This window comes from Salvia splendens, chromosome 22 (genome assembly GCF_004379255.2).
Source record: "Salvia splendens isolate huo1 chromosome 22, SspV2, whole genome shotgun sequence".
In the NCBI taxonomy this organism is placed as follows: Eukaryota; Viridiplantae; Streptophyta; class Magnoliopsida; order Lamiales; family Lamiaceae; genus Salvia; species Salvia splendens.
Genome location: NC_056053.1, coordinates 2,096,986 through 2,157,933, shown reverse-complemented (window position 1 = coordinate 2,157,933; position 60,948 = coordinate 2,096,986). Strand labels below are relative to the sequence as shown.

Sequence of the window (60,948 nt, the reverse complement as noted above, 5' to 3'; positions counted from 1 at the left end):
AAATTCATTAGCTTTTCCAAATTTCCTAGATTATTTTTTTTGAAGGTTTAGGGGACATAACCGGCGCCACCACCGCCGGCTTTGCCTGCTTGGTGTTGGCAATGGCGTTATCGCTAACACTCATCAACTGAGCACAACCCACCTTTTTCCTAAGCCGCCACGTCAGCTCTATTGAGTCGACGTCGCCAACCACCACCACGTGATGCCTGTCTCCGAGCACAATATCCGCCGGAGAAAAAAAAATCTGTGAATTTGTGAGTCTTTATTAATTACTACTATAATTTATAACTATTAAATTAATAAATAAACCTGGTGAGCTGACAATATTTGAGTAAAGAGAAGTAATTGAAAATTTTTTACCGTCATTTTTTCTTCTACGGAGAATGTTGGGATGATCATCACGTACCATAACATTATTTATAGGAAAATATAAAATCACAATATTATATTATGATAGCTTTTTAAAGAGGGAGTATTAATTTGATGTATGTTGGTAGGTCGAATTTGCATTCGTACTAATTAAATTTAAGTATATTCTCAACTGATTTTGGACCGAATTAAGGGTATGTAATTGCGCAAACGAAGAGAATATATTCAATGAACACAGCAATTATAGAATATATACTATTTGAGTCTGATGGTTTGGCGAATTTTTGATGGTGATGAATGCAGGAAAATGCAGATCACGACACAGAGATTTACGTGGTTCGATTTACTGAGGTAAATCTACGTCCACGGGAAGAAAAGAGGGCAGAGTTGTATTGCTTGATCTGTTTTCTACAGCTTACAATACAGACTTGCTATATGATGGTTTTATCTCTAGAGAACTTCTTTAGAACTTTTGTCTATCAGATCTAAGTTCTATTTATATATTGAACTAAGATCGTGGCTTGCATCACCACCCTAAGTCGTGGATGTCGTGTAGGTCATGGCCTAAGATCGTGGATGTAGCGTAGGTCATGGCCTACGATCGTGGCCTGAGTTGACACCACGTGGTAGTGGGTGTGTTGGAAGTTGTGGAAATCCTGTATGGGTCCACTAACTCCTTGTTCGGTCGAATACTGAGACCGAACTACTTTGGTTGCCGATCTGAGAGTAGAGCTTGATTGGTTGGCTTTTACCGAGCTGTAGGCTGAGGCCGAACTCTTTGGTAATGCCGAACTCATACTCTTCCTTGGGCTTTGGGCTGATGGGCCGTCATTGCTGTTGGGCTTGTTTAGTACGCACGACCGAACTGCTTTGGTTGCCGATCTGAGAGTAGAGCTTGATTGGTTGGCTTTTACCGAGCTGTAGGCTGAGGCCGAACTCTTTGGTAATGCCGAACTCATACTCTTCCTTGGGCTTTGGGCTGATGGGCCGTCATTGCTGTTGGGCTTGTTTAGTACGCACCCCATCACTACCCCCCCCCCCCCCCGAAGGGCGAAGTGAATCACTTCGGCGAAGTGAGTCACTTCGGCATTCTGGATAAAGGCAAGGGGGAGGCTGATGTCAGGGAATAAAGACTACGACACAATGAATTTACGTGGTTCGATTTACTGAAGTAAATCTACGTCCACGGGAAGAAGGGAGGGCAAGATTGTATTGCTTGATCTGGGATTACAGCTTACAACACAGACTTGCTATATGATATTTTATCTCTAGAGAGCTTAACCCTTGTCTATCAGATCTAAGTTCTATTTATATATTGAACTAAGATCGTGGCTTGCATCACCACCCTAAGTCGTGGATGTCGTGTAGGTCATGGCCTAAGATCGTGGATGTAGCGTAGGTCATGGCCTACGATCGTGGCCTGAGTTGACACCACGTGGTAGTGGGTGTGTTGGAAGTTGTGGAAATCCTGTATGGGTCCACTAACTCCTTGTTCGGTCGAATACTGAGACCGAACTACTTTGGTTGCCGATCTGAGAGTAGAGCTTGATTGGTTGGCTTTTACCGAGCTGTAGGCTGAGGCCGAACTCTTTGGTAATGCCGAACTCATACTCTTCCTTGGGCTTTGGGCTGATGGGCCGTCATTGCTGTTGGGCTTGTTTAGTACGCACCCCATCAGAGTCATTGTTAAATTTGAATGTTTTACATTTTAAAACAATGAGAGGAAGTAGTAGGTAATGTTATCTATATATGGGTGTTGCCGATGTTGCTACGCTAAACGGAATATGTAAATTTATAGATTAATTATATAAAATTTATAGATTAATTATATACTATTGAATGACATTATTTGATAAAAAAAAGTTGGTGAATGTATATTTACTTAATAGGAGTAGTAGTAAATTGTAAGTGTACATATGGGCCAGCTGGCTCAGGCCGATCTTTTCATTTCCCTAATTTGTTGAAATTAATGAAAATTATATTTATTCTTTACTAAATTGATGATATGCATATCAAATTGTTGTCGCTCATATAAAGAATATTTTTATATATGAATATGCATATCAAATTGATCAATTCTCTGTAATCGTTTGTAACCTCATTTGTTGATTAAAGAATATTTTGATATATGAATATTCTTAGATTTTGAGAATTCGTAATAAATTCATTTGACAATGTAACGTCATAAAAAAATCGGATCTTGTATTGCACAATGGTATGGTTGCAGATAGAATAAAATTATTTATTTTTATGTTAGTTTCGAATTTTTTTTCTTTGTAAATTTATAAAATTATGATTAAACGGGACCACAAGTCCCAATTATCAAATTTCTCCTTTTTTCCCCTTCTATTTTTGCATTCTCTCTTTCCCGTTTTTCATTCTCAAAATAAGTTTATTCATGTAATTAGTTTAAATTTTATTGAAATCAAACCTATATATAAAAATTAAGATACATAAATTATACTCCTATATAAATATATTTAAAGAAGTATAATTACAATTGTGAAATAATTTTATTAATATTGAGATAGTTATTGAAGTGACACTACCAAATTCTACCAAATCAATTTTTTTTTTAAATTATACTGGAACACAATCGAATTTTTTATTTATGTGTGAATTACTATGCTAAATTACATACATCGAAACGAAACCCTAAATCTCAAACTCGAATTTTAGAATATATAGCTCGTATTATAACAAATTAATCCATTTAACACATGGTTCTTACCTCATTGTAACTTTGATTAATTTCTTTACATAAAACAAATCAATTTCATTAAGGACTAGAGAATAGAGCAAGGGGTGGTGTCACACGCCGGCTCCCTCACTTCATAGAGATTGTAATAATGTGGAGTACCATAATACGGCGGCGCCGTCGCCGGCGGCTGCGGCGGCGCTGTCGGCTGGGTGGTGGCGGTGGCTGTGGCGGTGTCGGTAACACTCATCAGCTCAGCATGACCCATCTTTTTCCTCAGCTTCCGCGTCAGCTCCACTGAGTCGACGTCGCCAACCACCACCACGCGCTCCCTGCCTCCGCGCACAATCTCCGCCGATTGAACTCCTACTCCACCGGAAAAAAAATTTTTAAAAAATAATTTTCATGAATTTGTGAGTCTCCATAAATTATGACTAATAAATTAATTAAAAAATAAACCTGGTATGCTGACAACAATTTGGAGAGCTTTGGATCGACATTTATCGTTACAAAGTGAGATTCCAATCACAATCTTTTTCTGCAAATTAACACTCATAAATCAACCCATTTGTGAAGAAAATTTCTGGCCTAAGAATAGAGTAAAGAGAAATTATTGAAAGAATTTTACCGTCATTTTTTTTTCTTTTTCTTCAGTGGAGAATGTTGAGGATGGTCATTACGTGTAACATTATTTATAGGAACATATAAAATCACAATTTTATATTCGGAAAGTTTTCAAATTATTCTAAAGTCATTTGAAAAGTATCTAAATTTTAAGATTTTAATACGTTCATAAAAACTAAATACTATATAGTTTAATTATTCAAAACTAAATACCCGATTTTGGGCTGAAAGGTTGCAACTGATTGGACTTGACTTCAGATATTTATTGTTCCAAAATTAAGGGTAAATAATTACGTAAACGAAGAGAATCTTACATAACAATTATAGTATAGATACTATTTTACATTTTTTTATTACAATATTTTACATTTTGTATACAATGAGAGAATGTAGTAGGTAATGTTATCTATATATGGCTGTGTTGCTGATGTTGCTCTTATAAACAGAATATGTAAATTTATAGATTAATTATGTACTATTTGAATGACATTATTTGATAAAAAGTTGGTGACTGTATTTTTTAGTTAATAAATTGTGGAGTGTACAATCATGTATTGAAATAAAATAGTAGTAGTACTTTCCTTCATCCCACAACCCACAGAAATATGCAATATTTATTTATTTTTCTTTCATTCTATTAAAATGTCTCCGTTTATGGAAATATTTTCTTATTTTTTTTAATTTTACTGTCTATTATCACTATTTACTACCACTATTTCAGGTACTTTTTTCCCTCCTCTTTTATGTTATCGATTACTACATATTAAAACTCGTATTGTACATGAAGTACTTATTTTTATGAAACATAAGGAATATATATATATATATATATATATATATATATATATATATATATATATATAGGATTACCCTATATAGGATTGTGATCAAGATAGAACCATTCTTAAACGTAGAACCATTCTTAAACGTAGAACAAATGCCAAACGGAGGTCGTTAGATCTTTTAATCCAATTGTGTTGATTTGCACAGCAACTTCCCATTACAACCAAAACTATTATTAATGGGTGAATGCAGAGAAGTGAAAAAATAAAGCATACATGGACTCTTCTTCGTTTCATTCATTCTTCCATCAACATGTGAGTTTTTTCACATGTTGAGTCCGGAATGTTGTGAAAACATAGTCTAATATGTATGATTTTTAATCTTGACCGTCATTTTTTTCTCATCCAATGAATAAAATATGTAGAGTTCTAGGTTCTACACTTAAGAATGGTTCTATCTTTAACGCAACCCATATATATATATATATATATATATATATATATATATATATATATATGAATAGTAAATTAGACCATTGTTATTATACTTTAAATGAACAAAGAAGATAGTAGTACTACGCAAATATTGGTTTTAAATTTTTTTGGTAAATTATACCGCTCATAAACTTATATCTTGAAAATATTTTAAATGCAAAAGATAATGTTATTCTTAAGAAAACATAAAAAAAATTAAGATTCTTAGTAAAAAGAATGTACCTAACACCCTATTAAAAAGATAGTAAGTTAAAAAAAATGCAGACAACTTTTCAGTCTTCACGTTTCATTCATTCCAAGCCCAATGCCAATCCCATTTCCTTCATGTTACTAGTACTATATTTTTTGGTAGAAATAATTAGTATTTTTAAATTCATGAACTTCAATCTATTTAGAGAATTTACCATTTCCTACATTAAATTTAAATTAAGTGTTTAATTTTGACGTAATGACATAAAAAGGTTAGAAAGTGATAAACACCCTTTAGGTGGTGGCTATAAGTCAAAAACCTTTCTAAGTCCTCTCCTTTTTTGTTAATTAATGGACATTTTAGTTACATATAAATTGTTGAAATTCCATCATTTTCTACTCGAAACTACCTCGTAAGTATATTATTCAACGATTTGAATATAATATAAATTATATTAGTATTTGGTTTTACCTATGAAGTTCATCGTTATTTTGTATTTTCTTATACACATGTGATCAGCCAGAAATGAATACTACTATATAACTATTTTCACTAATTCACTAACCAATTAGAACTCGCAGACATTCGAGCCTCTCATTTTTTGAACCTTTTGCTTTAGTTATTCGTGAAAATTAACTAGAAAACTGCATACATATAAATTACTTATAATGAGGACTAAAGATATCATGAAAATCTAAAATAGTACTCCGATCCAAAAGAGCAGTATTTTTTCCCTATATAAGATTATGACATAAAAATCGTTACATATAGTCTTTTTCCTGATGAGAACCTACAATATATGTAGCAACGATAATTTAAATATTTTTTGATAAATATCGTTGTAATTCTTTTGAAAATTGAATATGGGTCAAAATTGACAGTTGACATAGCGTCACTAACACCGTTTTATTTACTACTGTAAATATAATAACGAGGTATTGGTGTCTAACAGTAACTAACAAGAATTTTAGGTGTTGATTTTTGCACACTAACTTAGTGAATATATACAGATACAAACTTAAACATTATCGTAATTTTCACAAATTTAATATGGATAAAAATGATTTTGATTCTATATTTAAAGACTTCAGATTTAGTGGTCCCATTGTACGTGTATTTTTTATGCTTTATATTTATTATTAAAGATTTATTTTACTGATTAAAAATTACTACTACATTTTTAGAAATTAATACACCTTGCTTTAATAAAAATTTGTCCTAATGTAAACAATACGAATTTTAGTAAAACAGTTAGTTACATGGTGGATATTTTGGGTAAAAACTTAGTGGTCCCATTTTAAATGCATGAATATTGTGATTTCTTTGGATCATATCATTATTAATACAAAGAGACAATTTTTTTTGTGAACAGACTAAAGAAAAGCAGGGTAATTTGTTGTGTATCACATTTATTGAATAAATTCAAATATTCAAAATTCTTAAGGACCAAATCTTTGATGGCCCAGCCCAGCCCAGCCCAACCCAACCCAACCCAAATATAGACCAATCTTTGTTGGATCCAATATTACAGATCTGTTACTAAATAAATAAGGAAGTAAATGAAAATATATGTAAAAGTGAAGATGATGAAATTCATTCCAGTCTTGGAGTAATTGTGATTGATCCAATGCTGCCATCTGCCATTTTCCTCAAGTTTCAGACATGACCCAATAAACTCTATTTCCTCAAGGTAATTAAAGTGACACATCAACTATTCATAAAGTTAACATCAATTTCTTAATTTCCGTGTCAAAATGAAATGCATCACGAGATGGAATTGAATGACTATTTACATAATCTAATAATAATATTCTTTTCTTTCATCTGATTTTGTATCATCAATTCAATCACTCCCTCACTTCTTCATCTCACATCAGATTGGAAATAGAAAATAAGAGATTACCTCATAACATGGTGAGGTGTAGACTCAACTCACTCTTTTCTGTTTCCAGAGTAGACATTAACAAAGTGGACATCATAAACAAGAGTAGCATTTGCAGGTATATTGCAGTCTCCTGAGAAGCAGCCAGCTGGCTCAGGCCCATATGCTAACTGTGGAGGGATTTGGAGCTTCCTCTTGCCTCCTACATGCATTGGTGGCACACCTCCTCCTCCCAATATGCCTTGATCCAATCCTTTTATCACCTATAAATATACGACGACGACGATGATGATGATGGCGACGACAGTGTTATGAAGAATAAACGAAGAAGGGTGAAGTGCACACCTTGCCCATGCCAAGGCGCATTGTCAGCGGCCTAGCACGTTTGTAAGTGCTATCGAACACGATCCCGTCATCAAATCTCGCTGTGTAGTGAACCTACATGCACATGTGTTAGAGGAGAGGCTTAAGTCCTTACTAATCACTTCATCATCTTTCATTACCTATTCTCAAATTTTTTGTACATTGTATATAGTCTTTATCAAACTAATGATACTGAATATCAAATTACTAGATGTTGAAATATAAAAAGGACTGAAATTGAATGAAGAAAAGAAGAATAAGCAAATTTCAGTGCAAAAGACGAGTTTTTTTTTAAAATATATTTTATTCATCCGTTAATAAATATCTCATTGTATTGTTCACGGGAGAATGTCTCATTTAACTTTGACTATATTTGATAAATAAGTTCTAATTCCATAAACTCACTATATTCTATTAAAATTTTTCACACACTTCTTAAAATCCGTGCTAATCTCAAATAGAGCAGTTAATGGTGGACCAATAGTTTTACATAAATCTAATGATATACACACCCTCGTCCACAAATAGAAGCTATACATTTTTCGAGTACTCTATTAAGATATGCAAGTGAAATAAGTTAATGAAGTATGAAGCTTAGACGTATCAAAATGTCAAAATGAGACAGAGCGTGTATATGATTGTAGGAAAATTACCAAATTATAATTCACCCTACTTGTTTTCTAGGTAAAATAGTGAGAGAAGAATTCAGCAATAAATAATAAAAACATGGAAACTGACATTGATGAGCTGAGCAAACGGAACCTCCTCGCCGGAGCCAAGAACAACGTCGCAATATCCGAGGCCGGACCGAACAAAATTGAGCTCACACGAGGGCTCGGCGACAGTGGCGAAATACTCAATCCGGGTGGCGTTGGCCTCAAGAGGAGCTGCGGAAGCCACCACCGAAGCCGCCAAAATACCGGCGGCGACGCCCATTATTTGCTTCTTGAAGCCGCCGGGAGTGACGGCGGAGCATGAAGCGGCGGCCCTGAATGGCTGAGGAGAGCGAGGCTTCGGCGCGAGAATGGTAAGGTGAGAGGCTGCCGCCATTTCTGATTCAATGGAGCTCTCTATTCTATCTGCAATTTGTGGAAGTTAGGGGATAAGCTTTAATATTTTTCGATTTTATTTTTTGACAAATTTTAAGATTTTTTTTGTATATAATAAAACAAAAATAGAACTGTTTTTAGTACAACAACTTGGTATGATAAACGAGATGCAACATGATTTAGTAAAACAAGAAGATATTATTAACGTATATATTTTAAATATTAGTAGAAAAATAGAATTTAATTTTAATTTTAAATATTGACACATAAATTTTAAATATTTGAAAATAGAATTGTTTTTAGTACAACAACTAAAATGGTTTGAATTTTAATTCCTACTAGATCTCAACTCCAAAGTCATACAGAAAATTAGAAAATCGAATTTAGTACGTTCAAGCCGAGGCGCATCGTATGTGCAGTATTGGTGCGATTAGCCGAGACGATCGAATGGAACGTGTGCAAATGCGTGCGAGCCACTACAAATAATGCTTGTACTTATAATGCAATGTTAACACAAACACCAAATCTAGCACATCAATAAAAGTAGATGCATATGAAAAACATAAAAACGTTAATTGTGCCTTTATCATATAATGCTCAAGGTATATTTACAATCACGCCCACTTATGAAAAATGAACCCTAGCTAAGTCTAGGGTGGGGGGAAATTATGGAAATTAAAATTTTCATCAAGAAGAAAATCATCCCACTCCCATAGACCATTGTTCTTTTGTTGGTTCATGTCCCATTGTGACTGATCTTCCCTAGTTTCCTGAAAATACAAACAAGGAAAGAAAATGCATTAGTTAAATTAAAAACCCGAAACCCTACACCCTAAACTGAAACCACCCGAAACGTTCTTTCTTGATAAATTGTAGTCTCTAGTATTTAAATTACCTCCAAAAGACTATTGTCAAATGGAGGCACTTGACTTGGCTCCTTCTGTTGTGTCACACTAGATGGACCTTGTTGGTCCATGCTTGTGGTCCCATAAGCTACACTATATTCATCCCCGGCATTGTCGCCATAGGTGAATATAGTGTTCTCGGCCTGTTCGCTCTTGTCCATGTGCCTAAATTGGCCCATCAAGTCGGACGTCAGCATTCCCATCTCGTCGAAGACGGTCCGCGGGACTTCCGATGTGCTAGGGTTTGACGTTGACATTCCCGTGCTCGGCCTTAATAAATATTGCACAAGAACTTTAGGAATTTCTTTTAATGCACAAATTAGTCCTTGAAATTAAAATTTATCATTTTACCTAGGGTCTAATTGGATGCCGCTTGAGTCCAGAGTGGACATGTTAGCAGAATCTGAAAAGAGCACCTACAAATAGATATTTGAAAATAGTTTAATTTAAAGTCTTGTTCCTAACTATTGTATGTGTTCAAACATATAATTTCCAACGATAATAAAATTAGATACACTTATAGAAGATGCACCTACATATGCATCGGCATCGCCATCGCCATCGGCATTGGCATTGGCATTGTATGCATCAGCATTGTCTGGCTCATTGAAGTTGAAGAAGGGAAAGGGTTGATCCATGGGCAGTGATTGCTGTAAATTATTTTGGGAAAAAACATTACTATATAAAAAAATACCAAATATATTTGTGGCACAAATTGGAACATAGGTGCACATAGATGACACAATATTGTTACTAAACTTGCAAAATCAAAATTTTTAATATTTTTTTCAATAACTAATTGTAAACGTATTGTGATAATAATAATAATAATAATAATAATAATAATAATCATAATCATAATCATAATCATAATCATAATCATAATCATAATCATAATCATAATCATAATCATAATCATAATCATAATCATAATCATAATCATAATCATAATAATAATGTCGCATTGAACTGTCAAGTTGTAGTATATATACCTTCATTGCTTGAGCATTGTTTTGATCTTGGTATTGGAATACAGGTGGATCCGTCATGCAATGCTGTGACATAAATTGAAAGAAATTGTTTAAATGTCAAAATTAAAATTTGTTAATTATTAATCAATTCATGTCTTAAATATATATGTTGTACCTCTGAAGTAGCATGGAGTGATGGGGATTGGTGAAATGGAGCTCTGTTTAGATCTGTTGAAAACATGTTCTCATTTCTTTGGAAGTCATTGAACATGCTTTCCCGAGCTCTGGCACTGCACAATAATGACCAAAATTAATCACATGTGCATTAACATGTTAGGACTATAAAATTATAGACTAGAGACTTAAAATGATTTAATTGAAAAGAAAATAAATAGAATGATTGTTTACCTAGAAGGACCAGTCCAAGGATCATTTTGCCTGAAGACTTGGCTGGAGTTAGGGTTTTCTGCTACTGGCACTTGCTTGCCCTTGTTAGCAGAAGAGATCAAGTCCAACTACAAGAATCAAGGTTAGATTTAATATTAGCAAAGTAAGAAAAATAGTGAAATGATAATCTGTAAATCTATTACTTTGTATAGTGCATATTCTTGCAAATTAATTTTGATGTGCGAGTTTTGAGAAATGTGAAGAAAAGTTAGTGCGAATATGTGCCACACTTTTGAACATTATAGTTTTATAATGTTATGCGGTGTAATGAATTAATATGAATATTTTCAAAAATTATAAATTAATTAATAAATTTATAAATGTATAATTATATATACTATGAAGGGCTCACCTTTCGGGCAATGACCCTTTGTAGAGACTGGTTCAAGTTTCTCTCGCACCAAGACAATTGGTGCAATGAAGGCTCTTGGTCAGGGGCAATTTCATAGTCCCTACAAATTTATTGTAAGAACAATGTTTTAATTCATAGTCAAGATTTAGTATTTTAGCAATAATTTTAATCTTTTAAAACTTTCTATCATACCTGATGTCGGTTTCTAGAATTTGCAATTCTAGAGCAGATTTCTTGATTTGCAGCTCAAGATTCTGATGAAATGACAATAAAAGGACTAATTAGAGGTAACCTTTCATCAAAATATGATATATTTATATACTAACAAAATGGGACTAGTGAAGATATTTGTACCTCAATTCTGATTTTTGTTTATTTCCCGACGCGAAAGAGTTCAAATTGAATCATGCCACGAAAAAAATGTTCTAGTTAGTTACAAATTATCACAACATATGTAAGAAATAATATCTGCATTTTAAATTATAAATATTTAACTTAAAAAATATAATACTTCCAAATTGAAATATAGAAAACAATATAATGTGCAATTATTAACCATTCGAATTAGGAATCTACTCAATTTGGCTATATTCCATTTTTACTATGTGAGTTTAATGACAAATACATAAAAATATCTTATATTTCAACTAATAACAACAATTAAAAACTATAAAGTCCACTTTATCAAGTATACTAACTAAATATCGAAGAAATTAAAATGCTAAATTTAGTGTTGGATCTTGACAGATCTACAATTTTAGATCTAGGAACATATTCACCAAAAGAATACCTAATCAATCAATTAAAAAATTTAAGGAGTTAAACTCCTCTAAATCATCATAATCACACAAGATCTGAATTTCCGGCTGAATTCATTAATGTAAATTCATTATTGCAATGAAAAAGAAAAGATTCTCTTTTCATTTCTTCTTCATTTTGCAATAAAGAATCTTAGTGTGACCTTATCTTTCACAATTGTCATTTTATGCAGAGAGAAATAGAGAGATTACTGTTTATCAAGATAGTGCAGCTTGCTGCAATCGCCATTGATGTGGCTGAGATTGTTGATCTTCTCCAGTTTTTGCTGTATAAAAAGTTTAATTAGAAACCCTAAACATATAAATTGAGATTAGAAACCAAAATTCTTGAATTTGAGAAAAAGACACATACCTGCACGTTGCTTATGTTGCTGTGCACCCAAAAATTGCACGAAATCACACAAAAAAAAATCAAGAACTTGAAAAAAAATGAAAACTAAACAAAAAAAATTGAAACAAGAAGTGGTTTTAATTACTGCAATCTCTTGTCCGCCGGCAGATTCACATAGCGATATAGCAAATCTTCAATCCTGTTACAAATTCATCAAAAATCATTTAAAATTAGTCAAATAAATTACTTAATTTTGATATATAGAGTGTGTGTGTGTGTGTGTGTGTGAGAGAGAGAGAGAGAGAGAGAGAGAGAGAGAGAGACTTCTTTAGATTGGAATATTTGCTCACACGGCCAGAAGGAGAAAATGCGATGAAAGCAACATCGGCATCGCAGCATACAGCCACTTCGTTGGCCTTCTTCATTAGACTGCTGCGACGCTTCGAGAATGTTACCTGACATTTGGTAACATCGACGATCTTCTTCATCTCGATTTTGCGGCCCATTTCTTAGAGATTGAAGGAGTGAAAGGGAGAGAAGTGCTTGAAGGAGCGGAGGAAGCTAAGGCAAGAGAAGTTGCAAATGTTTTGAAGTGGTGTGGTTTAGGGTAGAAACAAGCACTATTTATAGGAGGGGAGAGAATCTTTGGTTAATAAAGTAGGGGTAGTTAAAGAAACACACTAATTACTAAGGGTAACCCCGGGTTCGGCGCGCTAGGGCTTGCGTAGGTGTTAATCGGACGGGCCCACGTCAATCCAGTCTCGTAAAAAAAGTCGGTGTCGACGTCTTTATAGATTTTCCATTCCCGACATTTCGGTAATTAATATCCATTTACGGGTAAGAGATTTCTCCGAATCTATTTATTTTTCGCTTGTCGGTATTCTATCTGGAGTTAATTATTGTACGGCGCTGAGGTTTGATTCGGGGGTCCCACTTCATACGCGTGTAATTTAGGTTTTAAATTCGGCGATCCGAATAAATACTGATGACGTATTAGAATTTAAAAAATTGGGTTACAGATCTCTTCGAATAAATTAGTTTTTATTTGTCGGATTATACATTAACGATTAGTTATTGTTACTGATGACGCATTAGAATAATAAAATTGGGTATCAGATTTCTTCGAATCAATTTCTTTTTATTTGTCGGTATATTGTCGATTATACATTAACGATTAGTTATTGTACCGATACACGTGTGTCAAAGGTTCATTCTATATATTCCACTTTATATTCGCGAAATATAGCTTTTGAATCCGAATGAATCCAAATAATAGTAACTGTTAACGAATTAAAATAAAAATTTGTCGATACAAACTAAATGTTAACTATGCTTGCAGACATTGACCAACGCAAATAAGGTTCTTAAGAGACCTGAACCCCTACCGAACTTGTTTTTATTTAATTATTTTCTTCAATACAATTTTCACATTTATTTAAATTTTATATAAATTGTTATGCAAAAGCTCATATATATTAGTGATGTAAATCAATTAAAACATAATTTTTACCAAATTGTTTTCTCTGTACGCTATGCACACTGTATATATGGATAGTATTAGTAAGTAGTATTATGAATTTAGTATGGATAAGTTTTCAACAAGAAATTAAAATGTTACACGCTCTATAGTGTAAATTAGAAAGGAGTTGGTGTTAACCAAAGTCACATGAAAATTCATCATTTTGCAATAAATAAGGTAGGTGTGAATTTCAAGTATGCTGATTCATAAAGGTCTAGAGATAGAAAGTCATTTGTTACAATTCTTGTGGCTTAGGTCGGTTAGAATAGGGATAGCTCAAATTTAAATTTATAGAGATAATGAGATAAGACTAATTTGCTTATTTTATTATTCGTTTTATTTTGTATTCTATCACTTAGAGACTAAAACACCTGTCTCTACATTTGAAATAAATCAGTTCAAATCTTCATACCACACTTTTTCTTCATATGCTGAGCTATTAGGACAAAATTAGCACATGATGGAGAATAAAGTTGATGAAAACTGTGGGCGAGTAAACAACTCATGATTACAACTTGTATTTTAGTTCAATTTAGTGGTAAAATATGTTAAATAATGTAATACGTAACCAAATATACCTATCATAAAATCTAACGCCCACACAATTTAGTGGTAAAAAATGTTAAATAGTAGTATAAAACTTAGTCAAGATAACTAGCATAAAATCTAACACCCACGCATTGTAAAAACAATGTCTAGTTAGTGGAATGATAATTGTGACATGGTATTATAATTTATAAAATTTATTACTACATTTTAAGTATAATATTCTAGAAGTTCAATTAAAATGAAAATGATAGGTGTCATTAAAGATTCACAAATACACAAAATCATATCATAACACTGAATTTATATTTTAACATGTAATTTACAACAAAATATTCCCTATATAAATTTATTTGGAAAATCATATATAGTGATTTTTTATACAAATAAAATGCATATAGTCTAAATTAAAATTAACTAAAGTAGAGAAGCAAGTCAAAATGGAGATGAGAGAGAAAAAATGAAATCAACATAAGAACAAATATTTTATTCAAACTCACTAAAGAAGAAAGTCAAAGGCATAAAGGCCTCCTTCCATATCATTTGACCATTCCTATTAATGAATGTGATAGAACAAAACTATTGGTCAAAGAGGAAAATTGCTGTAAATAAACTAAAAAGAACCAAGTCAAATCATACAATGTGATGAACATTTTTCCTATTGTTTTATGATTGGTTTCTTCTAAGGCCTGATGAACACTTGAGAATTGCTACTGTTGTAGATGTCAAAATTATTTAATTAAAATCCACATGTTACAAAAATTAATCACATTCTCATATTTTACCAAATTGTGTGACATATAGTTTTATGTTTGTGATGCCTATATAATGAATGATCCAGAATTTTAAAACTCAAGGTGCAGCCAATATTTGGTGTTAATCTATACTACTATGGAAAATTTTGAAGCATATTATTTGCAATTTGATGATTTTATTTGTGAAAGCGAAATTTCAAATGAAGCTCTATACTCATTAGTTCGTGCATATCATCACTAGAGGAAATTAATTAATCACCCTAATTAACACTGGATTAGGTAAAGCTTAACCATCACAATTGATATATTAATTCATGTAATTAATCCATATTAATGGGTGCACGCATTGTGTAGGGTCAACTTATCCCAGATAAAAAATTTAGATTTTTGACTATATTTAAACGTATTAAAATAAAAAAAAATGGTTTAACTATGAAGGTATTTAAAATTTAAAAATTATTTAGCAATTTTTGGAACATGAATACCAAATAGTTATTTCATGTGTATTATTGAAGTCAGGAACTGGTTGGGATTTTAATTAATATTCAACGATTAAATACAGAGATTAAGATATTCATCAAGACAGTTAAGTTTAAATAAGGTAATAATTAAGTGGTGATTAACTACTGCTAATTTATGGCACTCATGATACAGAGCGCATGTAATAGCAGCTCTTCTATTTTCCAATGACCTTAATTACATCTTAATTTAACTTAAAAACCTTACTTGAAATTTAAGCATCCTAATTTTACATTCTAAATCTTTGTAATTAATACTAGCTATTAATCCATAAATAGCTATTAATGAAATTAAGCATCCGTATTAGTTTTTTGAAAATTCATGGTGTACTTATTTATGTAAATTCATGAAATTAAATTTAAGCCTCTTATTATATTGCTAAGGAAAAATGTTCATTTACCTATGCGGTTATGCACTCCCAATAAGAATATATACTAACGAAAAGCTTATGTTCTAAAATTAATGAATAATAGTCTACCTATCTTATTATGGAGAACAAGTTTTCATTTGTTTGAAAACTTTTAACATAATATGACTTATATCGGACGTGACCAAACAATCATACAAAATTGATTATTGATATTTAACAACCTATTATATAGTGTCATTTAAAAAACATGTTTACAGTAATTAACACTAGCAACTTCACAAGCAAAAGGAGTAACAAGAAAATCAGCCACATTTCAATTTGTTTTAACAAATTCTATTTAGAAAGAACCGACAAATTTATTAGGTGTTAATCTATATTCCTGAAAGCAAAATTTTAAACGTAGTTCTATACTCATTAAATCGAGTATGATTCGAAATAAAGATACTCCCTCCGACTATGATACAATAGAGCTCTCAGGTAGTATTATCATAAAAGTTTAATAATTTAGTGAAATATAGTGTAGGACTTGCTTATATGTAATGAAAAAAATTAAATACTTTATTTTGAATTTATTCTAAAATAACAAAGAATTTATTCTAAAATAACAAAATGAGATACTATTACCATAGTCACAAAATGAATGTTATAAGTATCACTATTAGGTACGAATGACAAATCAAACAATGATTTTCACAATTTCAAATTTCAAAGTATTTCGTAATTTTGGGGAAAGTTTGTTGAGAAAATTTTCTCGTATAAAAATTAAATATGTTATTTTTGATAAGTAATTATAAAATAGTGAAACTAATCTGGGACATAATGAAGAGATATATATAGTTAGGGGATAACACTTTTAATCTCAAATGTTTGACATTTTCCATTATATATTTTAAAATCAGATCGAGTCAATTGCGCTATTAATGGTGGATGTGGAAATTATCAATTTTATTTTTGTAATAAGTAATTATAAAATAGTGAACTTAATAGTGGTACACAATAAAGATATGCAGATAGGGATAACACTTTTAATATTAGAGGTTTGACATTCTCTATATATTATACTCCTATTTCTTAAAACCATGCTAAATCAAATTGAGCCTATTAATGATGGAGGCGGGGAAATCTTTATTTTATTTTTTTAATAAGTAATTTTAAAATAGAAGTGAATTTAATAGTAGAACACCATGAAGAGACGTAGATAAGGGATACAAAATTTTAATCCCAAATGTGTTGACATTTTTATTATTTGAGAAATCTACACGTATACTTTTAATATACTAACATAAGTTCGATTTCGGATGTGGGGGCCAATTTTCTTACAATATGCTTTAAAACACTCAAATTCTGTTCATTAATTACAGTACTATTATAACATTGAATTTACAACAATATAATAATGAATGTACATTATTATACACAAATTACCATAATAATAGTATTTAGATATCCGGTTATACCCTCCCTATATAAATTTATTTAGGAAATCATACTGACTTTTTTATACAAAGGAAATGCATATAGTCTAAAAATAACTAAAGTACAGAAATAAGTCAAAATGTAGATGAGAATAAAAAAAATGAAATAAACATACGACCAAATATTTTATTCAAACTCACTAAAGTAGAAAATCAAATTCAAAGGCATAAGAGCATGCGCAGCCGTCGCCACCGCCGTCCGCGCCGCTGGCACGGACGCCATCCGCCGCCGCTGCGCTCGCGCCACTGGCACGGCGCTGCTCGATGTATCGAGCACGTCCGTGCCAGCGGACGCACACGTGGCGCGCTCCCATTCGTCAACGGCATAGCCGTTGTGTTTAAACACTTTTTATTTTTATTTTTTTAAAAATCGGTATTTAATTATAAATAATGTTAAAAAATAAAAAAAAAATATTTTCCAAATCCCAAAAATATGGCCGTTTTTTTCCCGTTTTTTCTGAATTTTTTTGATTTTTTTTCCCCAAAATCATCTATAAATACACACATTCATCACTCATTTATCACATCAATTCATCTCTCATTCATAATTCTTATACAAACTATCAACACATTCAACCTTCACTCAAAACATCAAATGGATTTCACTCATCTCATGGCGGAAGCGGAGCGCGAAGAACAAGAATACTACGAACAACATCGTGCCGCTTACGAAGCATATGTCGCGGACGTGTATTATATTACACAACATGATTATAGCCGACGAAGGGCCGAGGGCGGCTAGCTTCTACGACGAGGACGAAGCCGGAAGCTCAACAGCGAGGTCTCCCCCACGCCGAGGCGAGCATAAGACGGTTGGCCAGAGGATCGAGACAAGACACACAATGCGCGATACTCGAATCCACAATCAACTACAAGAAGACCTAATCAACCACATGTGGGCGAAATTCGGCAACGAGTAGTGGTTTTTTTATTTTTTAGGATTTTAATTATGTAATTTTTAATTTTTAGGATTTTAATTATGTAATTTTTCATTTTTAGGATTTTAATTATGTAATGTTTATTTTTATTTGTCATTTGTAATATTTATTTTGGTTTTTATATGAATTTTAATATTATGGAAATGTTATTGTTTAATTGAATTTTAAATTAATTGTGCTCGTCCTTGCGGAAGAGCACAGTTGTGGGTGTTGTGCTCTTGCCAGAGAGCAGGCATGAATAGTACCGCCCGGGCCCACAACCGTGCCGCTGGCAAGAGGACGGTTGTGGATGCTCTAAAGGCCTCCCTACGACTACGATATCATTTGACCATTCCTATTAATGAATGTGATAGAACATGACTATTGGTCAAAGAGGAAAATTGATGAAAATAAACAAAAAAGAACCAAGTAAAAAACATACAATGTGAACGAACATTTTCCCTATTGTTTATTATGATTGCTTTCTTCTAAGAACTAATCATTTATAAATACTTGATCTTTAATTACATTTCCCCTAGGTACAAAAATTAACCACATTCTCATATTTTACTAAATTGTGTGAAATAAAGTTTTATTTTGTCCTAATAGCTCACACATATGAAGAAAAAGTGTGCTATAAATATTTGCACCGATTTATTTCAAATGTAGGGATAGTGTTTTAGTCTCTAAGTGAAACAATAAATAAAAATAAAAAAATAGCCGATTATTCTTATCCCATTATCTGTGTTTTAATCTCTAAGAGAAAGTAACAAAAAATTATAAGAAAATAAGTCAATTAGTCTTATCCCATTATCTCTATGAATTTAAATTGGACTTATCCTATTTGAGCACAATGTATACATATAGTATTCCCTATTCGCACTTTTTTATTTCTATCTCGTCAAACTATTTACACTATTTCTATTTTAAGTAAGAATTATTGTATTTAATTAATATATTAGAATTAATTAAGTGTTCCCTTATTAAGTGATATCTCATTACACTGAAAATATTAATTCTATTACACTAAAAAATCAATCTCAAATTTACGCCATAAAATGAAAAGTGCGAGTAACATAACAAGAACCCCCCGTTTGCCCAGAGTGCAATAGAACGCACTATGGGATATGCAAGGCGGGAACAGGAGCTTGCTTTGCATGTGGGCAGAGCGGACATTTTAAGAAACATTGTCCGACAAAACCCCTGGAAATCGGGACGAGGTCACACCCGACAATTCAGTCAGAACTGCGGACACCACACACACAACTTGGAGCAAATCCACAAGTGCCACCGCCAAATTATCAGCAGCCGCAAGGTCTCCTGTCACAGGCTCGAGAGTATGTCCTAACGCAGGAACGGCTAGAGGGGAACCAAGGAAACCTAGCAGGTATGGACGTTCCCTCGACTTACCAATTATCATACTGTTGGATACAAGTTTTTATGCCCATCTCATAACCGCATTTTGAGTAGACACTTTAGATATCCACCGATCAAGCTGAACATAGGATAAAGGTGTCCTCACCATAGTAGGCCTTATAAATAGTACGAAAATTTGCTTGAACATAGAATTCACCGAGAAAGACTCCAAGTTAAGGGTTCACAATTTCGAAACGTTGCCATAATACTAGAAATGGACTGGCTGGCGGAAGACCTGGACTGGCTGGCGGAAGACCACGCCACTGACGAAAATCTATAATCTCGATGCTTTAAGTCGTTAAATGATTAGAGAAAGACAAATGGGAACTTGAAAATGGTAGACATCGCAGTAAATTCCAGATATGCCACCGATAATACCACGGTACAGACAAGTGGAATCCAAGATAAGACCTAGAACCCGGATCCGCCTCGATAACAAGAGCACCTTACCAAATACCAGTTGCACTTAAAGGTCTAATGAATCATGATTTTAACCGGCGCTTGAAAAAGAACCTATTCTAGCTTTGTGTGACAGATTTGTCTATCTGAAGGACGCAAGAAAACACTAAGGACAATAGAGGACTACGCTAGAAACGTTAAGAGCCGAGTAGCTCTATGCTAAGATTAGCAAGTTTTGAGTTCAGGCTTAACGAAGCAAATTTCCTCGAACACATGGTAGCAACGGAAAGGAATCCGAGTAGAACCACAGTAACAGACCACTGTAGGAGGCTATCAAAGGATCCTCTGAAATTGCGATGACAATGACTCAAAAGCTCGAGAAAAGGGTCGAGATTTCACGACTCCCTGAGCAAAGTGAGCTTGCAACTACTAGAAGAGAAGATAACTATGGTGCTAGCACTAGTTACCGCAAAACTTGAAATAGCTACATCGTCGGCACCGACGCACTGAAGGGGTTGGCCTGGCCATGGCTAGACGCGGAAGGGGCAGAGAGATCAATTATGCATCATGGCAGCTCAGGCCGCATAAGCTGAAATACCCAACGCATGATCTAGAAGGGGCTGGCATAATCTACATACGAAAGGATTTAGGCATACGATAGATTGAATGTCTAAAGTTAGCAAAAGACTGCGACTGTAGCGTAAATCACTATCCGAGCAAGGCTAACGTAGTGGCCGATACGCTGAACCACGAAACTCAAACATGGTTAGCAGCCTTAAAAGGGAAGAGGAATACTGCAAGAACTTGATAGATTGAGCCTAGAGGTAGAGCGAGCGCCCGAGAAGGTGGGAGAGAGAATTTCCACTTGGGTAGAAGTGCCAACCTCAGGATCAAGATCGTAAATGCACGAAAACAGAGTATGACAGTAGAAGGTTATACCTGAAAGTAAAAGCGAACGACCGAAGGAGTCACCACAAGGAACTGTGGGAAGATCTCACATTCGAATGTAGGTCGTGTGTGGCAGAACAGTAAGAGCTCAAAGATGAGATCACAGGAAAAGCCACGACACCAAGTCATCATGGGAGTACCAAGATGTGTTAGAATCGGGAGAAGAAATCCCGGGGGCAAAGGATTAAGAAAGATATAACAATGGTTGTACGAGGATAACACAAGCTGGGTGACAGTCGATCGCCTCACTGTGCATACTAACTTTGTGACAATTAGACAAGTTAGTTGAGTTATACACATCTTCGTAAAATACCAGTAATTTTCACATTAGACCAAAACGACAGATCTACGACTAGATTTTAGAAGAATCTACATGATTGGTTTCAAGGATTTATTACCACCGATAAGGTGATGAAGTGTCAAAGCGGGTGTAGGAAACGCTCGAAGACACGATCGAGAGCCAAGGTGCTCTGTATAGAAGGACAATTGGGAACAAGTTTTTACCAGAGATGAAGTCCGTTCATAACGACAACTACTAGGCAAATAGTGAAATAGTATCGTACGAAGCCTCACACAGAGAGGAGCTTAGACAGCCCTCTATAGAACGAGGTCAGTGAGAGAAAAGTATTGGACCCAGATTTCTATTACGGAGGTGATAGAAATTTCTCAAGAATCCTAGATGGAAGAAAGGGGCTAGGACGGATGGAAGTCCCGCAGTGATGTCAGACTCATAGTTTAACAAGGAAAAGCAAGGTTAATTGAAGACTGTCTCCCTCAAAGAGATAATTGGATTCGAAGTCAAGGGAAACTTCGACCGCAATATATAGGGTCTAGTGAGATGCTCGAGAGGAGATAGTCATAAATATGGACAAGGAATTGCAAGGGAAGTCGAAACATTTCAAAGAATACAATAATGGAGAAGTAAGTGTTATTTTGGATGAAGGTGTTAGAGAAACACCATGGAGGAAATAAGGGGCAATGCGGAGGAGGAATATCTTGAAGCATGCAAGTAGAGCAGCACAAATTTCGGGACGAAATTTTTGTTAAGGTGGGTAGAATGTAACACCCCGAGTTTTCATGCACGAATTTTTAGAGTATAAAAAAAATTTGGACGAAGAGATATTTGGAATCAAAGTGCAATTAAATTTACTTCAAGGATAAAAGTAAATGAAATACTCTTATTAGAAAATTTTGGAACATATATTAGAGCAGTAAAATACAAAACAAGCTACACAATTGGATGAATGAAGCTACAAGTAAGGTTCCTATTCAAGCATAGGAGACCCTTCCAAGGAGGGGAATGAAGTAGTAGCTAATCCTACTCTATTGGAATTGTAGTAGCAAAAACTTAGATAATAGTTAAGGTTGCTTTGGTCAAAGGAGCTACAATAGGAGATCTTCTACCCCTCCTCAATCTTCTCTCCATCTTTCTCGAAAATATGGCCCCATGTAGCTCCAAGGAGCAGCCACCTCACCTACAAAAAAATTACACCAAAAAGGGTGTCAAATTTTTAACACATAAGAAAGGAAAGAGGAGAGACAAGCTCAATTAAGATAGTAGGAGTAATAGGCAGCCAAGAGGCTGCGGTTTTCAGCTGTGAGGACAGCCATAGTTGACCACTCTCAACTTACACCAAATGGGAATCAAGACCAACTGCCACCAAGTAAGAGGAGCCAAACACAAGCCAAAAATTGATACAAAGAATTTCCCCTATCGAGACTCAAGGGAAAGTCAAGGAAAGACTTCCTCCCCTCAAGAATTTCACCAAAATAGTATAAACAACATGACTATGAAGCTTAGAAAGAGAGCTGAGCTTATAACCAAAATTAGGAGCTCAATGCCCAAGATTCTGCCACAAGAGGCCAAGGCATTTTGCCTATAAATACCACCGCCTCCCTCCCCACTCCACACTCAGTTTTCCTGCCAAATTCTCGCAAGGCAAGGGAGTGCGACGGAGTGAAGGGCGACGGAGTGAGGAGCGACGGCAGTCAAGGGGCAACCAAGGACCGAAGGGAATCACCGAGCAAGGTAATCCCCTCGACAACACCCTCTTTTGCATCATATAGAATGGTCGGATAGCACAAGAACATAGAACTCCTCATAAGGATCCCTACAACAAGTATGAAAATAGAACAGTAGCAAATCCACCAAGTATTCCCCAGTGAACATATGCAGAACCAAAGCTACAGTGAGCCAATGCTCCCAAATGCATATGTAAAGTCATAACACATAGCCAAGAATCCCAATACCACAAAGCTACTGCCCAACTTCCCCTCAAAGCACAAAAATCACAAGAACAAGGATTTGAGATAACAAAGCAATACCAAGCTGATGCATAACTCGATAATTGACGAGTAAATGGGGGAAAGGGGGAAGGGACTTAGCTTCTGGACTGAGAGGCCGCCGGGCGGCAGCGCGCGAGACGGAGGTGGTGCGGAGCGAGGAGGACTCCCCGCTAGACTCCAGCGACCGCGAAGCTCCGGAAACTTCCGTGGAGAAATTTCAGGCCGCGGCTGAGGAAGAGGGAGGGAGGCGACGCCTCCTCTCCACTGCTGACTCGCCGAGAGAGAGAGCACTCGTTGGAGGACGTTCAACGGAGGGAGCGGGCGTGAGCGGCGGAGAGCCGTGAGAGAGAAGAGAGACGCCGCTGCTCCTCCATCTCTAATTTTAGGGATTTCATTTGGAAATTGGAAACTTGGGAGATTTCCAGAACGAAGAGAAAAGGAGAGAGGATGGGCGAATTAGAGAGGGACTACGCCGGTAGATCTCCGGCGAAGCCGGACGGCGAGGGAGCGCGATGGGGGAGGCGCTGCTGTTCTTCCTCTTCAATTTCAGGATTTGGGAGAAATAATGGGGGAGAGATAGTTCACGATGGCAGCAAGGGAGTATTTTGGACCCCAAGAGTTGGGCTTTGTTGGAATTAATTAGTTGGGCCACCTTATTTGTTTTAGTTGGGCCATTCCATTAATAAAGTGACTTGGGCCAAGATTTAATAAAAGAAAGAGAGGGGAGAATGGACCTTATTTATTTAAGTTGGGGCCTTTTGAGAGGAGAATGGGCCGAAAATAAATTAGGAAGAATGGGTTGTTCCCAATTAAAAAGGTTTTGGGCCATGAGATTTTATTGGAATGGGCTACTTAATTTAATTAGTGAATTTGGGAGATTATTTTGTGGAGGGAAATTAATTTAAGAAATTGAGCTTGGAGCTTAATTAAATTAGTTTCCGGATAATTTATTCCAAGGAAGGAAGATATTATAATTTGGGAAGCGAGGGCCGACCGGCGTCGCCCCGCGACGTTATGGGCGGCCTTAAGAGATCTTAAGAAGCCTTAAGAAAAATCCGAAGAAGAAGGAAATTAAGGAGGGATTTTAAGAATCCATATTTATTGAGAAAATAGAATTTCTCCAAAAGAAGTAAAGAAAATAATTAAGTGCTGCAGAACAGTGAAGCCAAGTTAGGATTTAAAGAGAAAACCTATAAGCCGAGACTAAGAGATAGATGCTATCCTGTAGGATGCATGCATTCTTTTTCAGAGAAATAGTTCAAGTGCTAATTAGCGTGTTACGCTATTTATTTTCAAGGGAGAAAATATTCAAGGGCAAGTGAGACCTAACGAAGAATTTAATTGAAGATAAGCATACGAGGTGGGCTTTCGTAACTAAGTATTTTACGAGCTTTCTATTTAAGATATGATTGTGGGCTTTCTTTTAATATCCAGCAATATAGTGTGGATATAAAGCAAATGTTTTGAAGTTATGAAATACATTTTTCTCAAAAATGGAGATGTGATCATTTCTTTTAAAGTTGTTGTCATGCCATGAAATATTTGTTTTCAAGACCTGTCTGTGAGGACTATATGCCGAGAGTTTGGCGATGCCAAAAACTTGGTAACAAACTTGGTTTCCAATAGGACCGCAAATCCTATTCGGAGTTACGTGCGCGAGGGCTGTGAGCCATTTTCCAATAGGACCGCAAATCCTATTTGGAGTTACGTGCGCGAGTGCTGTAAACCATCCTTTTCCAATAGGACCGCAAATCCTATTTGGAGTTACGTGCGCGAGTGCTGTAAACCATCCTTTTCCAATAGGACCGCAAATCCTATTCGGAGTTACGTGCGCGAGGGCTGTGAGCCATTTTCCAATAGGACCGCAAATCCTATTCGAAGTTACGTGCGCGAGGGCTGTGAGCCATTTTCCAATAGGACCGCAAATCCTATTCGGAGTTACGTGCACGAGCGCTGTGAGCCATCCTAGAGAGAGGCTGGCCGGCGAGGGTGCTTGTGAAGGCGGCCACCTTCACGGCCCACTGGATTCTCAGACATGGAGGAATACATCAAGAACTTAGATTGAAATCGGACTTTTAAGATCACAAAAGAATTTAGTATGCTCGGGCCTTTTAAGAAAACCCCCGTGTGATACTGTTGATGGATGACAACTTATATTGTATGTTTTGTTTTTGGCAAGTGCCCACTGAGTACTCCTGTACTCAGCCCTGCATGTATTTATAAATGTGCAGATTAAGCAATAGGGTGGAGGCGTGCTGATCAGAGTCGATGCTACTTAAGTAAATAAGTGTGGATCTCTCGACGCTTCGTGTCTTCATACGCGAAGTCGTTTTCTGGACTTTTTCCGCTGCAGTTTGTTAAGAGAGTATAGTGAACTCTCATCATCGAAACTCTGATTCATTTTGATGAAATGCCATTGTTATTCAAATCCTTGTAATCGAATACTTGGATCTTATCTATCATATATTGTTTGACTTTTCAATGTGCAAGTTCTATCTTCATTTCTTCCATATTTCTTTAAATCCCTTTATTAGTTGCGATTTATCCGCTTTTGCTATCCTTGGCAAAGTGCGGTCGTGACAGAGTGGTATCAGAGCCTCAGTTCTTTTCTGCTCTGAGATCCAAATACTCCTTTCAGTCATGGTCTAGACTTGTTCGCTAGACTAAACCAAGTAGCCGACGAGATCAGCACTCCAGCCCGACGTGTTCGACATAATTTTGAGAAAACAGTTTCTTGGGGTGTCTTGAGGACCAAGTGAAAACTTTTTGAAAAAAAAAAAATTCAGTGACAAGAGTAATGTTTTTGCGAAATCTTTTCATAACTCGAACTGTAGGACTCGAACGAATTCTTACTACCGCTTCCCTGAGCGATGATTATAAGCAATACTAGATACGTTAGTAAGAAAGGACGTGATGTGCGGCGACAAGACATAACACCTAAGAAGGACCAACGCCCGATGCAGGAAGCATGAGAGGGCAGAGGTCGAGGAAGAGAGAATGAGGAACAGTGCTATAAGGGAATAGCACACGGTAGATCCTCGCCCAACCGAACTGCATTACCATGCTTGGGAGATCGTTAATCCTACCGCGTCACACGAATCTTGTAGAACGACGGTCTAAGAAAATTGGACTTAGCTTACGATGAATTTTAGATCACTTCTTGTAGTGGCTTTAGTAGACGACTTTCCCTACTTAGACGTTCGCGACTCGATCCTTAAGCTTTAGATCACAAGTTGACCGCAACTCGGACTACGATGATGGTTTTGATGGAAGCCCTGGGCTGACCTCCCTAAAAAAAAACTCTGATGGTGAATTATGGAGAAGTGAAAGTTATACCAAAAGAAATGCACTAGAATACGAATTCGTTCGGATTAGTCTTTATGCCTCATAGTGAATCGTGCTTTGGTTAGCACGTAAGACCCGAACCGTGATGTGGAAAACAACTAAGTGCTTTTGGTGATGTGTTGCAGTATGAAATCTTATGACGCGTACTTGGGAATACGATGTGGGAAATCCTCGTAAGAGTCCTCCTGATGCAATTTTGTTTGATATAATGATATACTAACCTTCAGTAGCTATGAAAATCGTGTGCCTCGATAAAGTTGTTGTGTTCTAGTTTCTAGTTTGTTGATAAGTTTGTCCGTTCCGCACCGGCATAGTGCTTAATGGTAAAACCATGCTTAATGTATTAGTATGCTACCCGGAAGTGTTGCAAGACCCATAGGCCGAGGCCACGAAATGATACTAGCGTTCGAGAGAGGGAGTCCTGAATGGTGGCGCGATGTGACACCACCGCCACCGCCCCAACCACAAGATCGTCGGATCGAGGAACTTTTCCTAAAGCAGTGTCCGCCGGTATTCAATGGTTTGGGAGACCCGAAAGAAGCTGAGACTTGGGTCAAGGCACTAGAACGCCTATTTGACTTCCTACGTTTCCCGGACAAAGACCGACTGAGATGTGCATCATTCCAGCTGATTGAATCTGCGGATTTGTGGTGGGAAGCGAGAAAGAAAACAATAACTCTAGGACAATTGGAGGGGACTACTTGGGAACAATTCAAGACTAAGTTTTATAATAAGTATGTTCCCCTGAACTATCGAAGGGAAAAGGAAGTGGAATTCTGTAACTTGAGACAAGGACCGATGTCCGTGACAGACTACGATCGGTTGCTCTGCGATATGTCCAAATATGCACCGGAGCAGGTGGATACTGATGAGAAAATGGCTAGGAAATTTCGTGCCGGTCTGAGGCACGAAATTCGAATGGCGTTGGTTCGCCACGGGAGGTTGACATACCCTGAATCTCTATGAGAAGCACTATATGTTGAATCTACTTTAGCAAAGGAGGAACCCGCACCGGTCACCACTACCGCATTCCGCCAAGTCCAAGCTCAAGCACCTAGGAACAAGAAACAGTTGAATGGACAACTGACTCAACTCGGGCCCAAGAAAGCTCGGCTAAAACAGAACAAGCCACGAGGGTTCGGGAGGCAAACGACCCCCAAAACAGTCAGGAAATATCAACAAGAACCCCCCGTTTGCCCAGAGTGCAATAGAACGCACTATGGGATATGCAAGGCGGGAACAGGAGCTTGCTTTGCATGTGGGCAGAGCGGACATTTTAAGAAACATTGTCCGACAAAACCCCTGGAAATCGGGACGAGGTCACACCCGACAATTCAGTCAGAACTGCGGACACCACACACACAACTTGGAGCAAATCCACAAGTGCCACCGCCAAATTATCAGCAGCCGCAAGGTCTCCTGTCACAGGCTCGAGAGTATGTCCTAATGCAGGAACGGCTAGAGGGGAACCAAGGAAACCTAGCAGGTATGGACGTTCCCTCGACTTACCAATTATCATACTGTTGGATACAAGTTTTTATGCCCATCTCATAACCGCATTTTGAGTAGACACTTTAGATATCCACCGATCAAGCTGAACATAGGATAAAGGTGTCCTCACCATAGTAGGCCTTATAAATAGTACGAAAATTTGCTTGAACATAGAATTCACCGAGAAAGACTCCAAGTTAAGGGTTCACAATTTCGAAACGTTGCCATAATACTAGAAATGGACTGGCTGGCGGAAGACCACGCCACTGACGAAAATCTATAATCTCGATGCTTTAAGTCGTTAAATGATTAGAGAAAGACAAATGGGAACTTGAAAATGGTAGACATCGCCGTAAATTCCAGATATGCCACCGATAATACCACGGTACAGACAAGTGGAATCCAAGATAAGACCTAGAACCCGGATCCGCCTCGATAACAAGAGCACCTTACCAAATACCAGTTGCACTTAAAGGTCTAATGAATCATGATTTTAACCGGCGCTTGAAAAAGAACCTATTCTAGCTTTGTGTGACAGATTTGTCTATCTGAAGGACGCAAGAAAACACTAAGGACAATAGAGGACTACGCTAGAAACGTTAAGAGCCGAGTAGCTCTATGCTAAGATTAGCAAGTTTTGAGTTCAGGCTTAACGAAGCAAATTTCCTCGAACACATGGTAGCAACGGAAAGGAATCCGAGTAGAACCACAGTAACAGACCACTGTAGGAGGCTATCAAAGGATCCTCTGAAATTGCGATGACAATGACTCAAAAGCTCGAGAAAAGGGTCGAGATTTCACGACTCCCTGAGCAAAGTGAGCTTGCAACTACTAGAAGAGAAGATAACTATGGTGCTAGCACTAGTTACCGCAAAACTTGAAATAGCTACATCGTCGGCACCGACGCACTGAAGGGGTTGGCCTGGCCATGGCTAGACGCGGAAGGGGCAGAGAGATCAATTATGCATCATGGCAGCTCAGGCCGCATAAGCTGAAATACCCAACGCATGATCTAGAAGGGGCTGGCATAATCTACATACGAAAGGATTTAGGCATACGATAGATTGAATGTCTAAAGTTAGCAAAAGACTGCGACTGTAGCGTAAATCACTATCCGAGCAAGGCTAACGTAGTGGCCGATACGCTGAACCACGAAACTCAAACATGGTTAGCAGCCTTAAAAGGGAAGAGGAATACTGCAAGAACTTGATAGATTGAGCCTAGAGGTAGAGCGAGCGCCCGAGAAGGTGGGAGAGAGAATTTCCACTTGGGTAGAAGTGCCAACCTCAGGATCAAGATCGTAAATGCACGAAAACAGAGTATGACAGTAGAAGGTTATACCTGAAAGTAAAAGCGAACGACCGAAGGAGTCACCACAAGGAACTGTGGGAAGATCTCACATTCGAATGTAGGTCGTGTGTGGCAGAACAGTAAGAGCTCAAAGATGAGATCACAGGAAAAGCCACGACACCAAGTCATCATGGGAGTACCAAGATGTGTTAGAATCGGGAGAAGAAATCCCGGGGGCAAAGGATTAAGAAAGATATAACAATGGTTGTACGAGGATAACACAAGCTGGGTGACAGTCGATCGCCTCACTGTGCATACTAACTTTGTGACAATTAGACAAGTTAGTTGAGTTATACACATCTTCGTAAAATACCAGTAATTTTCACATTAGACCAAAACGACAGATCTACGACTAGATTTTAGAAGAATCTACATGATTGGTTTCAAGGATTTATTACCACCGATAAGGTGATGAAGTGTCAAAGCGGGTGTAGGAAACGCTCGAAGACACGATCGAGAGCCAAGGTGCTCTGTATAGAAGGACAATTGGGAACAAGTTTTTACCAGAGATGAAGTCCGTTCATAACGACAACTACTAGGCAAATAGTGAAATAGTATCGTACGAAGCCTCACACAGAGAGGAGCTTAGACAGCCCTCTATAGAACGAGGTCAGTGAGAGAAAAGTATTGGACCCAGATTTCTATTACGGAGGTGATAGAAATTTCTCAAGAATCCTAGATGGAAGAAAGGGGCTAGGACGGATGGAAGTCCCGCAGTGATGTCAGACTCATAGTTTAACAAGGAAAAGCAAGGTTAATTGAAGACTGTCTCCCTCAAAGAGATAATTGGATTCGAAGTCAAGGGAAACTTCGACCGCAATATATAGGGTCTAGTGAGATGCTCGAGAGGAGATAGTCATAAATATGGACAAGGAATTGCAAGGGAAGTCGAAACATTTCAAAGAATACAATAATGGAGAAGTAAGTGTTATTTTGGATGAAGGTGTTAGAGAAACACCATGGAGGAAATAAGGGGCAATGCGGAGGAGGAATATCTTGAAGCATGCAAGTAGAGCAGCACAAATTTCAGAACGAAATTTTTGTTAAGGTGGGTAGAATGTAACACCCCGAGTTTTCATGCACGAATTTTTAGAGTATAAAAAAAATTTGGACGAAGAGATATTTGGAATCAAAGTGCAATTAAATTTACTTCAAGGATAAAAGTAAATGAAATACTCTTATTAGAAAATTTTGGAACATATATTAGAGCAGTAAAATACAAAACAAGCTACACAATTGGATGAATGAAGCTACAAGTAAGGTTCCTATTCAAGCATAGGAGACCCTTCCAAGGAGGGGAATGAAGTAGTAGCTAATCCTACTCTATTGGAATTGTAGTAGCAAAAACTTAGATAATAGTTAAGGTTGCTTTGGTCAAAGGAGCTACAATAGGAGATCTTCTACCCCTCCTCAATCTTCTCTCCATCTTTCTCGAAAATATGGCCCCATGTAGCTCCAAGGAGCAGCCACCTCACCTACAAAAAAATTACACCAAAAAGGGTGTCAAATTTTTAACACATAAGAAAGGAAAGAGGAGAGACAAGCTCAATTAAGATAGTAGGAGTAATAGGCAGCCAAGAGGCTGCGGTTTTCAGCTGTGAGGACAGCCATAGTTGACCACTCTCAACTTACACCAAATGGGAATCAAGACCAACTGCCACCAAGTAAGAGGAGCCAAACACAAGCCAAAAATTGATACAAAGAATTTCCCCTATCGAGACTCAAGGGAAAGTCAAGGAAAGACTTCCTCCCCTCAAGAATTTCACCAAAATAGTATAAACAACATGACTATGAAGCTTAGAAAGAGAGCTGAGCTTATAACCAAAATTAGGAGCTCAATGCCCAAGATTCTGCCACAAGAGGCCAAGGCATTTTGCCTATAAATACCACCGCCTCCCTCCCCACTCCACACTCAGTTTTCCTGCCAAATTCTCGCAAGGCAAGGGAGTGCGACGGAGTGAAGGGCGACGGAGTGAGGAGCGACGGCAGTCAAGGGGCAACCAAGGACCGAAGGGAATCACCGAGCAAGGTAATCCCCTCGACAACACCCTCTTTTGCATCATATAGAATGGTCGGATAGCACAAGAACATAGAACTCCTCATAAGGATCCCTACAACAAGTATGAAAATAGAACAGTAGCAAATCCACCAAGTATTCCCCAGTGAACATATGCAGAACCAAAGCTACAGTGAGCCAATGCTCCCAAATGCATATGTAAAGTCATAACACATAGCCAAGAATCCCAATACCACAAAGCTACTGCCCAACTTCCCCTCAAAGCACAAAAATCACAAGAACAAGGATTTGAGATAACAAAGCAATACCAAGCTGATGCATAACTCGATAATTGACGAGTAAATGGGGGAAAGGGGGAAGGGACTTAGCTTCTGGACTGAGAGGCCGCCGGGCGGCAGCGCGCGAGACGGAGGTGGTGCGGAGCGAGGAGGACTCCCCGCTAGACTCCAGCGACCGCGAAGCTCCGGAAACTTCCGTGGAGAAATTTCAGGCCGCGGCTGAGGAAGAGGGAGGGAGGCGACGCCTCCTCTCCACTGCTGACTCGCCGAGAGAGAGAGCACTCGTTGGAGGACGTTCAACGGAGGGAGCGGGCGTGAGCGGCGGAGAGCCGTGAGAGAGAAGAGAGACGCCGCTGCTCCTCCATCTCTAATTTTAGGGATTTCATTTGGAAATTGGAAACTTGGGAGATTTCCAGAACGAAGAGAAAAGGAGAGAGGATGGGCGAATTAGAGAGGGACTACGCCGGTAGATCTCCGGCGAAGCCGGACGGCGAGGGAGCGCGATGGGGGAGGCGCTGCTGTTCTTCCTCTTCAATTTCAGGATTTGGGAGAAATAATGGGGGAGAGATAGTTCACGATGGCAGCAAGGGAGTATTTTGGACCCCAAGAGTTGGGCTTTGTTGGAATTAATTAGTTGGGCCACCTTATTTGTTTTAGTTGGGCCATTCCATTAATAAAGTGACTTGGGCCAAGATTTAATAAAAGAAAGAGAGGGGAGAATGGACCTTATTTATTTAAGTTGGGGCCTTTTGAGAGGAGAATGGGCCGAAAATAAATTAGGAAGAATGGGTTGTTCCCAATTAAAAAGGTTTTGGGCCATGAGATTTTATTGGAATGGGCTACTTAATTTAATTAGTGAATTTGGGAGATTATTTTGTGGAGGGAAATTAATTTAAGAAATTGAGCTTGGAGCTTAATTAAATTAGTTTCCGGATAATTTATTCCAAGGAAGGAAGATATTATAATTTGGGAAGCGAGGGCCGACCGGCGTCGCCCCGCGACGTTATGGGCGGCCTTAAGAGATCTTAAGAAGCCTTAAGAAAAATCCGAAGAAGAAGGAAATTAAGGAGGGATTTTAAGAATCCATATTTATTGAGAAAATAGAATTTCTCCAAAAGAAGTAAAGAAAATAATTAAGTGCTGCAGAACAGTGAAGCCAAGTTAGGATTTAAAGAGAAAACCTATAAGCCGAGACTAAGAGATAGATGCTATCCTGTAGGATGCATGCATTCTTTTTCAGAGAAATAGTTCAAGTGCTAATTAGCGTGTTACGCTATTTATTTTCAAGGGAGAAAATATTCAAGGGCAAGTGAGACCTAACGAAGAATTTAATTGAAGATAAGCATACGAGGTGGGCTTTCGTAACTAAGTATTTTACGAGCTTTCTATTTAAGATATGATTGTGGGCTTTCTTTTAATATCCAGCAATATAGTGTGGATATAAAGCAAATGTTTTGAAGTTATGAAATACATTTTTCTCAAAAATGGAGATGTGATCATTTCTTTTAAAGTTGTTGTCATGCCATGAAATATTTGTTTTCAAGACCTGTCTGTGAGGACTATATGCCGAGAGTTTGGCGATGCCAAAAACTTGGTAACAAACTTGGTTTCCAATAGGACCGCAAATCCTATTCGGAGTTACGTGCGCGAGGGCTGTGAGCCATTTTCCAATAGGACCGCAAATCCTATTTGGAGTTACGTGCGCGAGTGCTGTAAACCATCCTTTTCCAATAGGACCGCAAATCCTATTTGGAGTTACGTGCGCGAGTGCTGTAAACCATCCTTTTCCAATAGGACCGCAAATCCTATTTGGAGTTACGTGCGCGAGGGCTGTGAGCCATTTTCTAATAGGACCGCAAATCCTATTCGAAGTTACGTGCGCGAGGGCTGTGAGCCATTTTCCAATAGGACCGCAAATCCTATTCGGAGTTACGTGCGCGAGCGCTGTGAGCCATCCTAGAGAGAGGCTGGCCGGCGAGGGTGCTTGTGAAGGCGGCCACCTTCACGGCCCACTGGATTCTCAGACATGGAGGAATACATCAAGAACTTAGATTGAAATCGGACTTTTAAGATCACAAAAGAATTTAGTATGCTCGGGCCTTTTAAGAAAACCCCCGTGTGATACTGTTGATGGATGACAACTTATATTGTATGTTTTGTTTTTGGCAAGTGCCCACTGAGTACTCCTGTACTCAGCCCTGCATGTATTTATAAATGTGCAGATTAAGCAATAGGGTGGAGGCGTGCTGATCAGAGTCGATGCTACTTAAGTAAATAAGTGTGGATCTCTCGACGCTTCGTGTCTTCATACGCGAAGTCGTTTTCTGGACTTTTTCCGCTGCAGTTTGTTAAGAGAGTATAGTGAACTCTCATCATCGAAACTCTGATTCATTTTGATGAAATGTCATTGTTATTCAAATCCTTGTAATCGAATACTTGGATCTTATCTATCATATATTGTTTGACTTTTCAATGTGCAAGTTCTATCTTCATTTCTTCCATATTTCTTTAAATCCCTTTATTAGTTGCGATTTATCCGCTTTTGCTATCCTTGGCAAAGTGCGGTCGTGACAATTGACGTGGGCCCGTCTAATTAACAACTACGCAAACTAGGGATGTGCATTCGGGTTTCAGTTCGGTTTTTTGCCAAAACCGAACCAAAACCGAAAAACCGAATTTAGTTCAAAATTCAAACCGAACCGAACCCGAAAAACCGAAAAACCGAATTTAGTTCAAAATCCAAACCGAACCGAACCGAACCCGAAAAACCGAAACCGAAAAACCGAAAACCAAAACTTAAAAAACCGAAAAACCCGAAAAAAAACCGAATAACCTGAAAAAAATAAATATAATATAAATATATATTTATATATGTGTATTTAATTTTATTTTATATATACTAATAGAATAGTTATATATAATATAAAATTAATAATACATATAATATATATTATATAGTAGAATATATTAAAAGAATATATATTATATATAATATAATATATTAAATTAATAGAATACATATATAATTCGGTTTTTCGGTTTTTCGGTTTTTTTCTTCGCCCGAACCGAACCGAACCGAAAAACCGAAATTTTTTTATTTTTAAAACCGAACCGAACCGAAAAACCGAAAAAACCGAACCGAATTTCAAAATTTCGGTTTGGTTCGGTTCGGATATTCGGTTTCCGATTTTTTTGCTCACTCCTAACGCAAACCCTAGTGCGCCAAACCCGGGGATACCCTTAGTAATTAGTGTGAAACATAACCACTCTTACTTTATTCATCGACCAGATTCTCTCCCCACTTATAAATAGCCCTTGTTGCTACCCTCAATCATACCATTTCAAATAATTTTGTAACCTCTTTTGTGTCTAGCTTCCTCCCTTCTTCAACCAGCTCTCTTACTCTCTCTTTCACTCTCTTAAAATGGATCCCAAAACTGAGACGAAAAATATAGTGGATGACACAAAATGTCAAGAAAAATCCTCAAAGCGTCGAAGCACTATGATAAAGAAGGCCAATGAAAAAGTTGTGTCCTGCGATGTGGATATTGCATTAGTTGCATTTTTTCCCTCTGGCCCTCTTAAGGATTTAATCTAACGAGGTGGGCTTTCTTGAAACCCGATCTTGAAACCCGAAGCAAAAGAACAATTTCATCTATAATTATCAATTCACATGTACTACTTTTTATTACTCAGTTTTAATTTTATATGCTTTAGTTGAAATCCGAACTTATCAACAAGAACTAGTTTCACTCCCATGCAATGCACGATCAATTTTATTTTGTTCCCACTAATATGAATTATTAATTACTGTATATAAGCCTAAATAAGTTTTGAAATAAAATAATACTACAATCACTCATGTTGATTAGAACAATGTTGGATTTCTATTATAAATAAAGTGATCATACAAAAACAATATATACGGAGCACATTTTATTTTAAAAAAGATAAATTATGTAAATAAAATTACGATTATAAACAGAATCTTTATTTCGACCGTGATATATTTTTTGCAAGCTAAATCACCTGATTTACAGTATAACTTAAATTTGCATAAACGAAATTTAAGTTAAAATATATTTCTTTTAAATGAACCAAACTTAATATTAGAATTTCATTAAGTTCGACTACCAATTCTCAATTTTTTTTTATCATTAATCACTATTCTCATTTAATTTTACATTACAAATTGTCAGAATTATAATTTCCAAATCCATAACAACTCAACCACTTACTACTAATAATTCACTAATTCTAATCAATTTTAATTATATCAACATCATTTAACTATAGAGATCATATCATTTCAAAGCATTTTGTAACCTCTCTTGTCACTAGCTTCCTCCACTCCTTCAACCAGCAAAATTTAGATGAAGAAGATTGTTGATGTTAACAAATGTCAGGTAACATTCTCGAAGCGTTGCAGCAGTCTAATGAAGAAGGCCAATGAAGTGGCTGTGTGCTGCGATGTTAGCAAATTTTCCAATCTAAAAAGGTATATCTCTCTCACTCTCTCTATAGATCAAAATTAAGTAAATTAATTTACTGATTTTAGTTAATTTTTTGATGAATTGTAACAAGATTGAAGATTTGCTCTATCGGTATGTAAATCTGCCTGCGGACAAGAGATTGATGTAATTAAAACGATATATTTTTTATAGTATTTCTTTTTTTTTTTGGGGGTTAATTTTCAATTTTTTCAAGTTGTTCATTTTTTTCTAGGTGCAATTTTGGGTGAATGCACAGCCATATAAGCAACGTGCAGGTATGTGCGTTTTTCTCAAATCCAAAAAATTGTTTCAAATCTCTTTATTATGCTGATGTTATTGTGATGATACTAACACTGTTCACTTTTACATAGGAATAAATTCAGAAAAATAATACTATAGAAAACCAAATAGTCAGTTCTCTTCTTATATTGAAGTCCGGAAAATGGTTGAGATATTTTGTCATATGCAACTATATTTAGACTTAAATGGGCAAAAAACTGATTCTTTAATATATAAATAGTAAAATCAGTTTCAAAATACAAGACCACCAATCCAAGCCATAAAATAACTAAAAGCAGAAATTGAAACCCAATCTAAAGCAAAAATAAGGAAATACATAGTCGAAAAGATTCTCAACTATCTATTTCCTGATCTAAACCCTCTGGATCGGGCTGGGCTCTTTGTGGCTCGTTTTGGGCCTCGACCGGTTGACGCAGTTTGACCTCGATCAGACGAGCTCGCCGGGCTGAGTCGGGGGCCCTATCATGTGACCATAATTAGTCAAAATTGTCATTTTATGTGCGCGCGTGATACGATCATTATTATTATTATTATTTAGTTAGTTAATTATGGATTTGCATATCTTTTTCATATCTTTTGTCTTGCTCATTAAGTTAGTATCCACTATTATAAATAGTGGACATTTTTAGTCATTTTGATCATTCAAGAAATATCAATTATCCTTCTATTTTATTTTCTCTTTACTCTCTTTCCTTTCAAACGTGCAAAATGCACAAAATCATAATTTTGACGCCGGATTGATCGACGGGCAAAAGCTCCCGCGACGTTCGATGCAAAATCTACGAGTTAAGGAACTTCATCCTTAACAGCGCACACACACGCACAAGAGAGAGAGAGAGAGATTATTAGTACTTTTCAATATAGTGCACCATGCTTGATTCACCGTTGTTGTGGCTAAGGCTAAGGTTGTCTAACTTCTCCATCAATTGTTGCTGTATAAATAAGTTTTAATTAGAAACCCACAATATATGTAAATAGATTTAAACCAAAATTCTTGAATTTGAGAAGAACGCACATACCTCTGCGTGCCACTTATGTCTGTGCACCCGCACGAAATTGCACCAAGAAAAAAAAAATTAACAGCTTGAAAAAATGAAAATTAAACAATAATAATTTAAAAAGAAGTGGTTTTAATTACTTCATCATGATCCTGTACTCTAGCTGATTCATATACCGATTTCGGAACTCTTCAATCCTGTTTCAATTCATCAAAAATCAACCAAAATAAGTAAAATAATTTACATAATTTTTATGTATAGAGAGAGTGAGAGAAAGACTCTTTTTGTTTGTCAAATTCGTTGAGAGGGCCTGAGGGAGAAAATGCAACAAATGCAACCTCAACATCGCTGCGCACAGCGACTTCTCTGGCCTTGCTCTTCTCAATTTTGTTGCCAGCCATTTGTGGAGATTGAAAGAGAGAATGAGAGAAGTGGTTGAAGGAGGGGTGAGTTAGGGTATAGCAACATGGGCTATTTATAGGCGGGGAGAGAATCTTGCTGATGAATTAAGTATGGGTAGTTATGTTTCATACTAATTACTAAGGCTATCCCCGGGTTCGGCGCGCTACGGCTTGCGTAGGTGTTAATTAGACGGGTCCACGTCAACCCTCTCTCTTAAAAAAAAGTCGGTGTCGACGCTTTTATGAATATTCTGTTACTGGTGTTCGGGTAATTAATATCCACATATGGGTAAGAGATTGCTTCGAATCTATTTATTCTCGTCTGTCGGTTATCTGCGCAGTTATTTATTGTACGGCGCCGAGATTTCATTCCGGGGTCCCATTTTATACACGTGTAGTTTAGTTTTTAAATTCAACGATCCAAATAAATATTGATGACGCATTGAATAAAAGAAATTGAGTAATAGATTTCTTCGAATCTAGTATATGGTTTTGTTTGTCGGTATATTGTCAAATTGTACATTAAAGATTAGTTATCGTACGGATGACAAATTAGAATTAAAAAATTGGGTAATAGATTTCTTCGAACCAATTTGTTTTTATTTGTCGGTATATTGTCGATTGTACCGGTACACATGGTGTCAAGGGTTTATTCTAATAAAATCCCCTTTATATTTGTGAAATATAGCTTTTAAATCAGATGAATCTAAATAATAACTGATGATGAATTAGAATAAATTTTTTTTGATATATACAAAATATTAACTAGGCTCACCGATGCTTAACATTGTCCGATTCAAATATGGTTCTTAAGGGACATGAAACCCTACCAAACTTGTTTTTAATTAATTATTTTCATTGATACAATTTTCAAATTTATTTAAATTTTATATAGATTGTTATGCAAAAGCTCATATTAGTGAATCAAATCAAATAAAAACATCATTTTTTACCAAATTTATTGTGTACGCTGAGCACACTGTATCTTATGTATGATATGTAGTACTATAGTAGTATAAATTTAGTAGGGATAAGTTTTCAACAAGAAATTTAAAAGTTACAAGCTCTACATTAATTAGAAAGGAGTTGGTGTCAACCAAAGTCAAATGAAAATGCATCATCATAATTAATACTCCATATTAATTCATGCAATCATTGCTTATTAGTGGTTGTACTCAACGTCAAAACCCGCTGAAGTTATTATGCAAGTTTTATATTGAGATGAGAGTTTAAAATTTAGTGAAACATAGTGTAGGGTCAATTTATCGTAGATAAAAAAAAATTAAATAAGATTTTTGACTATATATATAAACGTTTTAAAATGGAAAAGTAGTTGAAATTTTTAACTATGAAGGTATTTAAAATTTTAAATCATTTAGTTACTTTGGAACAGGATTACCAAATAGTTAGTTCTTGTATTGAAGTCAGGAAGTTGAGATTTTTTGTCATATTTACTATATATAGTCTTAAATGGGCAAAAAATTGAGTTTTAGATACATAAAAAGTCAAATCAGTTTTGAAATATGTCGACACCATGATTCAGACCTAAATAAAAATTCTCCATTCATTTCGTGTAACTGCTTCCACAAGAATTATTAAGGAAGAGCTAGAGCTAACGTGTGTGAGTTGTCCAAACAGTAGATGGGTTAATAATGTCTGAGGCCAAAGGTCTCAAGTTTAAGTCCTCCGTGTCGTGGCTTTTAAATTCATGTTTATTTTCTTAAAACTCGAGATAATATGAAATAATTCAAAAACAGATAATGGGATAAGATTAATTGGCTATTTTATTATAATTATTATTATTATTATTATTTATTTATTTTATTGTTTCGCTTAGAGACTAAAACACTATCCCTACATTTGAAATAAATCGGTGCAAATATTCATAGCACACGTTTTTTCATATTCGTGAACTATTAGGACAAAACTAGCCCAACTTTAGAGAATAAAGTTGATGAAAACTGTGGGCGAGTAAACAATCCATAATTACTACTTGTATTATTCAATTTAGTGATAAAAAATGCTAAATAATGTAAAACTTAAACCAATTATAACTACCATAAAATCTAACTCCTACTCAGTTTAGTGGTACAAAATGTCAAATAGTGTAAAACTTAACCAATACAAGAGCACACTATGATCTAACTCCCACTCATTGCAAAAACAATGTCTAGTACTAGTGGCATAATAATAAATTTCTTTTGTGTAATATGGAGTACTATGGAATTAGGATTTTATATAATCTTTATAAAAGTATCTTTAATTTAACATCTTGTACACGGAAAAATAATTTAAATAATTATAAAATAGTGAAATTAATAGTGGGACACAATAAAGAGAGGCAGACGGGGGATAACACTTTTAATCTCAAATGTTTGACAATTTCTATTATATTTCTATAAACTAAGCCAAGTCAAATTGATTCTATTAATGGTGGATATGGGGAGTATATATTAATTTTATTTTTGTGGAGTAATAAGTAATGGGGCAATGAAGAGACGCGGATAGGGGATAGATAACACTTTTAATCTCAAATGTTTGACATTCTCTATTATATTTTTTTTAAAATTGAGTTGAGTGAAATTGAGTCTATTAATGATGGATGTGGAAAGTATTAATTTTATTTTTATAATAAGTGATTATAAAATAATGAAATTAAACTAACCAAACATTATAAAGAATAACAAACTATTAATTACAGAAAATAATAACAATAAAAGTAATAATAATAATAATAATAATAATAGATAAATGCTCATTTCACAACATTATGTAATTAAATTTATAGTATGAGATAACATTGTATCTCCAATTAATTGTAAATACTTGTTAAAGATGAAATAAATTCTCTTGGATAGTTGGATATGCTATAATCTATTGAAACGATCTTCACTAATTGCTCATTCATGCAAACTCAGATTGTAGATTCTCTTGTAAGAACGAATACCGAAAGTCAATGCAAGAACAAACTATAAAAAAGAGATTGTTTCAACCGACCACAAACCAAAAACAAAAACAAACTTAGAGAAATGGGGATTGCTACATCTAATTTTATCTATTCTCTTCTTATTTTATCCTCTCATTTTTATCATACTAATAGTTGTTATTATTTGTCCTTGATCCTATTTTAAGCAAATCCAATTCTCAATTCCATTTTAATGGGCCGGTCTGGGCTTGGAATTCATATTCAGGGGGGGTCTCTTATCCAATCTAACTGAACCATTTGGGCTTTAGTTTGTTGGACTATTTAAATCTATTACAAAAGAAATGGAATGGTTAATGGCTTCGAATTTAAAATGTAATGTGTAATCACAAAAGAATATGTATTAACACTATAGGAAGAGCATTTCATTGTGACAAAAAATATTTATGTTGACTACATTATAGCAGTAAATTCCCCTCTCTCCAAACTAGTATAACATTCATTTTATAGTACTCAAAAAGAAAATGATGATAAAAGTATCCCATCAACTAAGAAATTGGAAATACTTTGTTCACTTTCCAATACTAAAATACTACTCCATGACTTGCATCACCAAATAACAAAAACTATTTGTGGTTGGAGGGATACAAATCATGATTACCATCTCCTTGAGTGACTCCTACTTGTTTTTTCTTGTTCCATTTCTCAATCTCCTTCTCCAATAGCCCTATTTCTTCACTATCTTCCCCATCCCTTTTCCTCACAGACACCAATCTCCCTTTCCTCATTTTGAATGGCAAATCGAAGCACATTTTGATACCAACAAATAATTTTATGCAGAGAGGTTGTCAATATTTGTATACTTAGGTAAGAAGATCGATTAGTTTTTTTGGTGATAAAAACTAGGTTTGATAGTGGCATATTGTCATCATGCCATTTGGAGTCATTGGAAACTTTGTTCTTGGAGTCAACTAGCTAGTACAAAAAGTTACTAGTAATTAACAACTATACTCACTATTTTACCAATCACTTTTTGAGTTCCTTTTTTTTATCTCATGTGAATCCAAAATCGTTACTTTTGATGAACACTGATTAAATATGCAGTATGCTTGTAAATCACAATAGTATAAATAAATTATGCTCCCTCCATTCACATAAAGCAGGCTTAAAAAATTACAATATGGAATCGAATTTAAAATTTATGGCTTCAAACATTAATAACTCTAACCATCAACAATATTGCGTGCCTTGTGAATCAATTAGAAAAGAGAAAAGAGAATAACAATGGGCCATGGCCCGTTATGCGTCAGGCCCATAACTGAAGCCCATATATCACCTCATGCTAATTTTTGTTTGAGTGATTTTTAAATAGTTTTAACTTGAGTTCTACATTTTAAAGTTTATTTGTATACATTTTAGGAATGTCAATCTGCATTAGTGGAATTATATGTATTATGCGTGAGCACGATTTTAAGATTACAACAAATGATTTGCAATTACGGATTTATAAATATAGGAAAATGCTAAAGATGGGATGAGTAGACATAATAAAATCTTGTGGTTTGAAATTGTGACGAAATTTCGAATCATGAAATTCAATGTCAATAGGACTAGTATTGTCTCCCTAATTAGTTTTCTCAAATAATCTTCATTAATAACAAAATATGTGAGAGGAAGGATGGAGAGAGTAATTCATCTAAAAATATTAATTGGTAGAGTGACGATCATGACAGAATAGTTATAAATTTTAAAAACGACTAACATTGAACTCAAACCTTCGGTGTAGTGAGTTGCACTATTTAAACAACCATGTCGCCCCAGCACGTCATCCCTTCAGAAAGGGATGAGCTCTTCATCAAGGGATGCCCAGTGGGACGGGATGGCTGCAACATCATCCCTTAACCATGATGTCCCGACTGGATGGGCCAGCCCTCCATCAAGACTTCAAGAGCATTGTTGTTGATGCTCTTATGACATTCATTATGGGATTAAGTGTTTTTTATATATATAATAATATTGTGCATGTATGGGTTTGTGCGCACAGAAGACCTTCTCTTAGATGACTCGTTCCCGTATAAAATTATAAAAACTTAGTAAATCACACGATAAAACCTAAGAATTGGTTTCTTTTTGCTTTGAAGCAAACTTTTTTTGCTTCTCTTGTATCTTACATTTCCGAAATTGTAGTTTCGTGTAGCAATGGTGAATGAGTTTGTGGTGCTGCCATTGTTATACTATTGATTAGAATTCTTGTTTAATTTGCATTTATTTTTTGTTAAAAGAAGAAAATCGTTAAGCACTCTTAACCCGCAATCTCATTTAATTGTGAAATTGCGTGAGATAAAGGAGAAGTTGACGGTTATAGTACTGAGTTGCCCAAATTTTGGGCCAAAAATTCTACTACGACAATGACCCAATAATTGCAATGATTTATAAGGTCTACACGCCAATCATATTAATCCCTATTTTAAACGTTTGAAAGGTTATGTCGAGTGGGGTCTGGTGATCGACCAACGGGCGCCCCTCTAGCCCACGAAAACAGGAAAACTCTATTCGGCTATTGGAGTTGTCGGAGACCCAACAATTTGATAGCTCTGCTCCAATCGAAAAGGATTCACTTCCATTTTTCATTCATTATAAACAAATATTATGTAGAAAATAATTATAGATTGTTGGGGCAAGTTCAATGTATATGGCACATTCCATCATCACCAATCTTCATTTATTTTGTTCATGTTCTTTTATTAAAAATCAATTGACAATTTTGATGTTTGTACCAAAATTTCCATTCCACCTTTGTCAGATACTTTTTCAGTCTTATTGCCGATACGAATGAGCTGCCAATTACCATTCTGTATACTTGAGCGTTAAAGCCGCCCCAGAAAGAAGCATATGAGTGAGCAAAAGTGGACGAAGCGAAAACGAGAATGTCGAAAACATATAATTAGATTAGTTCACTCTCTACCAACATTCTTACACTTTTCTGCAGCCATATTTCTACTTAAACATAACGCACCATTAATAGGACTAGGGAGCTAATATTCCATCCGTGCAAAATATACACCTAAACACAAAAACCACATACTACAAGTCTACAATATTAGAAACTTTGATAGATTAACTTTATATTTTTTCAGGCTGCCGCCACAGTCTCCGCTTCCGCGGCAGCGGCAGCCTGCTCCGGGTGGTGGATTTCGCCACCCTTAGCCGGGGCACGCCTCTCTTTGCTTTCGTCTTGGTCCATTTGCTGCTCTCTGCATTCCAAGCTACAGAATGCAGTGTCACCCCTATAATCATGGACCAATTAATTGAAATTGAACAATAATTAGTGAAGATCTATTAAGCTATGGAACCAATAATTGATGCATGTGAAACAGGGGATTCTCATCAAAGTTTGCTATTTGAAATAATATTCATGACCAAAATTAGAATAATGCGTTACATATATACTAACTCCGTCCACCAAAATTAGTCTCTATCGAAGGCTATTTTTGTCAACGAGGTAGCGCTGTATTATGTATGATTATCACATGATACATTCTTCTATTATTGAACTTGAACCAACATAATTTATGAGACAATTTATAACAGAATATTGGTTTTGTGATGCTTCAAAGAGATTAGATCTTATCTAAGATTAATCAATAATTCACATGAACATATAATTCACATAATCAAGAGAATATTTCTATATAAAGTGAGTTTATAAATTATAAACATTACTATTATTGCTAACAATTGACGATCATAAAAAATGTATGGATAGTATTAAATTAGAGAATAAGCTAACAAACCAATAAAATTTAATAAAAACATAAAACTAATAATTAATTTCAGGATTATTTTTTTATTAAATATTTTTCATTTGTTGAGTCACTTAAACTAGTGTCGAAAAAACTGAAAATTAGCAAATTTAAAAAGTAAGTTACGAAGCAATTTCCGCTATTTCCGGTTATTTTTACGACGACGGCAGCGGCGGCGGAATGGTAGCGGTGGAGCAGTGAAGAAGGAGAGGAGACGGAGGAATTACCTATACATATAGATATCTCGACCAGGCGCCAAATTGCGGTTGCAGAGGCCGCAGCTCCTGAGAAAATCCGGCGTCTCCTCATTCAAACCGCCAGAAAAAGTCCGCCTGACGTGTCGCGGCGACAGCATGTGATAGAATTCGCCGCCGATCGGAGGAGGAGGAGGCGCATCGGTGGTAGCGACGTCGACGGTGAATCGAGACATGCTGCTGGTTCTCCCGAAAGTAGGGCGGCTGCGCTTCCCCAACATCAATTTTCGATCGGAATTCTATCACACTTTGTGCGTGCGTTTGTCTCTGTGTGTGTGTGTGTGTGTGTGTTAGGGAGTTTGGGGGGAGAGATAAATAGATGGATGGAGTGAATCGTGGCCGTTGGATGTGTTGCACACTTTTCTAGATGTCCACGTCATCATCAGTTTCTATTTAATTAATCGTTTTATATTGTAATTTGTTTTTTTCTTTTTCTTTTTTGCGCTGATTGATTATGAAAAGAGTAGTATTGAATATATTAGAGCGTCATTACCCCTCGCTCGATTTCATGCCTTAAGTCTCCTCCACGTCATCATTCCTCTAAATTTGAGTCTCAGGCTCCAAATGCTCTAACCCTACAGGCCACAACCCGGACCGCAACTAATAAATGACACTATTCACAACTTCAACATATTTTACATGTAAAATAACGCAACTAATAAATGACATTATTCACAACTTCAACCTATTTTACACGTAAAATAAAAAACGCCTTAAATTTATAACACGGAAAAGTTAATTTTCGACCGAAGATTGAAACTTACAACATAGTAGCTTTTGTTCACGGTCTCGGTGAATATACATTCGAGAAAGTGGTACTCGGATTTGTTGTTCGTTCCAAGCTTGACTAGGAGCTTGGTATTGTTCCATTTCGTTGTTGATTTCTTCTTGGATTGCCGGCACCGCCTCTTCTAACAATCGGGACATTTCAGCTTCGAAAAATCTTTGACGAGAAGGCATTTTGTAGAATTTTAGGAAGAGAAATGGAGTAGAATGTATATGAAAATGGATGGAGTGATATTTATAAAACAAATTTTGATTTTTTTTAAATAAAAATTCGGTTGCGGCCCGGCCCGAACACGAATTAACCCTGGGCCGGGGCGCGTTGCGTCCCGTCCCGAACCATCTAAGAGCATTGATAAGACTAATTTCATGCATAGGTCTAAGGGTTGAATTAATACAATTATAGGGTCTAACACATGTTTTAAGCCAGGTGTGCAGAAGAATTCGCCAGGTCGAGGAACAAAGAAGATGAATTACAAGGACCATGCAAATACGGCGAATAAGTGAGCAAATTCGGAGGAAAATGACTAGACGGGGGGATCGTGAAACTGAAGGGTAGAATGGAGATTTCTGCGAAGGTTTCTAGAAGATCCTACCGCATCTATATAAGGAAGAGAGCATGCAATGCTCGGGGACTTTTGGCACTTAGGCCTCTGGTTCTTAGCTCACACACTTCTGCATACTTAGGGGATTTTCGGAGTTTCGAAGGGGGTTACGTTTGCCGTCACTGTTGTTTTCTAATTCTCGACATTTGTGATGTAATACCGTCCTTGCAGAGGGCGAAGAAACAATTTCCCGTTTTTATTTTAGTGACTGCTGAGGATTTCACCGAGCTTCGTCGTTCGAAGCTCGGCTCTGTTTTCGGTTAAATTTCCGTAGTTTATGCAATTTCTATTTTCCGTATTTGAGCTGTTGTTGAGTTTTGGTTATGGATGTTCATTAGTTTGAGTTTGTTGTGATTACTGAGTTGGATGTTTGAGTTTCGTGTTGGTTGCTGAGTTTGGGTGGAATTTCGTTGGAATCTGGTGTTGATCGAAGTAGATCTGGGTGAATCGGAAACTATGGAGTTGATTTTGGTTGATGTTGGGTTCGGTTTGCTTGGATCCGGAGTGGATTGAGTTTCTGACGTTGGATCTGAAGAGTGATTGAGATTTATGCCTAGCTTTCGTGTTTTCATTTCATTCCGCCTAGTATACGTAGATCTGTTTTATTTCCGGTTGTTTGAAAGTTTCCGACGTCCGAATTTTTACATTTTGTTCGAATCCCGGTATGTGCTCTGTTTTCTTCATCTTCGTGTTTGATTCAGTTGAAGTTATGCATGTCATTGTTAGTTAGGTTCTTAGTTTGTTAGTTGCAGCTTTTCTTCCGTACTTGATATTTCTGGAAGTTGGTCCCCACTTCTATTTGCGTTCTGTTTAGCTATAGTTGGTAATTGTTTGCTTGGTCTAGGAAGTAAGTTTAAAATTACGTAGATCTAAGGATGTTCGATGTCTGCATGCTGTTTACAGTTTACTAGGTCTAGTGTTTAATTTCGTGCTTAGGTCTAGAAGTAGTTATATCTCAACCCAAGTTTGCGTGGAAGCAGTCGTTTTCTAACAAAAAATCTCTAGATGCTTTCTTACGTGTCCATCTTCGTGGGATCGACCCCTTGCTTCTCTATACTAGACTATAGTATAACGGGTTGAGGGATCTTTGAACGCGAGAGTTTGTGTGTCCATCGACAGAGTCTTCCGCGTCGCCTTGAGTTCCTAGACCTAGTGTTTAGCGGATTCATTGGACTTGGCAGCTCGATCTAGAAGTTTATTATACACACGCTCACACTAACGACAAGTGTGTTTCAAGCATCATTAACCCCGACTCGGTTTCAGGCCCCAAGTCCCCTCCACGTCATCATTACCCTAAATTTGAGTCTCAGGCCACAACTGCTCTAACCCTGCACGCCACAACCCGGGCCACAACTAATAATTGACATTATTCACAACTTCAACCTATTTGACTCGTAAATGCAATACGTTGAACAATTCAAACTGGGAAAAATAATTTGTTCATTGAAAAAAAGAAATTATAAATCCTATAAAAAAATACAAATGAAAAAAAACTAAATATTATAACATAAAAAATGCAAAAAATGCAAAGAACTAAAAATTATAACATTAAAAATGTAAAAAAATTAAAAAATATAACATAAAAAATGCAAAAAAATGCAAAAAATTAAAAATTAGAAAATTGGATCCGCCGCCCCTCTTCTTCTTCTTCTTCCTCTTCCCCTCCCTCTTATTCCCCTTCCAAATGCAAAAGAAATCAGAAAATTGGGCTCCGTCACCCATCTCCCTCTTACTCTTCCTCCTCTTCCAATTATTGGCAAAAATTGCAGCTCCGTCACAGCCCCGAACCATCCAACGCGAGCCCGGGCCGGAACCCGGGACCGGCCCAGGCCGCAAATCCTCCCCCTCCAACGCGCGTCTCGGCCGGGACTCGCGATTTGCGGCCCGGCCCCTTGCGTTAATGATGCTCTAACGCGAGCCCGGGCCGGACACCAGGACTGTCCCCAGGCCGCAACTGCGGCCTCGGGATCGGCCCAGGACACAAATCCTCCCCCTCTAACGCGACGCTCGGGCCGGGACTCGCTTTTTGCTGCCCTGCCTCGAGCGTCAACGATGCTCTTAGTACTGTATTTGCAAACATTTTTCTTAGTTTGAAAATATAAGATTTCGAAGGCGATTTGATTTGAATTATGGTTGTTATTTTTGTGTTATGAATTATTTATGCTAATTTTTCCTCGTTATTAGGGTGAGAGTAAAGTCGAGTCAAACTAGATACGTTAAATTCATAAATATTTAAGAATCTTTTATAATTGTTTTTCAAAATCTCTCCAACTTTGAGAATATTGGATTTATATCTTGGTCGAATTATTGAGTCCGATAATCGAATGGTAAATAGTTCATGAGATGCGGTGAGCATCCGCAACGCGTCTCGTTGTTGTCTCTATCTTGACTTGGAGAGACGAGACCGCATCTAGACAGCGTTGCGGGCTCCGTCTCGTCCCCAGCCCGTCCCCAGCCCGTCGCGGAGAGGCAGTCCGCGAGCTGTCTCGCCACGCGCGTTGGCCACATGGCGAGCTGTGGTTCGTCCGTGACGCTCACTCGCCTGCCCGCGAGTGGGCGTCGTTTATTTTCCGTTGAAAATGCATTTTTTATTTTTATTTTTTTAAATTCAGAAAAAATTCGAAAAAAAAATCCCAAAATTATACTATCCGTTTATAACCGTTTTTTACAAATTTCTTATTTTTTTTATTTTTTTAAGCCTCCAATCACTTCTATAAATATCAAATCATTCCCACAAATTAATCCACAAAAAAAACTCTTTATTCTCACTCAAACACTCTCAAACACTCTACATTCTTCATCTCAAAACATTATTATTCTCCCAAATTTAATCAATTCATGGATCCATATGAGCAAATGCGTCGAATAATGGAAGAACCGCTAGAAGAAGATCGACGTAGGGAGGAGGAGGAAGCCGCAGCGCCTCAAAGGCAATCCCGGACTTACATCCATCGTAACCGGGAGGAAACCGCCGCAAGGTTGGTGCGCGATTACTTCTGTGAGAACCCGGTATGGGGAGAGACCTACTTCCGTCGCCGTTTCCGCATGCGGAAACGACTATTTCTGCATATCGCAAATACATTGGCAGCCCGGGAAGAGTTCTTCCAAGAAGGGTTCGACGCCGTTGGCCGTCCCAGTCACACGACGTTCCAAAAATGTACTGCAGCAATCCGTCAGCTTGCTACTGGACAAACGACGGATTTGTTCGACGAATACATGCACATTGGGGAAAGCACTGGGAGAATGTGTTTGATGAACTTTTGCAAAGGCGTCCGGGCAGCCTTCACCGACGAATTTCTCCGGAAGCCAAGCACCGCAGATTGTCAGTTTCTGCTCCGACTTCACGAACAAGTGCACAGATTCCCCGGGATGCTTGGCAGCATCGATTGCATGCATTGGCAATAGAAGAATTGCCCTTTGGCGTGGAGGGGGTCATACACGAGCGGCCACAAAGACACCCACCCCACCGTTATACTCGAGACCGTTGCCGACTACCGGCTATGGATTTGGCATGCGTATTTCGGGGTCCCCGGATCGAACAACGAAGTCAACATGCTCAACCAATCCGACCTCTTCACCGAAGTTTTGAATGGTAAAGCGTCGGCCATCAACTTCATCGCTATCAACCGGCAGTATAAAATGGGGTACTATCTTGCCGACGACATCTAATCTGAAGTGGTCAACCTTCGTGAAGACGTTCAACAGGCCGATGAATGAAAAACAGGATCTTTTTGGGTAGAAACAGGAGGTTGCTCGCAAGGATGTGGAGAGAGCGTTCGGGGTTCTCCAAGCTCGCTTCAACATTATCAAAGCCCCGGCTCGTACGTGGTTTATGGAGAATATGGTCAACATCATGTATACGTGCATAATCTTGCACAACATGATTGTCGCCGACGAAGGACCTGAGGCGGGAAATTGGTTCGACCCTGAAACCCCGGAAAGATATACCGCAAGTAGTCCGCCTCGTAGTGGAGTGCATCCGTCTATGCAAGCTCGGTTGTCTGTTCGGGCAAGGACACGTGATTCTACCGCCCACGCCCAACTCCAGGAGGATCTAATGGAGCACATTTGGGCAAAATTTGGCAACCAGTAGACGCACATCCATTAGACAACTCTTTTTTCTACTTCTTTGAGTTTTGAGATTTTAAATGTAGAGAGAGTGAGCGGAAGATTTTAAATTATGTAATTTTTATTTTTTAAGATTTTATTAATGTGGTTTTTTATTTTTTTAGAATTTTAAGTTGTAATTTTATTTTATTTAATGAAGTATGTTTTTATTAATTGAATTTGTTGGAAATAAAAATAAAAAATGAAATTGAATGAATAGTTAAGGGATGAGATGGTTAAGAGATGGAGGGTTGCAGGTGCTGTCTCTTAGTTAAGAGATGGGATGAAAAGTACAGTGGGGCCCATGAATAGTGAAGAGATGAGACGGATAAGATACAGCGTTGCGGATGGCCTCTTTTAATAACAATGTTAGATACTCCATTCATCCGTTGTTTTATACTGCCTTCGTCCCAGTTTAAGAGTAAGATTTAGTTATGGCATGGATTTTTAGCAATTGGTGGAGTGTGTAATAAATGAAGTGAGATAATGGTTGTTGGAGTCTGTAATAATTTAAGTGAGATAGTGAAAAGTGGAACCCTTATGACTTTTTATATGTTTATAATTTTGTTTTGTTTTATTTTTATGAAAGTAATGACATTTGAGTGTAAATTTGATGAATAATGAGATTAAATTTTATGTCCAAATATGGTAGATTCTAAATGTGACTTTTAAATTGAGACGGAATTAAATGGCAAAATGTGACTCTTAAATTGGGACGGATGGAGTAGTAAAGAAGACATTTCTTTTCGGTATAGAAATTAAGAAAAAATTGTGTTAAGTAAAGGAAGAATAAAGTAGGGTATGAAAAAGGCAGAAAAGTGAATATAGAATAAAGTAAGAGAGCGTAAAGTAAGTGAGAAGAAATATGTTAACTTTTACTAAAAAGGGAAATGACTTCACTATTAGGGCTTGATTGATTGTATGGAAAGGAAAATATAAGATATGATTGTAATAAGCTTTTCTAGATTATTTGGATAGAGTTAGTAATCCCAATCTAGTGTTTGATTACCTTAATTGGAATCCTACGTTTGACAAACGGGTGTTTGATTTGCATGTTAGCTGACTTGGTTTACCAATACATTTTTCCAAAAGTACCCTCAAAATAGCATATAGCGGGAATCCAAAATTTCCCAAAATTTTCTCCCTCTCATTTCAGCAATGTCTTTTTAATCTGAAAACATCCATCAATTGAGAGAGGGCTTTCGCTGGCTTTCTTCTTGGGCAACAAATCAGAAGACGATCGAAGAAATTTCGAGCAAAATCAGGCATGGTTTCATTACACTTTCTCACTCGGAATGACACTCTCTAAAATCCCAAAATCAGCCTTCTACATCGACTCGTCTTCTGACCGAAACATGACAAACACAAATTGTGCAGCTCTCAATTGAATTTTGGGTTAGAACATACAAAGAAGAAAAAGAGGAATTGGGGGCAATTTGGTCTGGAAAGGTTTAAAAATTGAATCTGGATTTTTGGGTTACACACAATCGCAGGGGTGGAGGTGGGGTTGGCTTATCTAGCAAAGGAAGATAAAAATCTAAAATTGAGCGGGTCAAAAAATGTATCCCGGGTCTTGTGGGTAGACAACCATCCCAATCAAACAGCTATAAAAGCATAGATAACTTTCTGTATCCAACCTTTTCTAGGCAATCAATCAAGCCCTTATAGAACGTACTAAATGACACAATGACTCCACTACTATGGAACGAATGGAGTACTTGTTTTATTCGCCGATATTAGGGTGAATCTTAGATTGTTAGAAGCTCAGATATATTTCCGGAGTAAGTTATTTTTTACTACGGCATATATACCATTGGATTATGGTTATGAATGATACATATAACGACTTAATGAATACTATTTGACGATTGAAATTCACAAATATTTTCGAGTACATAATTTTTATATAAGTAAATTTGACCTATTGTTCATTCCATCGAAGCATTGAACTTCACTCTATCTCTGTTTTCAACTTTTGACTAGTCATCTCAATAATTTTGAGCTAAATTCTTTCTTTTAAGAATTTGAAAACCTTGTGATACAGTTTAGTTGACTGTTGTCCTTTTGTTCTAGCTTTCACTAGTAAGGTCGGCAATCGGCATTGGTAATCGTTATACAATTGACTATACATAAATAGAACCGACTTATGTACTTTTACAGTCACATATTTGTGGTATATTTTTGGTAGCACTAGTAATTGACAAAATTTAAATCACACTAATATTTTAGAATTGGGGATAGAAATTATTCAGTCCATTGATAAATAGAAAAGGATTGAATTTTAGAGATGAAAATAGATTAAACATATAAAAACAATGTAATTTTAGTATGCTGGAATATGGCAATGTGGTCTCTATTGTAGAGGAATTCTTTTATGTTGATTAAAAAAACTCGATTCATTTTTAAGAAACGATGTAAAATAAATTGTTTTTAAGAAACTATGTTTATTAGACTAGAAATTGTATTTTGCTTTTACTCACAAGATAAATAGTAGTGTATATTATAAAAATAATTAGGGAAAAATGGTAAGACGGTTGACTCGTTTCCCCCTCAGTCGGGCATCTTGTACGTCCCACCACCCAAGCAATCCATCCCTCCCCCAACCGATCCCGGACGGGGCCCATGTCGTTGTGGATGGCCTAAATTTTCTTTCCTGTCAGTAATTCCATCACGAAATAACGTTTTTTTTATGGTGTGTCTTAGGGCACCCGCAACGCTGTGCCGTTGCGGTTCCTATGCCATTCCGGCGGAACGGTTCCGCGGCGGCACGCGTTGCGGGGTGCGTTCCGTCGCCGTTCCGTGCCGTCGCCATTCCTATGCCGTGCCGCGTTCCGTTCCGGAGGAACGCGGAACGGAACGTTCCGCCACGCGCCGAGGCGACGTGGCGGCCTCCAATTCGACGCGTGAAGCCCACTCGCTGCCCCGCGAGTGGGCTTCGTCCGGTGACGCAATAATTAATTTTTTTTAAAAAAAATCGAATTTAATAAAAAAAAAAAATAATTTTTTTGCAACGGTAATGAGACCATTTTTTTTATATCCGTTTTTTATTTTTTTTTAATTTTTATTTATTTATTTACTCTATAAATACTCTTATTTCATACTCATTTCAATCACAAACACACATCTATTCCTCTCTATTTCCACCCCAATTTTCATCTCAAATCAACTATATTTTCCTTCTCCCAAGAACGACGAATCCCCCGGAAGCTCAACCGCAAGTAGTTCGCCTCGAAGTAGAGCGCATCCGTCTATACAAGAACGGTTATCTATTCGTGCAAGGACACGCGACTCTAGTGCCCACACCCAACTCCAACATGATCTAATTGAGCACATTTGGGCAAATTTTGGCGGATGAAATTATTAAAATTGTGTACTTTTATTTTTTTAGGATTTAATTGTGTGCTTTTTATTTTTTTACGTTTAAGTTGTAATTTGTTTTATGTTGTGTGTTTTTTTAATAAAGTGTGTTTGTTTTTTAAAGTGTGTTTATTTAAATTGAATTGGGTTGGAAATAAAAAAAAATGAAATTGAATGAATAGTAATTTAAGGAACGGTTAAGGAACGGAGGGTTGCAGGTTCCGTTCCTTAGTTAAGGAATGGAGTAAAAAAGTACAGTGGGGCCCTCAAATAGTGGTTTAAGGAACGGTATAGGAACGGTATAGGAACAGCGTTGTGAATGGTCTTACTTTGTCAAAAATAGACTTTTGATAAAATTCTTATTATTATTGATACATGACCTTTGATGCATCTTATTGACAATACATGACATTTGATGCATCTTATTGACATTGTATTTTAATTTAATATTTTTTTAAAAATGATATTTTTATTTCACCAATTTTTTTTTCATTTTTTTATATTCCTTAAAATTCCTGCTAAATGCAAATGAGACACAGATGTGAATATATTTATTAGAATGGAAAACGAGTGACTCTATTGTTTAAAAACCATTATTATGTTTACAAATACTAATATACTCCTAGATGAGTTGATTAAAAAATTAAAAAATTATTGTATATGTAGATTTGATAGTGGCATGGCAAATCTTTCTTTATTAGGTATGTAGAGATACAGAAATGACGCAGGCGGTAGCCCACCCAGGGTTGCAGAGTCAGTGGGCTGTCAATCTTCTATATCTCTTTTATTTTTCCCAAATTAAATTTCCAAAGTTTGAGGGAGAGCCGACCAAAGTCACTTTTTTTATCTAATTAATTTTTCAATTTGAAGATTATTATACACTTGGTTCAGACTCAATGACCCGGTTATTCTGCTAACTGATGAATTAATTATACCCTCTTCTTTTTTACCCCTATTTTTACAACATCGCCTAGGTCGTTATTTAGGTTATAAAATTTGAAAGTTCACAAACTTTTTTTTATTCTTCATTTTAAAAGTATAAACATTCAAATATCAAATATAGTGAGCATGAGTTTAGTAAGACAAGAATCTGCCATAAAAATATAAATATTTGTCAATAATAAAGCAAAAAAACAACCCTCTATAATTCCTAAGCAGACCGACAACATTCCGATAAAATGAAAAATACCAAAAAAAAAAATAAAAGCAATAAATACAATTCTCACAGACAATCATACCCAGAGGTAGGATACACATCCTCTAGGTTTAAAAACACAATACCAAGTCCCATAATTTTAAATTTTCTCAATTTGTAATACAAAATGATGCATTTAGGATGTTCAATTGATATTGTTTGATTGAATAAGTATTTTTCTTTTCTTTAGTTAATATTCTATTTTCAAACACGTTGAGACTTATAACTAGAATTTGGACGAAATTCATAATTTAAATGGTTATTATCCTAATTTGATTTCTTACATCGATAATTTAAGGACGTAAATAGTATTGCTGATTTATTTATTCATTTCAAATTACATGTATTTAATTAGGAAATTATGCACCTACATATATAGAAGCTATCTCCTTCAATTATTCGTTCCACTTTTATTAGATTAATTGATATGTTTGAGTGTATGGGACACATTCAAAACTTACTATAAAAGTTTTAACAAAAACAATGAATTTGAATAGCTTCTTAAGTAATACTCTATATTTAATTAACAATCTAATTGATTGAAATTCAAGCCACTTAATGACTCAAAAGAACCACATAAAAATATTATTCACCATTCTCTTAAAAAAATAAACGTGACGCCATCATATACCACAAACCACGATTCCTGTATATTATAATGATATGACATAACGATCAATCTTCTTTAAATATGGTCCACTTCTCTAAGTAGAGTTTTTGACAAAAAAAAAAAGTATGTGTATGATATTTTCACCTTTTTTTTATTCTAATGTTCAAGAAAGTGACCCATTTATTAGAAAATTGTGTCACGTACTAGACCGGTCACCTTGTTAGGCTATGCTAAAGTCTTATAAAAATCATTTTCAACAATAATTATGTGACAAAATGTGTCTATTATTGGGGTCGGGCAATATAGTGCAACTTGACATAATGTGACAAGGATGTAAAACAACATAAAAGATAAATAATTAACTAGTAAATTTTCTATGGGATTATTAACATTAACCCAACAAATTGATTATGGGATTAGTGTTGTCATTGGAGGGACCCTTCTAACACCACCAACAACTCATGTACTCGAAAAGTGGGTGTTAAAAGCATCACCATTCCTTAAATTAGTTAGCCAGTTGCTTAGAATTTTGTGTTATGATACTTTAATCTTGTCTTTTTTCTGATATAATACAAAATATAGTGTGTACACAAAATTTTCGTATTATTTTCATTTTATTATAGTAAAAGAAACATGGGGTTATAATTATATTACTCACTCCATCCCTAATTAAATGCCTCGTATATATTTCCATTTTGAGATATCAGCCATTAAATATCTTATTTCATTTTTAATAAATAAATCCACATTCTAATATTTCATGAGTTCATTTACTACTATATTTTAATATTATAAAATTAATATATAAAAATAAGATCCACATTCTATTATTTTTTCAACTTACTTTTCTATTAGTATTTCCTAAAACTTATTCATTTACTAATATGAACATGAACATGAACATGAACATGCAAGAAAGATGTGTTTTTACGTTTGTAAAACAGTTTATAGGTTTGTGTATTTGAGTAATAATTCAAAATGAGCTATATTACTTAAAAATACGTCAAAAGACACACAAAAGACAGACAAGCCCATCCTCAAGATCAACCCCATACCCGAAAAAGAAAATCCACTAAACAAGGGTCGATAAAAAGGAGAAATAGAAACAAGAGGAGACAAACGCCCGACAACAACCACCATGAATCAACAATCCACAGTAAACCGAAAAATCACGAGAAACCGACACTCTATACACTCCTAGCTCATCTAGCATCATGCATAGAAAACTAGCAAGTTGCCTCAAAGATAAATACTCCACTTAATGATACCTTATGCCTATGAGCTATGGGAAAACCCCTCACACCTTCTTCACCAAAGTAGTCTTCGCTCATGTGCCCAATCCTAAAGTTTCCATGTAATTAACTTACATATTTGTGCAATCAATTTCTTTTCATGGTACGTGTGGTTCACCGAAATGTTATTGGAGGGGGGTGAATGATGTGATAATACATTATATTTTTCATAATTAGTAGACGAAGGGACTAAATAAAATAAAATAATTGAATACAATTGAAATGTTACAACAAGTGAATGTATTTATAATTGATGCCTTAAACATTACACAACATGTGAATATAGGAGTATATTTTTTAGAGGAATATTTCTTTAGGTTCTTTTCTTAGTTTGTTCGGGGACAAAATTAGTATTTATACATGTATATAACAATCAAGGACTCTAATCAATGACTATTTATTTCACTCATACCATAACTAGGGTGAAATAATAGTTAAATGCAGAGTATCACATGTACCCAACAATGAGATTCCAATCAACTCGAAAATAATTATTGATGTTTCCTAACTACTAATCTTATTGTCACTATATTCTTGGCTATGCTTGTCCACGTTCGATTGCTTTTGATCTATAAAAGATTTCTTAGGAATATTATGTAGACCGTATCCATCTAGCCTTAGGGTTAGTGATGCAAATTTTACTTTTTATATCATGCATTTTAATTGATAAAATTTGAACTTATAATTTGTATTCATATTTTATACAATGTTTTTATGTGAAAATTGTTATTAAAAGCTATAACTACATTATTATGTAATAGACGCACTTAATTAACATTACAAACACTTACTACCTTTTAAGGACACAAAAATTGAGATGCAATTACTTGGGTTCAAAAATTTTAAAAATTACAACAATTTGACGCAAAAGAAAGTGTTGCTAAACTAAGGACAAATCAACGTAATCTTTTATTTTTTTAGGACGATTCTATTTGTGTCCTCAAACTTTAGTTGGGACACCAACAATAAAGACTTTTTTCGTTGGTGATATATTCCGTAACACAAATTAACGTCCTTAATTGAATTAAAAAAATGTCCTTCACAGTTTTTTTTTATTGTAGTATATTAAACTAAAATAATTTCTAAAATAATCTATAAATATGTAGCATTCAAAATCTGAATGAGTTTATGCTATTGAGTATCATCTGGATGGCACGTTTTAAAGTAAAAAGAAATAAATTACTACTAATATCTTACATTCTTCAATAATGATTTTATAGTTGATCGCTTTTTATATTTCAAATGTGTAATAGAGAGAAGAAATTGATTCATTAATATTATTGGGCTATCCGCTCATGCCCATCTGTATGTAATTGGGCTTTCTTAAACAATTTACATTAGGCCAACACATAGCCCACGATTTGATCATTATAGTTTAAAAAATTATTGTATTAAAATTGTTCAACAATTTACTCTCTCATCCTTATAGTCAGTCGAATTTCTAATAAATATTAGCATACCTTCTGCCAAGATTAGACTTCCAAAATATTAAAGTTTTGTAGACAAACTATATTTTACAGAATTGGTTTTCGAAGATGAAAGGTAATGATTAAGAAAATTAAACTTGCTTTAGGCAGTTCCCAACCCTTGTCTGTTTACAGCCCAATTAATGGTTATACTTATAACACAAGAATTAGTAAAAATATTATTAAATGATTAAAAGTAAATTGTTAGTCAATAAAGTAGTAAGCTGGTAGAAAAATTGATAAATTTTTATGAAAGCAACCAAATGAAAAATCAACTTTTATTTTTTGTTTCACTACAGGTGTACTAAACCGTATTTGGCAGACTACTTAGAGATTGCGAAATACCAATTTGGTTGGCTCAGCCTGAGCCAACTTGGCCTTTCCTCAAAATCAAGGTCGGCTTGTCTGAATTGAAATCTCACCAAAACAAAAAAAAAGTACTCCATCCGTCCGTTCCACTGAAGATTTACTACTTTCCTTTTAAGTCTGTCATAACCAAAATGACTTATTACTAAAAATGAAAACACATTTATCTCTACTTTATTCCGTACTACCCAATAAAGGAGTCATCCTGTTTGGCAAGAGTATACCATAACCCCCCCGAGCACACTGAGTTTCAGCAAGCAACAAAAATGTTTTAAAACCAATTGTCAATACAATTAGCTTTTAAATAACAATAAATCTATGAGACCAAAGGCAAAGCTGAACCAAGAATCTACTGGATTTTGCATGTTATACATGTTATAGAAGTTATTTAAAGCTGACTTTAATATCGATCAATCACCCTAAGAGCATTAGCAATGGGGCGCCCTAAGGCGCGCCCTATGGCGCGCCACGTCAGCAGTTTTATCCTGCTACCTCCCCACCTACAGTGGGGCGCCCTAAGGTGCGCCCTATGGCGCGCCACATCATCATTTTATTGTTTTGTTTAATTAATTTAACTGTTTTCAAATAACGAGTAAAGAGTAAATAAAAAATGTCTAAATAACAAACGGCGAAATTTTAATAAAAAAAAGTTACATCATTAAACTAATAAAAAAAAAAACTAAGTCGGACCAATTCCCAACTTCCGACGCAGCTCATCGAGTAACGCCCGGAGATATTCGGCTTCGTCGGGGTCGGTACACTTCTTGAGGGTCCTGTGCGTGTGCAACATCGTCCTTGCCATCGACGTTGTTGCTAACGACTCAAACGCGGTGGCCGTCTGGGTCGGGAGCTCTACCGGGACCGGAGCTTGGGTTGTAGCGGTCGACGATGAGGTCGCGGTCGCCTTCCCCTTGGCCTTCGCAGCCTTGACGCCGGGAGGACGCCGGAAGGACACCGGTGTGCCGGAACTCCCTTCATCCACGTACGTCCGGTTGAGGTCAACCGGGTGGTTGCCGCTGCCGCTGCTCGTGTAATCACCAGCTTCAGTGGTCTTCGTCCTCTTCGGCGCACCAGTGTGCAGAATTCCACCTTGGAACTTCTGCTTGTCCATCAAGAGCGCCCAGATGGGCTCGTGCTTGAAGTCGCCGTACATAGACCGGTACGACAACAGCGCTTTAGCTCGCACGTCGCTCCCCTGTGACCGCGTGAACTTCTCGAACTCCGCCGCGTACAAGTTCACTTGCTTCTTGACTTGATCCCAGTGCTTGCGGAGTTGCTCACGCTTACGCTTGTACGCGGTCGGCGGCTTGACCGAATTGTAGAGGTCCGCGATGCGTTCCCAGTAGGCGATCTGTCGCTGGTTGTTCGCGAATATCGGATCTTCCGATATATCTACCCAACACCGGGCCAAGGTGAGAGTTTCGTCGTCGTTGTATCAGACAACCCATACGATTCCGTACTGAAATCGCGATCGTAATGGGTGTTGGTGTCAATGTAGCCCATAACCCGTGGGCTGGCCCGAATAGCCCGCCAAATTTATAGGGTTAGGGTTAGAAATTTCTAGCCCGATAAAATCAAAACCCGATTAGCCCGCACCCGATTAACCCGCAACACATTAGGGCCAGACCCGAAAACCCGATGGGTTGGCCCGAAAACCCGATAAAATTTCTATTATTCTATTTTTTTACTCCTAATTTGACATTTTATTGATTAATTTTAACTAAAAAATAACTTTCAATTTTATATTAAATATACAAATTATATATTGAATTTTTATTAATATTATAATTGATAAATAAATTAAAAACATCAAATTCACAAAAAAAGATTTAAATTTCTAAAACATGCATTAAAATTCTACGAAATATCTCAAATATTAGTATTTGATCATGTTTATGATTGAGTTTAAGCATATATCTCAATTATATCATAATTAAACGTTTTACATTGTATGAATATTAGTAATATTAATCATTATTTATTGGATTGATCGTATGTTAATAAAATATTAATTCGACATTTTATTGATTAATTTTAACTAAAACAATAACTTTTAATTTTATATTAAATATACAAATTATATGTTAA

At 36.3% G+C, this 60,948-nt stretch overlaps 6 protein-coding genes and 1 long non-coding RNA gene across 9 annotated transcripts; 2 read left to right on the top strand and 5 right to left on the bottom strand.

Annotated features, from left to right (window-relative positions):
* Positions 1–3,052: 3,052 nt before the first annotated feature.
* Positions 3,053–3,732, bottom strand: LOC121787116 (disease resistance protein Pik-1-like). Its single transcript, XM_042185746.1, has 3 exons — positions 3,696–3,732; positions 3,527–3,605; positions 3,053–3,433 (listed from the first exon to the last, which is right to left on the bottom strand). Exons 1-3 carry the CDS (start codon positions 3,699–3,701, stop codon positions 3,156–3,158), a joined length of 363 nt encoding a protein of 120 aa, XP_042041680.1. The 5' UTR covers positions 3,702–3,732; the 3' UTR covers positions 3,053–3,155.
* A 2,924-nt stretch (positions 3,733–6,656) lies between these two features.
* On the bottom strand, positions 6,657–8,503 carry LOC121785937 (photosynthetic NDH subunit of lumenal location 4, chloroplastic-like). Of its 2 annotated transcripts, XM_042184422.1 has the most exons (4): positions 8,142–8,503; positions 7,386–7,478; positions 7,062–7,303; positions 6,657–6,795 (listed from the first exon to the last, which is right to left on the bottom strand). In XM_042184422.1, exons 1-3 carry the CDS (start codon positions 8,451–8,453, stop codon positions 7,091–7,093), a joined length of 618 nt encoding a protein of 205 aa, XP_042040356.1. In that variant the 5' UTR covers positions 8,454–8,503; the 3' UTR covers positions 6,657–6,795; positions 7,062–7,090. The 2 variants fall into 2 exon arrangements, with proteins under 2 accessions (XP_042040356.1, XP_042040355.1); XM_042184421.1 differs by lacking the exon at positions 6,657–6,795 and having other exon boundaries at positions 6,953–7,303.
* Positions 8,504–9,102: 599 nt separating this feature from the next.
* Positions 9,103–12,782, bottom strand: LOC121787851 (transcription factor mef2A-like). The gene is made up of 12 exons (XM_042186690.1): positions 12,601–12,782; positions 12,422–12,475; positions 12,298–12,316; positions 11,320–11,381; positions 11,128–11,227; positions 10,737–10,843; positions 10,504–10,618; positions 10,350–10,412; positions 9,873–10,007; positions 9,709–9,773; positions 9,348–9,627; positions 9,103–9,222 (listed from the first exon to the last, which is right to left on the bottom strand). The coding sequence occupies exons 1-12, from the start codon at positions 12,780–12,782 to the stop codon at positions 9,103–9,105; spliced, it is 1,302 nt and encodes a 433-aa protein (XP_042042624.1).
* Positions 12,783–27,164: 14,382 nt separating this feature from the next.
* On the top strand, positions 27,165–27,737 carry LOC121787850. The gene has a single exon (XM_042186689.1). It carries the CDS (start codon positions 27,165–27,167, stop codon positions 27,735–27,737), a length of 573 nt encoding a protein of 190 aa, XP_042042623.1.
* A 3,029-nt stretch (positions 27,738–30,766) lies between these two features.
* LOC121787697 lies at positions 30,767–36,798 on the top strand. Its single transcript, XR_006047522.1, has 4 exons — positions 30,767–33,258; positions 36,314–36,405; positions 36,492–36,544; positions 36,633–36,798. It is a non-coding gene; the product is annotated as an uncharacterized LOC121787697 (long non-coding RNA).
* Positions 36,799–36,888: 90 nt separating this feature from the next.
* LOC121787696 lies at positions 36,889–38,159 on the bottom strand. 2 transcript variants are annotated; one of them, XM_042186513.1, is made up of 5 exons: positions 38,037–38,159; positions 37,839–37,895; positions 37,720–37,738; positions 37,553–37,632; positions 36,889–37,159 (listed from the first exon to the last, which is right to left on the bottom strand). In XM_042186513.1, exons 1-5 carry the CDS (start codon positions 38,042–38,044, stop codon positions 37,033–37,035), a joined length of 291 nt encoding a protein of 96 aa, XP_042042447.1. In that variant the 5' UTR covers positions 38,045–38,159; the 3' UTR covers positions 36,889–37,032. The 2 variants fall into 2 exon arrangements, with proteins under 2 accessions (XP_042042447.1, XP_042042446.1); XM_042186512.1 differs by having other exon boundaries at positions 37,978–38,155.
* Positions 38,160–43,950: 5,791 nt separating this feature from the next.
* On the bottom strand, positions 43,951–45,364 carry LOC121785686 (FCS-Like Zinc finger 7-like). The gene is made up of 2 exons (XM_042184088.1): positions 45,053–45,364; positions 43,951–44,309 (listed from the first exon to the last, which is right to left on the bottom strand). The coding sequence occupies exons 1-2, from the start codon at positions 45,298–45,300 to the stop codon at positions 44,156–44,158; spliced, it is 402 nt and encodes a 133-aa protein (XP_042040022.1). The 5' UTR covers positions 45,301–45,364; the 3' UTR covers positions 43,951–44,155.
* Positions 45,365–60,948: the final 15,584 nt, after the last annotated feature.

Bases quoted from the DNA above. Each gene is read 5' to 3' on its own strand.
- LOC121787116 (XM_042185746.1), bottom strand. The intron at 3,434-3,526 runs GTTTATTTTTTA...CCGGTGGAGTAG, and splicing joins AATTGTTGTCAGCATACCAG to GAGTTCAATCGGCGGAGATT.
- LOC121785937 (XM_042184422.1), bottom strand. From the start codon at position 8,453: ATGGCGGCAGCCTCTCACCTTACCATTCTCGCGCCGAAGCCTCGCTCT. The intron at 7,479-8,141 runs GTCAGTTTCCAT...ATGTGCATGTAG, and splicing joins CGTTTGCTCAGCTCATCAAT to GTTCACTACACAGCGAGATT. The intron at 7,304-7,385 runs GTGTGCACTTCA...GTATATTTATAG, and splicing joins TGCGCCTTGGCATGGGCAAG to GTGATAAAAGGATTGGATCA.
- LOC121787851 (XM_042186690.1), bottom strand. From the start codon at position 12,782: ATGGGCCGCAAAATCGAGATGAAGAAGATCGTCGATGTTACCAAATGT. The intron at 10,844-11,127 runs GTGAGCCCTTCA...TGATTCTTGTAG, and splicing joins AAAGGGTCATTGCCCGAAAG to TTGGACTTGATCTCTTCTGC. The intron at 9,774-9,872 runs GTATCTAATTTT...ATCTATTTGTAG, and splicing joins TAGGTGCATCTTCTATAAGT to GTGCTCTTTTCAGATTCTGC.
- LOC121787850 (XM_042186689.1), top strand. From the start codon at position 27,165: ATGATACTAGCGTTCGAGAGAGGGAGTCCTGAATGGTGGCGCGATGTG.
- LOC121787696 (XM_042186512.1), bottom strand. From the start codon at position 38,099: ATGGCTGGCAACAAAATTGAGAAGAGCAAGGCCAGAGAAGTCGCTGTG. The intron at 37,896-37,977 runs GTCTTTCTCTCA...GAATTGAAACAG, and splicing joins GAATTTGACAAACAAAAAGA to GATTGAAGAGTTCCGAAATC. The intron at 37,160-37,552 runs GTACTAATAATC...GTCACATGATAG, and splicing joins ATGGTGCACTATATTGAAAA to GGCCCCCGACTCAGCCCGGC.
- LOC121785686 (XM_042184088.1), bottom strand. From the start codon at position 45,300: ATGTTGGGGAAGCGCAGCCGCCCTACTTTCGGGAGAACCAGCAGCATG. The intron at 44,310-45,052 runs GTAATTCCTCCG...CCATGATTATAG, and splicing joins CGAGATATCTATATGTATAG to GGGTGACACTGCATTCTGTA.